This window comes from Elaeis guineensis, chromosome 13 (assembly GCF_000442705.2).
Source record: "Elaeis guineensis isolate ETL-2024a chromosome 13, EG11, whole genome shotgun sequence".
Lineage (NCBI taxonomy): Eukaryota > Viridiplantae > Streptophyta > Magnoliopsida > Arecales > Arecaceae > Elaeis > Elaeis guineensis.
In genome coordinates, this window is record NC_026005.2 from 72,230,541 (window position 1) to 72,302,629 (window position 72,089).

The 72,089-nt window shown below is 36.0% G+C and overlaps 3 protein-coding genes across 9 annotated transcripts; 2 read left to right on the forward strand and 1 right to left on the reverse strand.

Moving 5' to 3' along the window:
- Positions 1-11,436: 11,436 nt before the first annotated feature.
- Positions 11,437-17,624, forward strand: LOC105056080 (putative methylesterase 11, chloroplastic). Its single transcript, XM_073247775.1, has 5 exons — positions 11,437-11,931; positions 14,222-14,458; positions 16,323-16,482; positions 16,879-17,009; positions 17,134-17,624. The coding sequence occupies exons 1-5, from the start codon at positions 11,566-11,568 to the stop codon at positions 17,419-17,421; spliced, it is 1,182 nt and encodes a 393-aa protein (XP_073103876.1). The 5' UTR covers positions 11,437-11,565; the 3' UTR covers positions 17,422-17,624.
- Positions 17,625-19,865: 2,241 nt separating this feature from the next.
- LOC105056081 (protein SPIRAL1-like 3) lies at positions 19,866-24,689 on the forward strand. Of its 2 annotated transcripts, none has more exons than XM_019854598.2 (3): positions 19,866-19,984; positions 23,022-23,238; positions 24,357-24,689. In XM_019854598.2, the coding sequence occupies exons 1-3, from the start codon at positions 19,869-19,871 to the stop codon at positions 24,435-24,437; spliced, it is 414 nt and encodes a 137-aa protein (XP_019710157.2). In that variant the 5' UTR covers positions 19,866-19,868; the 3' UTR covers positions 24,438-24,689. The 2 variants fall into 2 exon arrangements, with proteins under 2 accessions (XP_019710157.2, XP_073103470.1); XM_073247369.1 differs by having other exon boundaries at positions 23,633-24,434.
- Positions 24,690-33,619: 8,930 nt separating this feature from the next.
- On the reverse strand, positions 33,620-42,467 carry LOC105056079 (GDP-mannose transporter GONST3). 6 transcript variants are annotated; one of them, XM_073247368.1, is made up of 4 exons: positions 42,293-42,467; positions 39,872-40,087; positions 35,482-35,619; positions 33,620-35,078 (listed from the first exon to the last, which is right to left on the reverse strand). In XM_073247368.1, the coding sequence occupies exon 4, from the start codon at positions 35,076-35,078 to the stop codon at positions 33,945-33,947; it is 1,134 nt and encodes a 377-aa protein (XP_073103469.1). In that variant the 5' UTR covers positions 35,482-35,619; positions 39,872-40,087; positions 42,293-42,467; the 3' UTR covers positions 33,620-33,944. The 6 variants fall into 6 exon arrangements, with proteins under 6 accessions (XP_073103469.1, XP_010936454.1, XP_010936455.1 ...); XM_010938152.4 differs by lacking the exon at positions 35,482-35,619; XM_010938153.4 differs by lacking the exon at positions 35,482-35,619 and having other exon boundaries at positions 42,304-42,466.
- Between the last annotated feature and the right edge of the window lie 29,622 nt (positions 42,468-72,089).

The window sequence follows — 72,089 nt, forward strand, 5'->3', positions numbered from 1 at the left end:
AAGCTGGCTGAACTTGTAATGAAACCTTCCAAGCAATCACCATCAGAAGATATCCCATGATTTTCTACGTATGATACTTTGACCATCTGTACATGAAATAGAAAGCACCACCTGCATTTAGACGTGCATAATGTTACAGCAGATTGAGTGGTGCAATGTACTTCTGGATCCTTCAGTATATGGGCTTGATGAAATAGTCCATAGTTTATTCATATCTTTGTGCCACTCTTTCCTTGCAGAGGTGTTCAAGCTACATTTGGAAGATTAGTGGGCAAAAGCAGAAGAGGTCTCAAAGAAGGATAGCTTGATCAAAGCTTTGGAAGCTATAATACAGGTACCAGGTAGAAATGACTCAAGCGTTGGAGATGACTAAGTTTTGTCTTGTTGACGTATTTTTGGCAATATCAGACTAATGCATTGTCCTTTTCCATGCATGTATTATCCGAAAGTCCTTTGCTTGCTGTTGCCATCAAAATCCAGCCCAAATAGGATAGTCTTGAGAGCATTGATCTATCCGCTCGCTTGCAGTGGTGGAAGATGGAGCACCGATTTTTTTTGGAGGACTGTAGATCTACACACATAACAAAAAAGAAAAAACTCATTGGATTGACTCCGATCGGACCCTTCAATGCCTAAGTTAATTAGGTTTTAAAAGAATAGCGGTAAATAGAGAATATACTAGAGAGTTAAAGTAGTATAAAATATTATCCTATCCGATTAGTATTTAGGCCGATCTGGAGATGGTCTGATCTAGATGATATTTGACCAAATTGGATATGGTCGAATTTGATTAGTGTCTAGCCGATCTGGAGGTGGTTGGATCTAATCGATGTCCGATCGATTTAGAGAGATAGTTGGCCTAAATCTAGTTAGCGTCTAGGTCGATCTAGAGACCATCGCCTAGAATTAGTCAACGTACAACCGATCTAGATATTGTCAGATTTGGATATGATCTTTAGGAGTTTAGCCTTTGAGAGCTTGGCTTTTTGGATCTCGACCTATGAGAGCTTGGCCTTTGGGGTGTTCGGCCTTTGGGAGCTCGGTCTATACCTTAGTCTCGGGCTTGATCGCTCAGTCTCCAGATTGGTAGCTTGGCCTTGGACATTATCTTGATCTTGACCTTGAGCTTGCTAACTCAATCTTTGGCATTACCTCGGTTTTGACACCTTATGGATCTGTTAACCTACAAAAAATTAGTAGAATGATGGATGAGGGCTTGAGAATCTCTCACATGAAATCTTGAGTTAGGAGAGTTTCTCCCGTTCAAAGCCTATCCCCATGGGATCTTCTTGGCCCCATTTCTATAAGCAAGGAAGCACAATCCGTAACGATTTAGAGGTAGAAATCAAGGAATTTCCGTAACATCCTTTCTTATTTGGATTCAAATCTACTATAATCTCCTTCTTTACTTGGATCCCATCAAAAATTCAAATTTTGAATTCAAATCTTTTCTTGCAACATATCCATTAACAATCAATGGGCTAATTGCATAGCATATCATATTATGATGATAATAAGGAAGGAGAGTACCATTAGTCCAATATTGATTGTAAGTCAATGGGATTTTGACTTATATAAAAAGGAATTATCTTTCCCATATGATGCGCTTTTTGATTGAATCCAGAAGAAACAAAATCATGAAACTCATATACAAGAACGGACAATATATTACGTGTCGAGTTATAAGTCCTTGTCCGCAACATTGATGGTCTATGTAGGTCTCAAACCTGTGACTATGATACACTTTTCATCTGTAATATAGACTCTACCTTGAGCGAGGATTGTAGTGATAATAAGGAAGGATGGCACTATTAGTCCTATATTAGTTACGAGTTATGGTAAACTTTAGCTTATATAAGGATCATCTTTTCGTATGAGATGTTTTTTAGATTGAAATCCATAAAAGTAAAATTGTGAGGCCTATGAGTTAAAACGGACAATACCTTACGTGCGAACTATGAGCTTTTATCTGCAACACTTGCAGAGCTAAAATTAATTTGTGGTGTTGGTTCTGACACTCATTTTTTGCTCGATGTATTATATTATTTAAAATTCTATGAAATCAAAAGTTTATGGCATTAGATTCTTATTCAATTTTTATCACCATTTTGAAATCCCGCAAATCTGATAGCCCTTATAGTGGTACTTACATTAGACAAAGGTGCTCTACATGGATTTTTTTTTTTCCCAAATCATCTTAACGAGATCATTGCTAATATGTTTGTTGTTTATTTCCTTTGGATGCGAAGTTCAACTTGTAAAGTAAAGGCCATCTTCAATTACAACAAGGCATTAACTTTGAAATGTTTATAGTTATTATAAGTTGCATGGGTCTGCTGCCAACAATGGATAACATTAACATTGATAGATGTAAGGTCCGGTCCGACTGGACCACATTGACCCACTCCATTAGGGCCAGGCACGTGCTCCGCACATGCCGGAGTGGCAGCAGTTAGCTTCCTCTCTCCCCCGCTTCACGTCTCATCACCCTGCCAACTCCCCTGTTTTCGCCGAAAAAGTCATGATAGTCGCCGGAGTTTGGGGCAACAGACCTTCCACCTGCACCGATGTCTTTTCACCCTTTCCACCCCTACGTAAAACCACATCTCTGTCCGAGATTTCCGCCGTAATTTGGGCGGAACTTTCCCCTGCTTCGCTCCCATGTTTCCGCCTTGTTCCTCAGCTTCTCTCTCTCTCTGTGGTGGCCATCACCTCCGGCCGCCGACTGTGGTTGTCTTCCGAAGGTCAGACCTCCAGCCAGTGCCCCCGCCACCATCGGTGGCCTTCCTCCACCCTGTTTAAACACCAAGGCCATCCCCTGTTTTTCCTTTTTTTTTTTTTCTTTTTTCCTTCTCCCTCTCTGCCCTTCTCTTCTCTCACTCTCCACGTGGCTCAATGGACTCGGTGGAGGGTTCCGGATTTCTTTCTCTGGGGACCAAACTTGACTTAGTGGAGAGTCTTGGACCAACATTACTGCAGTTTCTTGTAGTGCTATTCTCCACTCAGCCTCTATCCGCTATTTTTGGATCCATTATCGATAAGTTGAAGAGATTGTTGGTCAGAATCGTTCTACAATGTATATCTGCACCATCCAAAAAAAATTGCTATATCAACCAAACAAAATGATTTTTTTCCATTCAAACAAAAAAAAAATTATCAGCTAGTGGTTGAAATAATTTTTTTTCCCCTCAAAATTTTCAACCAAGCTTGGATAATAATGTCTTTTCCTTAATAATGAATGCTGTAACAACTTTTTATTGGATGGCATAAGGTATACATAGTAAAACTATTTTTAATCAATAATTTCTTGATAACCTCAGATATATTATCCTTATCCTGATTGAAAACATTTTTTTTTTTTTTTAAACTTTGACGAATGGGTTGACACCTTATGTTCTCTTCAAGCTGCTAGGTGCACTCGGCCGTCCTCGTCCTTCCACTTCTTATCCATATCTTCCATCGTTATCTTATTTTTTATGCAAATCTTTTTTCATGATCAATCTTGATCTTGTGTGGATGGTGCACACGTCCTGTAAGCGCAACAAAGTATTTTATTGCATATTTATAGTACACAGAGCAATCATAAACATTGCATAGCAATCTGAAACCGTTGGTTCATTTGTGGCTTCATTAATTATTTGTAAGTGGTTTATCTGAATCATTCAGCAAATGGAAACTTTACAAAATGACAGAAGATTCTTAAATTAATTGGATGATGCCACATCACTTTGGGAAGAATAGGAGCCTCAGAACCAGAGGGCAATGTTTTGGATGCAAATATCATGAGTTTTCCAGCCTATGGTTAAGGATAATTAGACTATTACTCCTTGTGCCTGAAGTCACCTCCTCCTAATAATTACATACATCATGCAATGTCCCAAAACTTATATGGATTACTTCTGTCCTTCCATATTATAGAAACAATTCACAGTAAAAGTAAACTCTTTTTAATATAATGCAATCAATACTCAGTATGCGCGTGTGGGTCTGCTTTTGGAGGGATCCAATGGAAAAAGGAGGCTATAATTAATGGGAAACCTCCTTAAGCCAGAGGGAATGGTTCTCTAATTTGACTGCAAGCTAGTAGAGGCATCATGTGAACTTTTCAGTGGGAAAGTGTAGGGAAGCATTTAAAGCAAAGGTCTTGCCATCTGAACTATGGAGTCTGAACTACTAGTCACCTTCCCATGCTACACCTAAAATCTCAACAAGTTCATTGGATTTATAAAATGCTACGCACATGAGGGATGCAATGATGCTGCTACTTTTACTCCCATGTATGCTTTTTCACAAAAAGGGGGTAAAAAAAAGAGTAGATGAGCAACTTTTAGACTATCTTTGTCATGAGAACATGTGATGAGCATTCAAGGATGTTCTAATTGTTAATTTGATTGCTTAAATGTAGACTGACCTCATGATGAGGAGCTGCAGTAGTGGTTTTTCTTGGTAGCAGTTTGATGAAGGTGTTAATGATCAGGTGATCAAATGTCATGTTGTGGAAAGTCCATCTTCTCAAATAAATGGTAGCTTAATTAGTCAACCAGGAGGAAGGGAATGCTCATTATTCTTTAAGAGAATGCTCATGATGCATCATGCCTCAGAAGATTCATTTTCTTTATTTGATACTTGTCCTAATCAGTCTAACCACAAAAGAAAGGGATGTTGATCTTGACTTCAATTTGGCACAGATTCCCCTGGAATGTTAGTTGGCTTGACTGACCTCAAGATGAGGAAACTTATAGCTGTATATCTGTCCTAATAATAATTGCAGGAGTCACAAGAGACCACATACATCTGAAGTACTATGAAGTAAATTACCATGGCTATAGTGCATAATGGTCCTACAAATGAAAGGACAAAAAAAATGAGTCTTTCAAATACTAGCAAACTAGAAAGAGAACGCTCTAACAGCTAGTCAATATCCTACTTGATAGAACAAAGATTCTGATTGCTCCTAATTTGTCTCACATTTGATGTCCATGGTGACTGATCAAAGGTCACTGTCAAATTAATTAAGAATATCTTCCATTTTTAATGGAGCCAAAGGGATGCTATAGTTTATGAAAGGCTTGTTACAAGAATTCAGAAGGTGGACAAATGTGATAAGTCCTCAGCTAATAGCTATCCCATCTGCAAGAACAGGAAAAGCAACACCAAAAGATGGGTTAATGGGGACATAGTGGGGAGCTCAGCAATTCTTTTCCATGGTAGGTGGGATGGCAAATAAGAAGTTGACATGAAAAGAAAGCATGAAAGCATGGAGAGTCTGGTGGCTTTTAGCACCTTTTTCAGCATACCAAATCCCTAACAGTATTTCCAGAGTATGTTTAGTGATGCAAAAGCCCAAATCATTAGAGGTATTCAACTCTTGGGACAACATGCTATGGGATTGGAACCAGAAGAGCACTTTGAATTTAAATCAACATAGTGATGCTTAATTCTGAATTTGGGGCTTGTTTGTCGATAACTTCTAGATTTGTAGAACTACCAGGCACAATAACATCTATTTTGTTGAATTATTGCGAATCCCTGAGTTTTTATTGCTTGTCAATGAAATCCAATAAAAAGAACTTCCAAAGGAATGAGGTAACTCAAATCGAATTTTCAAGGGTACATCAATGAAAAATAAATTTCACATGTAACTTTGTGTATACTTTGCATCAGTAAAACTATTTTTTCCATTGAGATTAAAAATATATATGCATGGCATTGCTTGCGATGATAGTTAATCTGAATGTTGCTTGTTAATTGATAATTTATAAATACCTTATGAACGTAGAACCAAATTTGATAACTAATCTAAGAGATTATATTATTAGTCGAGGGAAACATTGGCAAAGTGAATGTTATTAACTGCAATATGATATATTACAACTGAAAATTATAATAGTTACTTCACCTATATGTGATCGCATGCATGAGACGAAGGCTCTAATATTTGAATAAGGACATGTGATTATGTACATATGCTATTAGTTTATGGTGTGGTCATGGGAGAGGCAAAAATGATTGTGAAAATAGTGGTTCCTTCATAACTTCATTGTCTTCAATAATTCTACATTTAGATGGTAGCTCCCAACGACCTCCTCCCTTTTCCATGTGAAATGTATAGTTTCTTGTGTTCTTTATTCCTAACCTCTCTACTTAACAGGGTAGTTGAAGTCCGCCAATGGGTTTGCTAGTTATAAAGATTTCTTGGCTACCATCTTTTATGGTTGGACTTTTCTCTTCTCAACAGTAAAGCTAAAAAGAGCTGGTTTTATGTAGAGGATGTGCACCTCCTCTTGGTATGATGAGCTATGGGAAAATTAAAATCTTTGTTTCATCTCTTGGCAGGAAGAAACCATGACTAAGATGTGGTCCCTTCAGGTACTGTCACACCAAGAGCTTAGTCCTTGTTTACATTCTATGAGACGTGTACACTGGCCCACATCCCATGAAGCTTATTTTTAAAATGGTCTGATCGTTTTAACTTTTTGGCATCTGATCTACTATTGCAATAGACTAACTTCATTAGTTTCAAAACTAGTCTAGTACTATTATTATTGATTTCGTCTCTATAATCATCCTATGGTTGAAATAGAATTCTCTTTTCTCCTGGCTACAAATAACCAGATTGCTCGTAAATGAAGTCTTCTTTTCAACAAAAAATGCCCAACCTCAAGCCACTTTACAAAATTTGGCTAATAAATTTTTTGAATCCAATAATAATCAGGTTGCAAGCATATATAAACCTAAGCATAAAATGCAGCAAATCTTGAAGAAATACCTTCTCAGATATACTTGAAAATAACAAAATATTGATGTCATATTTCACTGTCTACTGATATCACAAGACTAAGGTATTTAATGAGCACATTACTTTTCATTAAGATTTTACACATATACAGGGAAACTAATAGTATAGTTGATTAGATGGCATCTTGTGTGGCTAATTATGATTACACTATCTTATGTTATATTATTATTAAATATTTTATTTATTGATTCTTATAAATATATTTATTATCGTATGATCTAATTTATCTAATTTATCAAAAAAATGAAATACCAAGATAGCAAAGTCACGAAGAAATCTCTCACAAAAAAAAAAAAAAAAAAGCCGGTACGTTATATTTGACAGTTAGGTACCATTTATGAATGATGGATCCAGCAGAAAGGTTACCCATGATCTATGTTGTGTGATATTTCAAAGGTTGGAAAAGCGAGATCGCAGTATAAATAATTCATATGACGTGTCATGTGATTATTGGTGTTTAACTATGGTGCCTAAAGTGTGTGTCATAGCCGATGAGATCCACAGTCCCCACTTTATGAGATCCAAAGACCAGGACGTTACCGAAAGATTCCGCCGATCCCGGCAGGGTCGGATCAGTGAACCTCTATGCCTCCGCGTCCCCTAAACGCACCATTCAGCATCGCGCTCGTCGTGACATGTCCATTTTCGGTCGGACCCGCATCTCGTGAATGATGTGTGAGGATGGGTGCGCCAGAATGGGTCTCGCAATAATTTTTCCATTTCGTCTCAGCGATCCGGCGACTTCACGACAAATATCATTTCTTTAGTGCACGCAGAATAGCATACACGGTGGGTTTTCTATTTTGCCACACGAAGGTACGGTGGTTTCTCTACATTACCGCATTTTGTGATCTTAAAATAAAAATCCATGGAGCAAACCAGGACGAGACTTCTATTAATATTAATAGAGTCCGTCAATCTCGTGACTCAAAGGAAAAAAAAAAAAATCAAGCACGTGAAGAGGCCATTCGCTCACATCCTCACTTCTTCCTCGTCAACTATTTCTCTATCCAACTTTTTTTTTGTCGTCAAACTCTCTCCCCCTCCTCCAAGATCAAAATAATTTATAATATATATCAAAAAATTAATAAATATATATTATCTCAATATATACTATATATTAATATATATTATAATCTAAAAATTATATATTAATAAATCTAAATGTACACTAGATGATTATTTTATTAGATATATACCATTTGCTAATATAATATATACTAATGATCGTTATATTTTGAAAATTATATATCAATTTATTTGAAAGTATATATTGGGATGCTGGATAGCTATTTTGCTGGGTGTGGATCATATGATCATGTATTATCTATTGATAAATATCATATTTTAAATTTTTAAATAAATTATATTTTCGATTTCGGAACAAAGTCAGATTTTTTTAAATAATCTTTAAACTATAAAAACGTAAACTTTAGTCCTCCAATTATCTAAATCAGTTTAATATTGCCCTTAGGTGCGATTTTGGTGATTCTTTTTTACTGAAATCTGATGTGGTAAAATTCGATGTCTATGTGGAGTATCTTTGCTTGTATGGCTAAGCCACATCATTTTTTTCTTCGTTATTTTAATCCATATCTTCTTCTTCTTCTCTAAACACTAAAATCTCTAATATTTCTTCTTCTTCAAATCTTTATCTTCTTCCCTAAATTTTCATCTTCCATCTCTCTTTTCTCATTCCCAAAATCTCAACGGAAAGAACTGAGCAAAGAAACTGATGCCGGCTTGGCAGGAGGCATTGGGAGCAGACGATGAGAGATGAATGAAGGAGAAGAACCGAGCAAAGGAGGATGGGGCCATGGAGGGAAAGATATTTTTTTTTCTTTTTTCATTGGAATTTTGGGGATGAGAAAAAGAGAAATGGAAGATGAAAGATTTGAAAAAGGATGGATAGGAGAGTTTAGTGAGATGGAGTAGTGAGAAATAAAGAAAAATGGTTTAGAGAGAGGAGGAGAATGGGGCTGGCCATAGAGGGAAGGGGTTCCTTCTTTCTTTTAACCTTCTATTGAGATTTTGGGAATGAGAAAAAGAGAAATAGGAGATGAGGATTTGGGAAAGAAGATGAACGAGATTTTGGGAATGAGAAAAGAGAGATGGGAGATGAGAGATTTGAGGAAGTAGATGAAATTTGGAGAAGAAGATAGAGATTTGCAAAGATGAGACATTAGACATTTTGGTATTTGGGAAAGAAGAAGATGACATAGCTTAAAATAAATAAGAAGAATATGATGTGGCTTAGTTATGCAAGAAAAAGATATTCCATATAGGCATCGGGTTTTGCCACATCGGATTTTGGTAAGAAAAACCATTGAAATTGATCCTGAGGCCAACATTAAATCGATTCAAATAGTTGGAGACTAAAGTTTAGGATTTTATAGTTCATGAATTATTTAAGAAAATCTGACTTAGTTCAGAGATCAAGAATATAATTACCTTAATTTTTTTCTCAATTTACTTAAAAGTGTGTATTGAGTTAATACTAGACGTGTATGAAAGAAAATTACAATATATATCTAGAAGCGATGAGTATATACGACCTAGCTGTATGTTATGTATTAATCACACTATGTTTTAGAAAGTATATATCGATTTGTGTAAAGGCTTGTATTAGGATGTAAGATGACAATTTTACTGTACATATTATTTGACCATATAATGCATATTGATGAATATCATTTTTTTGAAACTTGTGTACCAGCTAATTTATATATATATATATATATGTTAAGATGCTAGATTACTATTTTGTTAAGTATATATTATATGGCCGTATAGTGCGTATTAACAAATATCATGTTTTGGAAACAATAAATTGATTTATTTGAAGATGTATATAGAGATATTGGCTGACTATTTTATTATGTTTGTATCTATTATGTATTGATATATACTATATTTTGAACATCCTCCTAGAAAAAGAATTTATAGGACAAAAAGACTAGGATAGAGAAGGAGGGAGAATATGGATAAATAATCTCTCTTAATGCATATGATTTTTTTTAATTTTTAAATCACAAGAATGACATGCGTAGGTAAAAAAAACTTTCAATCTAATTTAATTTTTAGATTTTTGATAATTATTATAAAAATATGACAAAATAGAAAGTTCATTCCATACAATGTTATGTCGCATGCACCTAAAAAATTTTTGTTAGCAATTTCAGGCATTATCGATTCCTTGCGCTAGCGGATGGAAGAGAAAATCTTTGTGCATTGCGTGTGGTATAATAAAATTAACATAGAGTGCACCGCCCAATTTTATTGGAGCACGTAGCATATTTAATGATAGGACAGATATTTAATGCCGTTCAACTTTTTTTTTTTTCAATTTTCAGTGATGAAAATATCCTTCCCTCCATAGAAAAAAAAAAAAATTATTTTTTGATGCTTGTATGCTTTCTGTGAATATATTATGATATTTAAATAATATATATGACTTTCTGTATTTTTATAACATCCTGAACAATATATATGGTTTTCTGATGTCATGTATGACTTTCTATGAATATACATAACATCCTGAATAATATATACGACTTTCCAATACATTATATGCTTTCTATAAGTATTTATGATATACTGAACAATATATATAACTTCTTGTGAATATATATGATATCTTGAACAATATATATGGCTTCTTAATGCCTTATATATTTCTTATGAGTATATATGACATCCGAAATAATATATGACTTCCTATGAATATATATGATATCTTGAATAATATATATGATTCGTGTGAATATATATGATATCCTGAACAACATATATGACTTCATGTATCTTTATATATCTTGTTGTTATTATAACCAATATAAAGTCATATAAAGCATTAGGAAGTCATATATACTGTTCAGAATATCATATATATTGACAGAAAGTCATATAAGACATTAAAAATTATATATATTGTTCAAAATATCATATATATTCACAAGAAAGCAAATAGGTATTAGAAAGTCATATATATTATTCAGAATGTCATATATATTCATAAGAAGTTATGTATATTGCTCAGGATGTCATATATACTTACAAGAAGTCATATAAAGTATTAGGAAGTCATATATATTGTTCAGGATGTCATAAAGACATAAAAAATTATGTATATTATTCAAGATATTATTATATATTTATAAGAAGTCATATAAGATATCAAAAATAATAATATTATTTTTTTTATTCTAGAGAAGAAAAAATATTTTTTTCATTGAAAATTAAGAAAAAATTGAACAATATTAGATGTTTATCTTATTATTAAATATGTTATGTGCTCTAATGTAATTAGATGATGTGCTCTATATTAATTTTATTATACCATATGTCGTGCATAAAAAATTATTCATGGACGGAACAGGGCTAAATACAGTTTCGACGAGACTGTATGCACGTTTCGAATGCTATGATCGATTTGCCGTCCATATCCCCCACATCAACAGAATCCACCGTTAAAACATTATCTCGCATATAGACATCTATGCCCACGCCCTCACAAAGCGGGTCCGTATAGAGCGAGAAAACGTGGCAGTGGTAATTTTGACATTACAATTAAGTTCCAGGGGCATTTGTTTCCTGTAAACCATATATAAGTTTCTGTCCTACTTTCCATTCCAATTCTTTCCTCCGCTGAAAACTCCGAGCGGAAGAAGACGAGACCAGGAAACCGTAGAAAAAGGGACTAAAATTTGCCGTGAAAAACCCTAATTTCGCCCTATAATTCCCCTCCCTCGGCTGATGCGGAGGCGATGGGGGCGCTGGTCTCCTGCTTCTCTGCCGCGGAGGAGACCAAACGGCCACGGGCTCCCCGCCGGCGCTCGGCCGTGAACGTCCCGCCCGCGGCGGCCGGGGGGATCGGGTCCAGCGAGTGGTGGAGCAAGGGGCGGGTGGGAAGGAAGGAGCGGGCCGAGGAGGCCCTGATCCACGAGCAGGCCCTGGCGGCGGCGGCGGCGCTGCTCGCCCAGCAGAACGGCGGAGCCCTGCCCTTCGACCGGTCGTCTTCGCTGCGGTACCCGAGCCACGGGCAGAAGAAGCCGGCGCTGCCGAGGAGCTCGAGCTCGCGTGCAAGGTCGCTCACCGATCCGGTCGTCCAGCCCCAACAGCTCGTCCATCAGGTGAGCTGAATGCGTTGCCCCCAATTCTCTATTCTTCTTATCATCAGATGATAAATTTTGATTTTTTTTTGTCGAAAAGTTTTGTTTTTGTTAGTCTTGAATTCTAATTGAAGTAAAAATATGATTTTGTTGTACCTTTGAAGCATTATTATAATTAAGAAAAAAAGAGAGATTTTCTTTTTTCTTTTTTCTGGTCTGCTGCATTTTATTACTGTCTTTTGAACTAAATTCTACGATTTCGAACCTTTTTTTTTTTTTTTTTTTTAACTTAGGCGTTTTTTTTTTGTTTATTTTCCCGGGGATCGGGCTGATTATTACCGCATACCTTAGCTTACCTCTGTTTGAAAAGGCATTTTAAATGATAAAATTTGGAATATCCTTTTTTTAATTTTTCATAACCGGTATTGGCCGGCAGAAGAGTTCATATTTTGGGAAAGGTAGGGAGGCAGCTTGCAGAAATGTCGTGGAGTATAATATGCATGGAAAATGACCTTCGGGCAAGTAGGTTAGTCTTATGCGTATTTTCTTGCCACATGCTACTTAGCATGGACTTTTTCTATTTTTATGAAGACTGCATTATTGCATTAGAATTTAGAAGACAGCCCATTTAGCTAATGCAGAGAATCTCGTGCATTATATTTTCTGTATTTTAGCTAATTGATTGATAGATTCATTCTTGTTGGTTTTTTAATTGCTGATCAATAGTCAAAAAGTGATATCATTGAACCTGATATTTTGACCCAATTACGTAGCCATGTTTTGTTAGAGATGCAACTGTCTGGTGATATGCTCGTCAGGATCAATTCTAGACTGCTGATGCCTCTTTCGAAGTCTGTTAGTTATTTGTTAATGTTTGTAACAAAACAATCTTACTTTTGTCATAGTTTCCATTGGCTCCAATGTCTTTCTCACTTTCTTTAGAAAACTGGGAATTCTCATTATTTTTAGTCTCAAATGCTCTATTGTAAAACGTGAGGGTATTCTTGTCACTCTCTTTTTCAGGTGCAGTAGTTTTGTTGCCTTTTTATTTTTTCAGAGTAATTTTACTACTTAGATCACTCGAGAAGAATAGAATGCGAGTAAATTCTACTACTGTTTTATCATTTGATTTTAAAAGATAAAGTATTAATATTAGGGTGGCATATGCTTTTTAGTTTGGAGAGACCTTTCCTTTTATTTTTTATTTTTCTAAGTATTGGATTTCCATTCAATGTTTGGTTGCAAGCCTTATCACATTTCTACATGGCTTTCATTAATTTTTACTGTTAAAGGAGGCCGACACCCTGCTAATGTATACTCACTGATTTTACACTAATTTCTTTACTTCAATGAAGTGGAGGGTCCATTCAGGCTGAAGGCTTTCAGTTGGTCTTTTTTATTTTATTTTAGAAGCTTTCATTCTTCTCTCTTGATTTTGCAGCAGTGAGAATAAATCCATTACGTATCTATGTCACTGTTCATACAACCATTTCATGGTACTCTTTTGCTACTTTTTATGTAAACATGCTTTAATTCTGTTTTATTTACTTCCGCTTGCTTTTAAACCATGTTTTTGCATCTATTTGATATGTTTGATTTTTTCGGGGATCTCTTACTTATTGTGGACATCTTATCTTGTGGTCATTTAAGCTACTTGTATGAGCAGCGCCACATTCACTGTTTATTTTGTGTGCTCAAAATTATTGAAGTCATATGATCTTTTGTTCACCTGAACAGCTTGTTGTTGATGGACAAACACATGTTCACTGTAGCATTAAATATCCATAAGAATATAGATCAATCATGCAGAGTAAGTTTTTATTGTTCACCATCTGAAATGGCCTTCTTTTTCTCCATTTAGTATGTTAGATGTAGCTGTTCACTATACTTGGCCCAGAAGGATCTTTCTCTACTGCTTGGGCTTCCTGCCTCATCCTTCTCTAATAGATTTTCATGAGGATAATTGATCGGGTCTTATAATGTTATCATTCATGATGCTTGACAATAGAAATCTTTTCATGGGTGGTTAGTCCTTGTCCTTCTTCATGATAAGCCCCTGAGGCACCTTTTTCTCTAACCTATTGATAATATGGACATTGTCCCTACTTTTTATTTGAGAGAAAAGGAGGTGAGCTGATCCCATCTAAACAGCCTCATGAATCACCACCTCTACCACTGAAAAGAAATAAGGCACCAGAATGTCATATGATAAAGTAAAGATGTAATGAATTATTCATAAATTTTCCTCTCTTTAATCTTCAACTTTCTTATCTTGACTTCCAAAGAACTTATTGATCTTCTTATGAAGCAGGATCTGAAGATTGACAATTTGGAGACCAACCATTTTGTTCTTGTTCATGGAGGTGGTTTTGGTGCTTGGTGCTGGTACAAAACTATAGCTCTTTTGGAAGACAGTGGATTTAAAGTCAATGCTGTAGATCTCACAGGTTCTGGAATCCATTCTTTTGATACAAACAAAATCACAAGTCTCCCTGAATATGTACGGCCACTTACTAGTTTCCTTGAAACTCTTGGCGATGGAGAGAAGGTTTGTTCATCTCATTTTCATACAATATCTTGCATTTCTATGGTCTATATCATAAGATATGATGGGTTTAGAATGCTTTAGTTAACAAAGAAATCACTTAATTGGTATAGTGACATTGGATGCTGCTTCTAAATGACACTGCATTGACTATTCTCTGAAGAGGGCAATTTTTATGACAACAAAATATATAAAACCATCCTAAATAACTGTGATATCAGCTGGCTATGGTCATGCCTGCAGATGACATTCATAAGGTGCAGACAAAATATTGACTGCATATTGTTTAAATTATATCTCTAAGGTCAATATTGAATGCTTGGTTGAACAACTGCAGTATTCTTTCCTGTCCTTTTTTTTATAAAAAAAAAAATAATAAATCCTTGTGCTGTTCTATCTTTAATGCAACAAAGTTGTTTCATAGACAAAGGCATGAATGCATGTATGATTTACCATCCTCGTGGAGGACTTGGACCTAACCTATTATTCTGAGGAGTTGGTGTTTCATCATTGAACAGCCATGAGAAACATGCACATTTGGTGTGTATAATTATATTATCAATTGGAATAAGTTATGAAACATTGCTGTCAGGAAAGTAAGAAATAGGTGCCTGCATATATATCATATATTTCTCTAACTTTTATCATTTCCAGGAAAGGTAATTATTCTGATAGACCATAACATTGCCCACAGCAAATATTGAGATGTTCTGAAGGAGGCTTTCATTAATGCATTTTGAGATCTACTTTTGTTATGGAGAGAATGTTTTTCTGTAAAGCAAGCTATTTAGCATTTGATATATATGTCCATATAAAATCAGCTAGTCCTTGGTTCGTTTAACCCTAGATTCATAGGTTTGTAAATAAATTGTGTATTCACAGTACTACAATTAACAAATTGTTTTGCATCTTAACCTTTAGAAAAGGCTTTCTCCTATCAATATGTGGTCAGATTTGTAGATCAAGGTGCAAAATTGATCACATTACTGTGACCAAGTTCAACTTAGAGTTAACTCTCTGAATTGGCAACAGATGTTAGGAAAACCTAGTAATTCTATGTTGGGGGTGCCTTATATGGTCCCCCACTAAACTTGGAAAGATTCTAGACAAAGAGGAAAAAAAGTCATGTTGAAAATGACTCTTAGAATCCGCTAATTGCATTCAAGGATGACTCTTCTGTTATGATATGTTGTGCCGCTTGGTAATCATAGCAGTTGTGCTGTCATTTGATGTTACTTTTTGGAACTTCACTAATTTCACATTGACATTAATCAAAAGATTATTTCTTAATATTTTATTTTCTTATCCTTGTTCATATATAACTGCTGCTGTGAAAATTATGTGAACCTTGTGGCTTTAAGAGGTGGAGAAATTATACCAGCCTTCTAACTACTGGAATTCAGGACTTATTTTGATTTTATAATGTCTTGTTTCCTTTTCTTCATCGAACACTGCTAATGTTGTGAAATCATGCAGACATTATGGTCTAAAGAGATGTTAAACATTGCTAGCAAAGTCATCCCAGTCATCCAATTCTGGAATTTAAAACCACCAGTTGGGATAGAGTTGATTGCATAATATGTTGTTTTGATTTGGTCATGATTAGTTTTGCCTACAATGCTGGTTCTAATTCTTATTTGAAGCATGAGATGTCGGGAAAGGATGCACAAAGAAAGTCCTTTCCAAAAACTTTATATGAATGAGCCTAGATAAACTTTATAAAAGATGATGCAAGGACGTTACATATTCTCATGAAATGCCTTGTAAGATGTTGCTGCATTCCTAGATTTGTACTAGTGAAATCATTGTTAGATATATTCCCTGTGAATGCTGATTTGAAAGTTATTTTTGGGTTTACATTCTGCAGGTGATTTTGGTGGGACATGATTTTGGTGGTGCTAGCATATCCTATGCTATGGAAATGTTTCCTTCTAAGATTGCTAAAGCTGTTTTCCTTTGTGCTGCCATGCTCACAAGTGGGCAGAGTACTCTTGATATGTTCTCACAACAGGTTTCCATCCATCCTTGTAATATTTCCTGGACACAAATTCAGTAAAATGAAAACATCTCCTAAAACTAGTCCTTGGAAAAATGGATGGGTATTTGGAGTTCTGCTTCTAAATTTTGCCCAGAGAATGATAAGTGCAGATGACAATTTTGCTCCAGGGGCTTTGGTATAGAATTTCAAAGGCATCCATGGAATCATAGTGCATTAGTACCCAAATTAAAAAAAAATAAAATTTGGAAGATTGATTCTAATTTAGAGTTTTGTTGGATTGCATTATTCCAGGCTTAAATCATGATCCAAGCAATCACTCAATTTGTTCTCTAACTTAAGAGTATTTGTCCTGTGGACTCTTGTGGTGTTTGTTTTTCTTTCTGAAGTCATTTAATTCAACGTCTAACTGTAGTTGCTGCTATAGGCAATACAAATGATCTAATGCGGCAGGCTCAAATTTTTGTGTATGGAAATGGAAATGACCGCCCGCCGACAGCTATCGATCTGGACAAGTCATCATTGAAAGAATTGCTGTTTAACCAAAGCCCTGCCAAGGTATGTGGTAATGTTGTTTGTGTGAGGCTGTGAGCAGTACAGAAAATTTCAATCTTGTTAGAGTTACTTTGATCGGAGGAATTCTTCCATTGACTTCTTTCAATGCTCTTTTGCTTTCTTGAAGGATGTTGCCTTAGCTTTAGTTTCTATGAGGACAATTCCATTTGCTCCAGTGCTGGAGAAACTCTCACTCACAGACGAGAACTATGGCTCAGTAAGGAGATTCTACATAGAGACCCCTGAGGACAATGCCATACCCCTTTCTCTCCAGCAAAGCATGTGTGGCGCCACTCCCCCAGAAAGGGTTTTCAGGCTAAAGGGCTCCGATCATTCCCCATTCTTCTCGAAGCCACAAGCCTTGAACAAACTCTTGGTTGAGATATCAAAGATTGGCTCGCCTCAGGTCCAGTGAGCTACTTTGATCCAACAGTCTTACATGCAAAAGGCATGGTTTGTATGTAAAATTAAACGTACTTCTGTTTACCTGATAAATTCTTGATATTCATACAAAAGATTGCGACATCAATATGTCTGAAAATATGGCAACTGAGTTTCTAGAATGGTGGTTGTTGGTGCCTGCTGACACCTAGCAATATAGATTCTTTTAGCCATTCATCACATCTTGTTTCTTCCCTGTATTTGATGTACTCACAGGTATGTGTTTGTTTCTGTGATTCTAGAATGATCAATTTTTGGCTTGTTGAGTAAACTGCTGTTTATGATGTCATGATGTTTTTGTCATGGCATATATAGGTTAGAAGAGAATTCTGAAGTATGCCCATATAAAGTACGAAGGCCTGTATAATCAAATCATTGAAGAACCAAACAATGAAAAGAGAGGATAAATGATTTATGAACTGTTGGAACTTGGAAATCATCACATGGTAATGTTGGTGTGTGTTCATATCTTCAGGTTCATTAGAGAATTTGAGTAGGGAGAGGGAAAACAAGTTCACTGTTAGTGTAAAATATCTGCAATGGAGAATTTGAGTAGAGGTCTTTCTTGTGCACCTAGAAAAATTCTAGTATTCATATAGTGGGGAAGAATTATCAGACTCCTGTTCTTTTGATGCTGGTCCAGATTCTGAGAGTTGAGAATCAAATTTTAGCATGAAAATGGTTCATCATATCTATGGCGACTCACTTTTGATCGGTAATAAACAAACCCCACTTGCGCCTCCATGTCCTTCAACAGCTCAAAACAATCAATTGAAAGGAAAAAAAAAAAGAAAAGATTGCCAATATTTTTGATCAGAAAGCATGATAGATCCGTCTCCAAAATTGTCAATCTACATGTCGCCTTCTTTTCTTCACTTCTTAACTGTGCAATTTTTTATTCACTAACCTCCATCACATTTAAATATAGTCATCTCCGTGTGCAAGTAGTTTTGATATCTGGCACCCAATAATATAATAATTTTAAGAGTCCTAATGTCCTATACATGATTGTACCACTAAAATTCTTGTATTTAGTTAACATAATTATGCTCTAATTAAGATCTTAATGGCCATAAACTATAGTCAAAAGTTAACATGGCCTCGCTGGAAAGTGAGTGCATCACCAACCTCACAATTTTTAGCATTCAAAGCATCCTCCAGTTGGTGGCACCCAACTAATGTTCCAATTCGCTTTCTTCCATGCATTGTGGGGCATTCTTCGGAGTTACGGTTATCACGTTCCCATCTATCATCCATCACATGATGCGATTTTTACCATTTGCAACCTTACTTCTAATTAAACTTAGTCTTGTCGTAGATTAGGAAATTAATATATCATTTAGTATGCAAGTATACGGCAGCTTCCTCGAGTCCATTGATTCTATTAACCTAATTATTGGGAACCATGAACCCAACGGTCAAGATCGATAGAGCTGAAAATTTGAGGTCTTTAGAACGTCACATCAGACCTATCAAGACAATTTTGACCGTCCATTTGATGTTCCCGACGCGAACATAGAAGATAGTACACGGTTTTTTGGCTCGTACGACGGCGTCCCATTGGACGGCTTAGATCGCTGATGGACATGCCAACCGACGAACAGCTACACAACGGCGGTCCCCGCGCACGGCCACATGCAACGCCCTCTTTGCCCAGGAATATCCCATCCACGACCGCATAAAACTCTACGCATGGTCATGATCCAGCAATTGACCAAATGGGGTGGAACCTCCTCTTTTTATTTATTCATTCACTCATGAGTTTGTATTTTCATATATTTAGATAGTATTTGTTGTTTATTCCATGATTAAAGACTCTGAAGTGATAAGGCTTGCTTAATATTTTCATAAAACTAATAAAATTATGTGTCACACACATCAACATCATATTAGTCTTTCATACCTGCACGACATTGATGTTGTACTCAGTTGGTATTCAAAAATAATACAAATTTTTATTAATTATATCATTTTTATCTAATTTTTTTATAATAATATAAAAATTTATTTATTATAATATATATATAATGATTGATAATAAAAATTTATTTTATTAAAAATATATATTTTGAATTTCAACTGACAAGAGATTTGATTAATAAATTTAATTAAAAAAAATTTCAGTTGTATAATTTGAAAGCTTTCACTATTATTCACATATGTTATAATCACCACAGAAAAAAAAAAAATCCTTTTTAGGTTACATTAAGTTGATTTTTATTTTTTTTTTCTGGCACGTGCATAATTCTACTAAACATCTATGCGGGTGTCATTATCTCAATAACATTTCAACGCGTGGGCCCATGTTTTAACCGCTCCAAACTATTAAAAAATACTGCCACCTCAGCTCCAGTCTTTTCTCAAATTTCTTTAATTAATTATTTTTCCCTCCTCCATAATCTCATCCGTTACATTTTTTTAATGTCTTGTCCTCGACCACTATATATACCGGAAAAGGAAAGACGCTCTCCTTCGCTTGGGTTCCCAATCCTTCCCCCCCCCTCCCCTCTCTCCGGATCGGATCCGAAGACTGAGAGGTATGAAACCCTAACACTAGATCTACGCTTTTAGCGCCTACATTTTGCCTTGTTCCGCATTTCTGTTGCGATCTCCTCTCAGATCTCGCTGAGATAGGCCTGGAAGTGTCGATTTGTTAGGGTTTCCGTTTCGATCGCGACTTGTTGCGGGCGATTCCCGCTTTTGTGATGTTACTTTCCCCGATCTGGTGTTATCTTGAAGCGTTTGAAGTGGATTGTGGTTTTGATGGCGGATTTTGGGTTCTTCCCTCTTGATTTTGGTCTTCTTTGCCTCTTTTAAGAATTGGGGGCTGTGGTGTTGAGATTTGAGTTTCAAATTTTGTTGATGTGAGTTTTCGTTGGTAATAGTTTTCTTTTTCTTTTGTCGCTTTCCGCGGCATCGACATGATCGTGTGATTTTTATTCTTTCTCTGGGTCTGATTCTCGGTTTTACCATCGTCTACTGTGTAGGAATGCTTTTTCTTGTTTCCCTGTTTTCTGTCACTGCTGTTTTTTGGTTTGTAAACTTGATGCGGGAGTATGGGATCATGAAGGTAAGAAATTTTGGAAATGATTTCAAATTTAGAATTCTACTGCAGTGTTACAACCCCAAGTTTTGAAAAATGATATGTATAATAAGATAACCCTTTTTTTTTGGTGGAATATATGGATGTTATCTTCAATTGATTTCTCTGGGAGGATGAAATTGTTCGTAAGAAAGTGTGAAAAGTGAGATTTGGAATTGGTGGAGGTTATGGGGTTTAAAGAAAATAGATCTGAAAAGGGACTACTCGTACAGGGTGTTAGGATTTTATTAGGATTTGTCTTTTCTTTTGTTCTTTCTTTCTTTCTTTTTTTGGCATGACCTGATGGATGCAATAGTATTGCTGGTTATATGTTTACTGGATTATGCTTGTGAATTGGAACGCTATCAGTCAAATAAGAGGTGGTGATCCTGAAACTCTCTATGAATTATCTTAAATTTTGGCATCGGGGGACCAAACTTTGTCTTGGTAAGCTGGTGATTTTGGAAGTCTGATTTCAAGAGGTTGTGTGATGTGCCAGAAAGAGACTGTTAGAGGTGTTACTATTAGACAGGTTTTAGTCTTCATCTGTAATTAGGTTGTTTGCTTGTAACTTCAAGATTAGCCATGGATGTCTGGAATATGGCATGTTAATCCCGACCCAGATGGACAGCGATCATAGATTTTGTAACTCTTTAGAGATGCCCGTATATAGTAACGCTTACACTTTGTTTGGATTGGAGGTACACGAGAGTTCATAGGGGGAAGGGAGAGGAGGGTAATGGAGGGGAAGGGAGGGGAGGGTAAGGGAATTAATGAATCCTTGTTTGGAAAGAGAGTGCTTTGATGCCTTTGTCTAGGGCATATGCTTAGTGATAAGGAATGCTATGAGTTTGCTACTTTGCTTCCTTTGCTGGCTTGTGTAAGTTATTCACTTTATGGGGATTCTAACATTTGGAGATGTATGACTTTTCTCTCTTATCATATTATTGGTGATTCACAACCACGAATTGAATAGATTGAACAAAAAAAAAAAACTTATATTCTCTAGTTTTAAAGGGTAGTTTAGTGGTATAAGTTGAACCCAATCCTTTCTTATGGTTCAACAATCCTCGGATTAGATAACTAACTCATCGTCCATAGGTACAACCAACATGCCACAATTTCATTGTGACTGGTGAGGGAGATAGTAGTGGCTATTAGTCATCAATATCACCATTTGTTGCTTTGTGCAACCTTTCAAGTGAGTATTGCTTACTTTAGTCAGGGTTTCAATCATGGCCGTTCTTAATGCTAAGATCAAGGGAGTTCCTGTGTGGGAAAAAAAAAAAAAGACAAGCTCGATATATGTTGTAATCTCTTTGGATACCCAACAAATTTCTGGCTGAAAGAAACAAATTGCTGGCTGATCACTTTGTTGCTGGTTTTTGATATTGTGCTGAAGGTCAAGATACACAGGCTCTTAAGGGGCTTGTGTTTGTGTTTTTTTTTGGTGAGAAGAGAGGTGGATTTTACAATTGTGATGGATTGTCTATGAAAAGAATTTTATGGTAGTTAAGCGAAGAGTTTTGGGTTTTGTGGTTACAGAACCTTTGGTGAAGCATAACGGTAAAGAATGATCAATAGAACTGACATTAGATGATCAAACATGCTCTCATAATTTTGCTTGTTGAATGCCACACTATCTTGATTAACATATTTAATTGCAGAGAGCCAGTTGAAAAATTGATGCAGTCATATTACCTCCTATTCATAAACTGCACTGTAATCCTGGAAGAGCATTGACGAGCAATCTACTGCCTAATATGATGAAAGTTACAGGGTTGGATTTATGGTGGAACTGATAGTGTAACAGTCCTGACAAGGCAACTCCACTTGTTCATCCTTTTTTTTCCTATATTATAATTCCGATTCATTGCAGACAATGTTGACCATTAACCATTCTGGGGGACAATGTTGACCATTAACAGCTGTGCAACCAGGATGGTAAGATCCCTAAGATTTAATCGAGTTCTTTAGGCCATTAGAGGTTTTTCTTGGTTGTAGAGTAGGCCATTAGAGTTTAAGGTGCCTTCTAAAGTGAGTTGTAAAACAAGAGTACACTGCTTGTCATCGAGACTAATTGTGTTGATATTGACCTTTTTCTTACAAATCCTGAGGATTGTTCACTGAGCATCAGAAATAGCTTTTGCAGTATAAAATATCTTAAGATCTTTCAGTGACTTTTATTTTTCTGTGGTTTATATGAACTGTAGCAGTGATGTGTATTAGCTCACAAAGTATGGTTGATTTAGCTGATCTGTCAAGCTGGATTCCAGATGACCTTAAAAACGCAACTTCTGTATTGTATTGGCATATTATTTTTCTGTGTTTTGATGGCTTTTCTTCAGTAGAAAGAAAAAAAAAGTTTCACTGCAGATGGTGCTATTCTTATATCTGTCCTTTCTTGTAGTAAGTCTCTTGGAATATGTTTGATATGCGTGTAACTTGTGGCTTCTGAAAGTTTGTGTGGTATATTGGCTTGTCAACTGTAGAAGAATGGGTCGTGGAGTCAGCAGTGGAGGTGGCCAGAGTTCTTTGGGCTACCTGTTTGGGAGTGGTGAGGCTCCCAAACCTGCTGCTGAGCCAGTTCAGAAGCCAGCTCCTCCACCACCAGTTGACAACAGCAAGCAGGTTCCTGCGGGGATCCAAGGGACCCAAGCAAACAACTACTTCCGAGCAGATGGGCAGAACAGTGGCAATTTCATTACGGTACGATTCACCGGCTCAATTGGCTATATTTTTTGTATAATATTAATGTAATATTATGTAGTTTGACATTTTTTTAATATTCTATACATGCTATAGTAAGCAAGCTGTTCTTCTAAAGAATTATGTTATCCACCTTCCTAGACTACCTAACTTATATCTCCTGGTTGGGGTAGAATCCCTCCATGGGTTTGAATTCTTGCCTTTGTCTTTTCCTAGGGAAATATCTCTCATAAGTTTATGCTTCAAATCTAATTCGTCAGGATATATTGGAGTATGTAAAATATAAATAAATAAATAAAAAAATAAAAAATAAATAAATAAATAAATAAATAAATATATATATATATATATATATATGCTGTCTCTTCTTCCCCATTTTTTTCCTTGTGTGCAGCTCACAGCTGGTGCTTTGTAATAGTAATGGAAAATTCGCATTTTAGTTTTGTACACAGATACTAAAAGGTACTCCCCTGTGACTGATAATGATATTGGGTTATTATTACCTGTATTTTATGCTGTTCTGGAATTGGTTGTAAAGTTTTGACGACATAACTGCTAATTCTAATATCAATATGGATATTAAGTCGAAAGACTTTAGTGCATTACTGTCGAACCAAAACTCCCAGTTGGCCATCTGTATCATACATTCAGAAGAAAAAGGAGTTATAAGACTTCAGAGATGTGAATGTCTCCAATTTGCATCTGGTTGCATCTTGTTTTATCAATGCCAAGATCCAGATACAATTGTAGTTTGCCTGCATTGTTATGTTTAAGGCTTCATTACCATATTGCATGATGAAAAATACTTTGTAGCACTAATGCGCTATTCATGGATGATAATCCTTTATCTTATTATTATTCCTGATGTGCTCAATCCACAAGGTGGGGGTGCCTGGTAATATTCATGCTTTTGCACACTACAGTCCTTTTGATACGAAGACAACTACAGACAATATTCTTGCTTACATTGTCATGCCTCTGTTGATCCATTTAGAGCAACTTGTGCATCATATAAATCCTTTTTAGGTGACTTCTGGCAAAAGTGATGTTTATTTTTGCTGCATGCTATTTTCTTCTTGCTCTTTGGGAGATATGGTTCTGAATCTCTTCTTGTGCAGGATCGACCTTCAACAAAGGTGCATTCTGCTCCTGGTGGTGGTTCTTCCCTTGGCTACCTCTTTGGTGGGGGTCCCAACTGATGGTATTCTTGCTGTTTACAACAGCGAGAATGTCAGAAAATGTTATTGCCATTGAGCAGTTGTTCCAAAAGGACAATATTTGCAAATCGTAGTTGGTAAAAACTCTGATGATGTATCATATAGCTTCATGTGGGAAATGTTTTTGGTGGGGGCTTTGCTTGACCAAAGTGACTGGTTCTGAGACCAGAAACATTGCTATTAGTCTGTCCTTTCGACGAATGTTTCCCTAATTCAGCTTCCATATTGTTAGAACTTTGTGTCTGTTTTGTTTATGTTTTTTTTTTGTGTTTAATACATGTAATGAATCATTGTGAAATGGCTGATGATATGGATGCTTCATATGTCGTGGACCGTGAGAGATCACCCTAAGGACTCGACAGGTGGATCATTCATTTTCTGTGTAATGCGTGTTGCCTATTTTTTTCTTCTCTTTTTTTTTACTAGAAGTTACAGTTTTTCTGTTGCTGACTTGCCGATGGGCCTTGAAGCAATCCGAGTTTTTCTTTTCATTCTTTTTTTTTTCTTTTGAGAGGGAATTCCGAGATTATGTTTTTGCCAAAATTTTACCGCAAAACGGTGCTCAGTAAGCATTGGAGAGCCAGGATGATGCAGTCCACCAAAAAGCACTGTGCTGATTCCCATCTTCTCCATGATAGCATCGTTGGAAAATTGGAAAACTACGATTACTTTTCATTTCCTTGCGCCTTTTTCATAGTTATGAGAGAGAGATCGATTTTCTTCTTCTTCTTTTCTTTTTTCTTTTTGTTCTTTTATTTTCGACGCTGAAGTACTCATGATTTATTAGTTGATTTTTAAATTTTGCGAGTTCTTTACCTCTTCTTTACTGGGGCGATACAGGTGATCATCTTACCCTGCATAAATGTGTACAAGTATATATTCTAATATTTTTTTAGCTATCCAGATCATTTTTGCACTTTTAGCCAATCTTTTTTCAAACATTTCCCCGTTTCGTGAATTTTGTTCTTTGGAACGGTTGTGAGTTGTGGCGATGCTATTGCGATAAGCAGTCCGTCCTAATAAATAAGTGTACAAAAGTTGAGAAAACCTTCTCCAAGATTCTAAGGATATTTTGGGTAGTCGAGGAAACCTTCTCCAAGGTTCCAGGGGTATGTTTGGTTGGGAGGGTCGTGCTTTTGGAATGAACATAAGAATTGAGTGATTTCTGCTGAGGTTGTTTGGTTGGAGGGGTTTTATTTTAATTTTTATTTCAAAAAATAGTGAGAATGCTCTAATCCTTCGTAGTCCAATCTTGATTTTTCTTTTGATATTCAAATCACACAATAATATCTTTGTTGAGAGTCTGCATATGATGCGTCACAACCGCAGGCTTGAGATCTGCATGGGCCATCAATGTTGGTGCCAAAAGCTTGTAGCTTGACATATTTTCTCTTTAAATTTTAATCCAAAAGATATTTCACATAGGAAGAATGGCTCTTTTTCATACAAATCAGAGTGTCTCTTGATCTTTTGAGCAACTAAAATGGAAGTAATGGAGTCCTTTTTTATTATTATGAATCATTTTATTTAATAAATTTTTTAAAAATATTTTTTTATTTAATTAATTTTTGAATTTCAATTTCAATCATAAATTGAATATGTTGGGAGATATGTTCGATTCTCATTTTAATGCTAATCTAATTTTTATTTTAATCTATTCTGATTTTGATAGTTGGCCGTGAATTTAACGGCCTTGAGAGCATGTTTTATCGCAGCAAACCTTAGTCTTTGTCTGTGATACCGTTTTTCCCCCTGGAGCTAATCTTACCCATTTCACTTGACGAGTTCACCTATCTCAAAAATTTTTAGAAAATTTTTTCTTTTCATATTGTTCTTAACAAACTTCTACTAGTGTGTTATTTTAAGTCTTCTTTTGCTAAATCTATAGACAAGATCCCCTTGCTAGATCTCTTCACCAGATGGGGAACACAATAGACCTATTCAAAGGCATGGTAGACCAATTCATAGGCCGGGTATAACCGGAAAATAGATTTTCCTTGTTTAATAAATGGGCTAGGCTTGGACTTGGAGATTAAAGCTAGACTTGAGCCTGTCTCATCTGGGATCTTTTTCCTTGTATTTTTCCTTTTATTTATGTTTGATGTAGTTGCCGACTCCAATGGCAATTTTGTTGATATATGAACTTAATGGGATAATAGACATATACATTATTGGCAATATTTGATAATTCATCGTTAACATTTTAAAAAAATATTTTTGAATATTTTTAATATTTTTTAAAAAATAAAATGGTAATAAAGCTTGAGACCCAGCTCAAACTTTAAAGCCTGAGTAAAAGCCGAGCTTGGGCCTAGAGGAAGGCTATGCTAGACCCAGGCTTAAAGTAAATAACATTGACCTTAGGCAAAATCCGGACCAAGCCCAGTCCATGAATATATCTATATTAGTAGTGGCATTTAACGTGAATGGTTGTTAAACAAGGAAATGAAACCCAATCCCACATGTGGGACAGGGTTGTTGGTTATAATTATAGCATGTTAGCCTCTCTTGATAATATTACTAAGAAAATAAAATAGATAAACTCTACGGATATTTGAACAGTTTTGATAAAATCACATAACCTCTAGGATTTATCCATTCTATTTTTTTAGTATTTTAACGTATGCGCGTAAGCATGACGGCGTGCTTCGGAACATGACAGACGATGACGGTTCGATCATAATTTTTCTATGATCCGTTCGACCATAGAAATTTTATCCATTTTCTTTGTTGATTGTCCTCCTTTTCAAGCTCATCTTGTCACTATTATATTTCAACCACGGAGGGAGAGAGAGAGAGAGAAGGGTAGCCTAAGATTTGGTTTAGTGGACCTCTACTCAGATCCTATCAAGTTATGATTAATTGATGAGGTCCAACATTAGTGATAGACATTGTTGGATATGATCTATTACTCTAAATTATTTATATAAAAAAATTATATGATTTAAAAATTTTTAATTGATATATCTTATAATAAAAAAATTGAATAAATTAAATTATATAAAATACTATATAATTTTTTATCGTTAATAAACAGACTAGGGATCTCAAAATCATATCATGATAAAAGATTTAAAACAATAGATTACATCCAATAGTTCCTATTGCTGCAAAGCTTCGGAAGTGAGGTCGGTGCTGAACTAAGCTGGAGAACTGAGAGTTGAACCGACGTGAATCTTGAGCAAAACCTACCAAAGAAGTCTCAAAACCATGGAATGCTCTTCGATTTAGAACCCTCTAATGCTTAAGTCACCGAAGCCTTGAGAACAGGTAGTGAAAATAGAGAAGTAGAAAGCAAGAAATGAAAGTTTGAGTGGAGAAAAGTGGGTCGAACTCTGATTTTCTTTGAGAACTTTTAGCAGAATTTTATCTCTATGAGTTCAGGCTTAGCTTGGACTTCCTTTCGAGAGCATCTTGTCTCCCTTTTATAAATAGGACTTACTTAGCCTTAAGGAAAGGCGGTAGGTTGTTAGAGATTTATTAGACTGTTAGACCGTTAGAGATCTGTTAGGTTGTTGGAGATCTGTTAGACTGTTGGGTTGTTATAACAGAATAATCAGCTGTGCAAAGATCATGGGGCGGCTGCCTATATGATAAATGAACTGGAATACAACTGAAGGATAGTTATAACTGAGCTGGATGACAGCTGTCAGATAACCATCTATATTTTTAAGCATACATCGATAAGAGACCGATATGAAATAATTAATATTAATAAATATCTGAACTAGACGTCAAGCCTTGAGTATTAGTAATCAGATCGATCTTGGGTCGATGTGATCTGAAAAGATTTTTATCTCAGATAATGATCTAATGTCATGTGTCCAGATACTGATGAGGTCAGCTTCTCATGATCTATCCTTCTGATCGGCCTCTTGATGATCTCAACCTTCCGATGAGATTGGCTGTCAGCCTACTGATGAGGTCGACCTTCAGCTTTCTGAAGAGATCAGTCTCTTGATGAGGTCAGCCTTCTGATGAGTTCCACAATTGAACTTTACATCGATATTCTTGTCAATCCGAGAACTCTTGAGTATAGTCCTGAGGACATCAGCTGAGATAGGAAGATCTCACAACATTTGCCCTCCACTTCTGAGTCCGAAGAGGTCACTTCGGATGAAAGTAGTCCAAAAAAAAAGTTCTCAACTTGTCCGAGGTGGCGAAATTGTGTTATTTGGTTCTTCAAGTGAACCACTGCATCCTTCCACTCAAGCTCGAAGTAGATAGGTCGAATCTCCTGTATATCTGATAGGATTTCAATCTTTGGTGCTCATTTTCTTTTCGTTCAAGTGCATGTTGTTTGAGAATTTAAGCTGAAACTTGTCAAGTTGATATGTGAGGTTCAATATTTTTTGATAAGATCCAATCCGGAGATCAGATATCTTACTTTTGATTTTGATCTTATCGAGACTTTGGTCCAATCGAGACTTAAAATTTTTGTAAGGTCCAATCCAAAAATTGAATATCTCACTTTTGATCCTGGTCCTTTCGGGACTTAAGCTCGATCCGGAGATTAATTTTTTTTCTTGGCCCAATCAGAGTTTCAGCTCGATCCGAAGATTGATTTTTCTTCTTGACGCTTTCTTCTTGATGCTTAAGCTCGATCCGGAGATCGACTTTTCTTCTTAGCCCTTTCAGCATTTAAGCTTGATCTGGAGATCGACTTTTCTTCTTTGGTTCTTTCGAGACTTAAAGCTCGATCCAGAGATCAACTTTTTTTCTTAGTGCTTTTGGTGCTTAAGCTCGATTCGAAGATTGATTTTTTATCTTGGTCCATCCGGACTTAAGCTCGATCTGAAAATCGATTTTTCATCTTGATCCATCTGGACTTAAGCTCGATCTGCAGATCGATTTTTTATTTTAGTCCATCGAGACTTAAGCTCGATCCGGAGATCGACTTTTCATCTTGGTCCATTCGGACTTAAGCTCGATCCGAAGATCGACTTTTTATTTTGATCCATTCAGACTTAAGCTCGATCTGGAGATCAATTTTTTATCTTGATCCATCCGATTTAAGCTCGATCCAGAGATTGACTTTTCATTTTGATCCATCTGGACTTAAGCTCGATTTGGAGATCGACTTTTCATCTTGATCTATCCAGACTTAAGCTCGATCTGGAGATTGACTTTTTATTTTGGTCCATGCGGGCTTAAGTTTGATCCAGAGATCGACTTTTCATCTTGATCTATCTGAATTTAAGCTCGATTTGGAGATCGACTTTTCATTTTGGTCCATTTAAACTTAAGCTCGATCCAGAGATAATATTTTGATTTTCAAGGGGACTTGGCCCATTAGGGCTTTACATCAATTTGAAGATCGGATTTTTGGTTCTATTGGGACTTATCTTGATCCGGAGATTGGTATTTTAGTCCTCAAGGGGACTTGACCCATTGGGACTTTAAATCAATTCGGAGATTAGATTTTTGATCCTATTGGACTTATCTCGATTTGGAGATTGGTATTTTGGTCCTCAAGGGGACTTGGCCTATTGGGGCTTTAAATCGATTTGGAGATCAAATTTTTTTTATGGCTCTTTCGGGGCTTAAGCTCGATTCGGAGATCGACTTTTCTTTTTGACCTTTTTGGGGCTTGAGCTCAATCTGAAGATCGGCTTTTTATCTTCGATCTTTTCGAGACTTAAGCTCAATATGAAGATTGGATTTTTGATGAGGTCGGCCTCCTGATGAGATTAGCTTTCTGATAAGCTCGGCCTCTTGATGAGGTCGGTCTTCTGATGAGCTCAATCTTTTAATGAGCTCAGCCTCTTTATGATCTCGACCTCCTGATGAGGTCAACTTCCTGATGAGGTTGCTTTCTAGATGAGCTCGACCTCCTGATGAGGTCAGTCTTCTATTGAGCTCGATCTTTGATGAGCTCAACCTCCTCATGATCTCATCTCCTGATGAGATCGATTTTTTGATGATTTCAGCCTCCTGATGAGGACAGCTTTTCGATGAGTTCAGCTTTCTTATGAGCCTTCCTGATGAGCTCTGCTTTTTGATGAGGTCGGCCTTCAGATGAAGTCGGCTTTTTGATGAGCTCAACTCCTGATGAGGTTAGATTTTTTACGAGGTTGGCCAATCTGTTCTACTTGGGTTTTTAGGTGAAATCGTTACATCCCTTCGAATAAGTTTTCGGTATTGATTGCTAATGTGTATTTGCCAATGACTTCTACCTCGAATCTTATCGAGGATTTTTAGACGACCATAGATAGTGTCAAGATCAGCTTCCTCCACTTCGGATCCTGTCAGGGATGGCTTCAAATCTCGTAGATGATTTTGGGACGACCTCGGATCCTGTTAAGATCAGTGTCTTCCATCTCGAATTTTATCAAGGTGACCTCAGATCTTGTTGAGGATTTTTTTTAGTATATATGCACACACGCACGCATATATAATATATTGGTCTGTCCGACCTCATATAGCTCGTCCTGGGTCCGACTGTCCTATATAGGATTTAGATAATTATATTTATATGAACTATGCAGTCAAGGAGTTAGATGGCTCAGATGACTGGACTAACTCTGCTCCCATATGCATGAGGTATTGTCTGTTTTGGCTCATGTCCATCTTTGGGCTTCAGTGGGCCTTAGGCTTTAGTGAGCCTTGATCATTTGAAGCTCCATGATTTTATCTTTTATGGGGAGAGAAAAAATTCTAATCCATATTAGCCACACCTCCTCTTAATTCACAACTGATGTGGAACTAAAGATGCCATTCCCTTACAATATGAAATTATCTGACCTCGGTTGGATCAATCATGAAGCCTATGTAGCTCAATATAATAAGTAAACTTCAAAATAATAAAAATGATATGACTTTAAGAATTAGATCGATTAATTAAGGACAAACTAATTTTAATAAATTGAATATAATAGAGGTTTAAGAAACACCTCTGGCCGATGTTATCATAGGCAGATTAGATCTCCCATACATTAGATGAGTTTCATCTTGAGATGTTTCATCTTTTCCCTTTCAGGGTATATTGTCTTAAAATCTCAAGTCAAACTTGAGTTTCTCAAATAGATATCTCGTTTGGACAAACTTTCTTATCCTTGTTTGATCAGTTTTTGTGACCTCATTTGGACAAAAGATGCTTTAACTTAATTATAGAGATTTGTTCTTCTGTAGATAAGAATTAAAATATTAAAAAAAAATTTACTAAAGCTCATTATCAGTGCGCTGCTTTTTCGGAGAAGAATTTTCATCTGCCTCCCAATCTCCACCAAGGTTTGACACTATGTTGATGATTCAACAGTAGGCAGATTATAATGGATTGGTTGCTGATTGTGTTGAAATAGAGTTTCTTAAAGAATTGCCTCTAGTTGCTACTCTGTAGTACATTGGAGTTGTTGTATCATAGTAGTAAGAATTTAAACTTGCTGAACTAAAGATTAAATTATTTGGATCTACCATAACTGGCGGTTGAGTAACCTCTGAGCATCTCCAGGAGAAGATAAGGCAGGTAGAGGATGATTTGGTGCTTTTCTATTCATCATTTTTCATCAAAAATTTTTAAATACCCTTCTTCTAGTGCCAATCTGTTGCTGCAAGACTCCGGAGGTGAGGTCGGTGCTGAACCGACCTACAAAACTGAGAGTTGAGCCGATGTGAACTGCAAGTAAAATCTGTAAATGAAGTCCCAAAACTATGAGGTGCCCTCCAATTTAGGACTCTCCGATGCTTAAGTCAGCCGAGGCCTTAAGAATAGATAGTGAAAATAGAAAAGTAGAAAGCAAGAAATGAAATTTGAGTGGAGAAAAGTGGAAAGAACTCTGATTTTTTTGAAAAATTTTAGCAAAGTTTTCTTTGTCAGTTCAGACTTAGCTTGGACTTACCTTTCGGAGAACATCTTGTCTCCCTTTTATAGAGGGAGCTTGCTTAGACTTTAAGGAAAGGCTGTTAGGTCATTAAAGATCGATTAGGTTGTTAGAGATCTGTTAGGCTGTTAGGTCGTTAGAGATCTATTAGGTTTTGGAGATCTATTAGACTGTTGGATTGTTGTAACAGAATGTCAGCTATGCAAAGATCGTGGGATGACTGTCTATATGGCAAGTGAGCTGAATATAACTGAAGGAGGTTAACCTGAGCTGGATGAGAGCTGTTAGATAATCATCTGTACTTTTAAGGACACATTAGTAAGAGACCAATGTGGAATAATTGATATCAATAAATATTTGAATTGGGTGTCTAGCCTTGAGAGTCAGTAATTAGGTCGGTCTCAGATCGATATGATCCGAAAGAATTTTTATCTCAGATAATGATCTAATGCCATGTGTCCAGATACTGATGAGATCGGCTTTCTGATGATCTATCCTTCTGATCAGCCTCCTGACGACCTCAACTTTTCGATGAGATCGGCTGTCAGCCTGCTGATAAGGTCGGTCTCCTGATGAGATCGATCTTCAGCTTTCTGATGAGATTGGCCTTCTGATAAGGTCAGTCTTCTGATGACCTCGATCTTCTGATGAGCTTCATAGTTGATTTTACATCAATTCTTGTTAATTCGAGAACTCCTGAATATGAGTCTCAAAGATATCAGTTGAGATGGTAAGATCTCACAACAGCTCCGACCATTGATGTTGAACCATTTTCACTGAATCACAACTTGACAAGATCTAAAGATCCACTTGACTAGATTCTAGTCTCTCTCTTTCTCTGTACATATCCACATATAAATATATACTTATATGTAAACCAGTGAAGAGAAGTGACTCATACCAGCACTGATCTCCTTGGATGCTGCTAAAAGAAAGGTGCTGCCAATCTTCACTCATTCTTCCATTTATTTATCCTTATCATTTTAAGGGTGCATTTGATCCCGACTGAAATAAGAATATATTAGAATGAAAATGATCATATCTCTCAACATATTTAGTAATTAGAATTAGAATGAAATTTGAATAGCAAAATAAGAATTAAATTAGAAGGATTGAGGGATTCCCATTCTGCCGGAATGAGATCGCAACAAACCATAGTTCATTGTGATAAAACCAACCAAAAGTTATAATGTCATTGTCTAGTGCAAGGTTATATATATTTTGAACGTCTCGCCTTGCTGGAAGATGATCGGAGCCCCTCTTGTCACTAACATCCCTGTTAACAATTGAGACATATACAAACCAAGAATGAGAGGTGACTTGGATATATATATCCCGCAGATGTATAACAATACGCAGTCTAGCATCACCTTTGAAATTTCACAAACTAAATTCTTTTGTCCATATTATTTACAGAATCAGATTAATTTCTAGTAGGCAGAATAATTGCTTTTCGCTAAAAAATTGATACAGAGTCCCTGTATAATATAATCATGAGAAAAATTGAAACAACTAATCTTTGTCTACTGAAAGAACCAATTTTAACTAATAAAGGGGGTCTGCATACACTTTTCTCCCCCCAAAACAATCTGGGATTTCCACCATTTAGCTATCATGATTGTCACCATATTGGAAGTGCCATCCTGCATGAAACTCCCTTGTGTCACCCTTACTTCTTAGTGCAGCCTGAAACACCATGTTTTTCAGTTAGATCAGTCTCCATCTTTTGCAATTCTAGCAATTGCTGCTTCTCCTCATCATTATTTGGGGCCTCGGTTTCGTTTCTGGCTGCCTTGGCCTTGGTGGTAGACTGCTGGTAGAGAACACCACCAAACATGCATATTAGTAGACCAATCGTTCCCAGCAGGGTGGAATGCTTATCCCATATGACCAAATTTATCACAACAGTGAGAAGCTTGTTCACGACTCCAAGCACCGTGAAGCCTGTCGCTGAGATTGCCCGTCTGCAAGAGAACCCAAAAAAGGATATGGATAAACCAAACAAGCATGACAGAGCCACAGGCAAAACCACGCCGAATGAGTACCAGTCAGATTCATCAGAGATCTCATGCTTTATCTTCTTGAGCTCTCCCATTATCAGCAGCTCCAGGGGAAACAGCATCAGTGCTTCCAGGTTGTTGTAGAGCACCAGGCCCCATGTGTTAAGCCCTATGGTCATGACGACATGCTTAATGTACACGAAATCTATTGACATGCTTGTAAGATAAGCTAAAGCCCAACTATATGCAATCACAGTGAATTGGTAATCTGTCAGGACATAGATCACACTGCCTCCAAAGATTGTAGCAAGGGAAATCCACGTCTGAAGTGAAGGCAATGGCTGCTTCAGGTAGAGTGTCTCTCCAATGGCTACAAATATTGGAACAGCAGAACGGAACACAATGAAAGTATCCACATTGGCATGGAGAAGTAGTTCACTATTCGTGAAGAGAGAGAGGTAGAAGATGATAGCAGCAGGTAAGAACTTCCACATGGTCTTGATGTCAAGAGGGTCATGGTCCACAAGTTTCAGCCATCCGCACATTAGAACTCCAAATGCGCTGGTGAAATATTGCAAGGCAGTCAAAGCACCTGGGTACGGAAATTTTATGACTGCCCATTTGTTGATTATGGAAAGGAGTGATGCCGATATGCAGTAGCCAGCAGCTACCCCATATACCGATGCTTGCTGTGCCAAATTTACGAGTTTGTGATTCCATGTCACTTCATTTTTTGATGTGGAAGAAGCCTCATCTGTACTACTTGAAGAATCGTTCTTCAGAGTCTTAGTATCATCAGACATCTGCAACAAATCAGAAGTTGCTTGACTTCAAAATTGAACATATGATAAAATAAAAGCGAGCAAACTGAAGCAAACCAAAAGGAATTCTATGGTTTCTAGGCTCTGGGATTCATTATACAAAAAACTTATAGCTACAGCTATATGGTTCCTCTTCCTTTTGTTGCTGATGTCGCTGTAATAAAACATGAGTCAGAGTGTTGCACAACGGATGCTTCAAATCATAGGCCGTAATGCACAAATTTGGTGTTGAACTAGAGATTTTACTCTAAGGTCAAACAACCAGTTCCTTAGCAAACCTAATTTTATTTCTGAAATAGACGTGAATGCATAACCATGTAAAGTCACAGAAAGGGTGTCAACCAGTTTCCTAGCAAACCTAATTTTATTTCTGAAATGGATGTACCTCAAAGGAAATGCATAATCATGTAAAGTCACAGAAAGTGTGCCTTGTTTGGTCATGGTCAATGGAGCTGACTATATTAGGTTGACATATTGGCAAGTCAGTATCGTCTCATCTATCCTTTTCTTCCCCTTCACGTTGCTGAATATGAAAGCAATCAAAGAAGTTAAAAGCAAGGAGAGTTCAAAAGAGGCCTGATAAAATTAACATATTGCACCAATAAACACCCAGGATGTCAATAGCTCTACCTTACAAGATCAGAGTGAGGAAGTGATTCCTTGTATGTTTACCAACTGATGACCACGTAGCTCACTAAAACCCAACTTGTCTTCTCTTAGCCAATCGAAAGCCAATAGGTAAAACTAAGCATTCTAAATTAAACAATTTAATTTAGTAATCCGCATCTTCTTTTTGTTTTTTCTTTTTTTTCAAAAAAAAAGGTTCTACTTCACTCTTTCCACATACAAAAGTATAGCAATTCTAATATAAGCACCTAATTTTTTAACAATAAACTCAAAAGGGAGTCACCCATTAAGGACGTTTCATTACCAAACATACTCATCTTCACCTGTAAGAGTGAAATAAATGAAAGACGGCATCATTTTATTTGGGATTCTCTTTGGGTTGATGCTGAAACTCCTATTAGAGATTGCTGTCTAGATCCAATAATGCTACAAGCATCCACATGGAAATCTAAAAATTTTTGCACACAAATATCTCAAATCCTAGCATAATCAAGACCAACTTTCTAATGGTATGTCATACCAGTGTGTATCAGGCACTATGTTACCATACTGGTATCGAACAAATATTCGTACTTTACAGGGAGGGGTACCGAGTATTGGTATGCCAAATCAATCCCAAACTAGGTGCATCCACACTACACCAAGAAGGTACCAGTATGAGGTTTGGTACCGAGATTGTAAACCTCATCCTAGCATTTTCAAAAAAAGGAAATCATTTCCTTCAAAAGAGCTAATACAATACCAAACCCCTCAACTTTATATTCTCTTGAATTCCAAATCAAAACTATACCAAGTGAAGCTCCTTAAAAATATCTAATTTGTAGAACATTTTTATACTAAAGGCTCTTGTAAATGTCAACAAATCATGATTTTAGGATCAATCAACTCAAGAAAGTGTTACCTATTGTATTGTCATGACTTGAAAATATTCTATATCCATTCTTGAAGGAAATCATCATATTTTAAGCATTTTTATTATTTCCCTACATCCAATTAACAAGCTTCTTTCAGAGCCTGCTTCAAACAACCTTCCCCCAGACCATCTCAGTCATTTCCATACATAACAAAAAGTTAGCAAGACACATGACCACCCTGAGGACCATGCACCCTTATTCTACAGTATCAAAGTGCCATTGAAAGTTTTGCCCAAGGCTGATCTCAAACTGACTGAAACTTTCTGTTTCAAACAATTTCAGCTGATTTTTTCCGGTCATTTAGTTTTGATCATTTATCAATTGGCTTTCTTCAATGGGGTTGCCTAACAAGTCAATGTGATAAATGTTTTGTAAAATTCATCAGCATAATTTAATCACACATATATTTACACTCAAGATTTTCAGAATCGTCCCGAACTGGGGGTTCGGGGCGTGTCAAACTGGACTGGTGGAGAACTAGGACGATTCCGGCTTGGAAAGCGGCACACGCCGGCACCGAGGGAGAAAGAGAGGAAAGAGAGGTAGATAGAGAGAGAGGAGGAGAGGGAGAGAGACTACGACGCCGTCAGAGGCCTGCTCTAGCCGTCGGAGGGCAGCGGAAGTCTCCACGGCTCGGTTCGCCGATAGGGCTTTTAAACAAGAGAGAAAGAGAGGGGGGAGCGACTTACTGGAGGGAGGCGCAACTGATGAAGGGCCATCGGAGTTTGCTAGGTAGCCCCGTGGCCACCAGCCGACGAAAACCGCACGGATAGATCTGTGGCTGCGAATAGGGGTTATCGCTCCTGTCCTTCATCCCATTTTTTTAAAAATGCGATGAATAGTGAAGCCGGTTATCGGGTTGTCGGTTTCACTTAGGTAAACCCATTGCCGGCTTCATTTTTAAATTTTTTTAAAAAAAATAAAAACAGTGAAGCCGCAAACGGTTTGCCAGTTTCACTTAAGTGAAGTGGCAAACTAATTGCCAGCTTCATGTTTTTTCGGCTTTTAAAAAAAAAGCCTCATGAAATAGGGCCAATGCCCCTGTTTCACACCCACGGCAACGCATGCATGGACTACGCTGTCTGACGGCCACAACGGCCAGTCGGAGGCCATCCGATGGCCCCTCCGACTCCTCCTCCCTCCTTTTCTTTCTTCCTCCCTCTCTCTCTATTTCTCTCTTTTTCTCCTCCTGGTTTGCTTCTTTTTCCTGCGTCGATTCGCGCCAATCCGGTCTAATATGGATCCGTACCAACCCGTACCACCGACTGGCCGACCGACATGGGCTCTGGTATCGAATCCACGAACCTTGTTTACACCTCTGATGATGTAATTTGTTATTGTCATATTCAAGTTTTGTCATTATGGTGGGTAAGATGCACCCTTGTTGTGTCTTTTCAAGTTATAAAAAATAATGCAATACACAGAAATAAATGATATATGAGCACATGTAGGAGCTTCCAGAAAAAGTGAAAATAAAAGAAAGGAATAGCAAAAGTTCCATGGAAATGCTATCTCCATCAACAACCTCCATGCAGTATTGCAGCTATTTATTTGGCAATGAAAATCCAAAAGCAATATTACTAAGCAGGTCATTAATAGGTTAGTGCGTTAGTGTGAAATATTTAATACCTTCGGCTTTAATACAATTTACTTTCAGCTTAAATCTACACGAACTATACAAATATTGTACCAAGAAAACTTAAAACACAATGAAATGATGTGAGGGAACTTGCCCTGATTTATCTTATTTCGTTTTCTTATTTTCTTTTTTCATTTTTTCTGATTTTTTGTCTGAAAACCACCAATACTAAAAGTCTACCAGGCAGATTGAAACCAAAACTGTATTTTAAATCTTGGTGTCATCATGTTATGTCTTGTCCTTTCTGGAGAAATCTTTAGCAATTTCCTAGGTAAGTCCAGCATCAAATTTCTGGAACATGGAAATGAAAACAACTAAATTGGCAGGGGAATTCCTCTGTGACACTGATTTGACTAGGGCCTCTGATGCTGATTTCTCTTGTGAAAGTACATCGCTTTAAAAATAATTTTAAAAATAATTTTCCTTAAATAAGAAGAGTGAAGATATAGAGAGAGGCATTCTCCACAGTCCACGCAGATAGCTGAATTTCATGCAACTAAAAGCTTTTGATTAAATAAGCTGACAGTAGTAGTGACCTGTTCATGTCCTAACAGTTTTATATTCCCTTGTTTAGCATTGCTAAAACTTGACAAACTTCAGACTTCATGAAAGTTATGAAGATTGAAAAACACTTGTTATGGAGTAAACCTAGTTCTGCAATTCATAGAGAAACATCAATAAATACAAAACTAATCAAGAACAGTATCAACATGATGCCTAAAAGCATCACAGGGAGATGATAATGCTTATATCTGAAATCCACTCAGAACCTTTTGAAATTAGCTGATTAGCAGATTTAGTGCATGTATAGGTAGGTAAGCAGAAAGTATTGTAGCCAATAACAAGTTAAAAATAGCGGGCTGATATTTCTGCACCAACACTGGATAAACAGATCTTACAGAGACAGAGTTAAAGAACAAGAAAAAAAGGGGAAAACATGGCATGTTAAAAACATCAGCCCAACACTTAAAAAAAAAAAAAAAAAAAAAAATCAACCCAACAATTGGTGCATGCATGCAAACATAAAATCTAAAATCAAAGTTAACTAGGTAGCAAGAGAAAAATACCTAGAACTTAAACAGGAAAAGGTCCATATGAAAGGTGGAAAATTTAAGAATAGAAGAGCTACATGCAGAAATACAAGATACATACATTGATTTACTTGTGGTAGACAAATAGAGGAAAAGAAATTTCCAGAACAAAAGGATGGAAATGAAGGATTTAAGTGTTGGTGGCAAGCATGGTGCCATCCAGTTGACAGGACAGCATCAGCATGTGCTCTGCCATGCTGGCACATTTTAAATGCAAAAAAAAAAAGGGAAGAAAAGGGGATCCTCCACCACTTTTGGCTCAGAACTGAGCAGTATCAAGCTGAATTAACCCTCAAAGAATAGGCATGGTTCAATGTACAGTTTAATACAGTGTTATACCCTGCTCGATAAACACATGCATGCCACTTACAAGCACCTGCCTGGTGCTGTTCAACACTGTTGGCATGGATTGGCACTCTGATCCATGAAAGAATGTAGAAACAATAATATTCCTTCCTTTCTAGTTAAACAGTCCTAATTGTTTTTCATGAGTTCAAATCATACCTTCAAACAAAAGCCTTCTTGTAAAGTCTAGTCCCTCTGCAGGTCTCTACAGCAGTCCAACCAAGGTAGAGAACGATGTTTGTATAGTTGAAAGAATATAAGTTGCTTAACTCTGGTGGTGTTAGCCGTTTACATCATCCCTATCAGGACCATTCCTCTTTTACAGGACAACCACATGAACTCTAATAACTTCCATGATTTGTGTAGATTTTCAAGCTAGAAAAGTGCATGGTAGAGCAGAGTCACTGAGCTATTGAGAAAACTAGAAAATATAGAGTGCCTCTGTAATGAAATCTGCAAAATCTATATCCACAGAACAAAATTTGTACAAGCAAGTGGATATCAAAAATCTTCCAACAGATTTTTCTAAATTACGTCATAGACACACACAAATATAGTTTTATAAGAAAAATGCCAGCAATCCCAACACAAATACCTATAGACACACACATATATAAACATATTTATGCACACATGTTATATTTTGAGCAGTAAAGTACAATATATATGTGAATCTATTACAAGAATTAAAACAGGAGGGAAAGGCCTGATATATCTTGTTTCAAAGAATGTGTTGTCTGATATCTTCAAGTTTTGCACTCATTTCAACATTCCATTTCACATTAACTGCCTACATGAAGCCAGATAACAAGAGTACCATAATCCATGAATATGTATGTGTTTCAGTATACACGTGTCTGTGAAGTATATATGTGATAGTGGCTTCTGTGTAATAATCGGTAAGTTACAAACTGTTTGGATTACTTAACAAGGCCAAATTGCAAGCATTGAAGCAGTCCTTTATTTTACCTTACTCTTGGAAAAGCTCATTTGATTTCTTGCAAAGAGAATTTTAAAAGAAAATGAAAAGCAAAAAGGTTTCCACACAGATAAATTTATGCTAAAGACAACTGTTAGGCAGTGCATCCCCCCTGAAATTTCCAGTGAGAAATAAATTTTTAGTAATTTCTGTGTTATCATGTTTTCCTGCTCTTCAGTTTGAGATGGCAACTGGAATGTCATGTAATTAACGATCATGTATTTACTTGTTCTAACTATGATATTAACACTTCCAGGCAAGAAAATGTTGAGCTTATCTGAAATTTGTGTCCTTTATTTCTTATGTAATAACATATGTTATCTGATTCTAAAAGTAGGTATGGTGTCTGTTAGATAAAATAAGTTTCCAGTTTCAATAGACCAAAGAATACTATTTTCACATGGTAGTATCCAATGTTCAAACTTTGTGCTACTGGAGATTATTAATAATGTCTCCATGGAACTTTGCGCAAGTAGCATGTTATATATCTTCTTTATAGAGTTCTACCTTATCTATTCAGGTATCCTCCTTACCTGAATCTGTTTTCTCTAATCATCTTTATTACCTGGGAATACTATCTCATAGATGAAAACATCTTTCTCCTCTTTCCTCAATTTATCTTTCAAAGTTTAAAACATGCCAAACTGTCCCTCTCAACCATAACATTTTTGTATTGAAGTTGCATAATATTTTGTCCAACCCCTATTGTTCATTTTATAAAATTAATATTCCTGCCATGCGATTAGATCTTATGCTCCTAAGGTGCACAGACCACTGCATTTCAGCAGGCCTAAATTTGACCACCTTCCACAGCCCCCCCCTCCCCTTTTCGCATTTCTTTTTGCTGAATATGGTTAATCTATGGCATCTCACTTGTGTGGAATTATTCAGCATTACTGCAAAAACAAATACTCATGCATCCCATAAGTTGATCTCATTGTCAAGCCAGATGCCTTTTTTTTTTTTAATTTTTGTCATTCTTGCTTTGATGAACCTACAGCTTGAATAAATTGATTGCTTCATCACATGACATGAGATCAATAATTAGTTTTTCTTTAGAAGTCCATACAAAATCACTGAAAATAAGCTTATTTATGTTCAGCCATAATGACTCGAAAAATTCAAACAATACATAAAATCGTTGATGGAAAACGTAATAAGAATCACATGACCTAAGCAATAATAAGTCAATAAATATGTTTTAACTAAAACCAATCCATTATTGCATCACATTTGCATTTCTCAGTTTAGTTTGTAGCTTAAAACATGTAAGCTATCAAAACCATCTGACCGTGCTTTCAAACCTAACATCAAAGTCTTAACTATTTCTTATCCATATCACGACGCGAGAATTAGCACGGACGCGACGAATAAAGGTTCCAAACCTGGATTGCATCGATTACCGAATCTTACATTGGGTAAAATAAATTAAAGTACGAAATCAAAAAAAAAAAATCCAACCTTATAACTCAGAAAATCCTCTGAACATGGTATTTTTACCACCAAATTACTCGGAAACAGCCAAAAATCCAGCTAAAAAATGAGTTTTTACTCTTAGAACTTCGACTAATCGAAGAACAGAGGGGCTTTTAGAAACTCACGGGGGAATTACATTTGAATCAACCCGTCTCCCGATTTCCTTCTCCGAGGCTCCTCCGAGTCCAACACCAGATCTCTTCGTTCTGAAGCGCCTCCTTTCGCCTTAGGACTCAGGGGAGCGAGAGGAACTGGAAGGAGATCTCGAGCGAACGAGATTGAGAGAGATGGGGATCGCGAGGCCGGAGTTCGGATCGTTGGCGCGAACAGCGAGTGTGCGTATTCGACTCTCTTTACGCTGCTCGTTGCGGGTCCCATCTGAGTATCTCCAAGTGGCAGTTATATGATGTAATTCTAAGTTAATAAATGAACTGGAGGAAAGACAAGATCGACCGAGTCGCAGCGACCTTGCGCCGATCCCGTCCGACCTCAAGCTTGAAAGCCAGCCCGACCCGCTAAGCCCGAGCAAGGATGGGGCAGCCCAAAGCCCGATCGGCGTACTCGGCCCGGCCCGACCCTATAGGCCCAAATTAATTTTGGAGAGAGAAGGGGAAGGGGGAGGAAGGACAATGACTGTATCTTTCGTGCCCAAAAAGGATTTACCTTTCTTCTCATGAATCAACTATTAGATCATGCAATGGCCATTTTCAAGATCTGTATGTATGGATAAATGAAAAAGTTTAAAATACTTTGAGATCTATGCAGGATGCGATCTAACTGTCTATTGCATAACAAAATCAATAATTATTTCACACAGAAGATACAATTTGAATTCAAAGAGAAAATAGTCAGGGTGGAGCTAGTAGGGTGATGGTTGGATTGACCTGCTTCTTCTTGAACCTCACTTTCCATCATTACGAAGGATATTTTGCGGCTACAATGGTTGCCTAATATCGGAAGAATTTGCAACCAACATTGTAGCCAATGAGCTTATGGAATACACGATCAAAACATGACTTCCATACAAACAAACTTGTGTTGATTCCAAGTTCCTACATTATTATAAAATAGGCCAACATTCAAGTCTCTAAACACCAAGGTAGTGATAGGAACTTGTGAATAATACCACATCCCATAATAGATAATTTAAACACATGTATCACAAGTAACTAGAAACAATAACAAACCAAGTAATAGGCACCTGCGTCAAAGAAACCAGCAAATCCATCATTACACATTACACATGGAGGAGGGATAGAAATTGGTGAGATGGTGCCAATAACAAATAATAGGAATCTACAAAATTGAAAAAATAAATCAAAACTTGTGAACAAATTAAACCTCATAAAAGCCCACTAAACATAACTGCCATAAGCAATTAGCCATCATAATAAATCAACAATCGATTTCGAATCTTTTGGTTCCTTGATCGGCACATCAACTAACGGTTCCATATAGATTATTCTTCCTCGATGACAACCGAAAAAATTAAAGCACTAGAGACATATTGTACTTACTAACATGCTTTGGAACTGGCCGCAACTGGTGTGGCAAATCAATCAATAAAAGCTTGATAGAAAAACTCCAAGCAACCCGTCAAAATCTGCTGTGCGGTCCATTGAGAGGTGCACGGAGAATTCAAATTCTTCCTTCGGCCGGCGACTCCTTGGCCAAGATTGAGAGCGATTTTCACAGTCGTGGGGGACAAGATGCACAAGCGGAATGCCCACCTGAGACCTTCTTGATGTTGGATCAACCACCAGAAATGACCAAGCAAAACATTCGGATTCCTTGACGATGGGTGTCGGCTCTCATCTACATAAACTACTTCCAAAGAACTTTCTATGCAAGTACTCTGGAGCCCTCGTGTGCTTGTGCCATCATTATGCTCTCGTAACATCTTTATTATTTCTTGAGAGCTTGTCTGACTTAAATATTAGAGAGTTCCTGCTGAATGCTTCCGGCATAAAAATTTTTTGAACTTTTTTTAAATAATAAAAAAAAATTATTTATATAAATAATTCAAAATCTAATTTTTTTTATCAAAATAATGTAAAAGAGAAAAATACCATTTTGAATGGCGTTTTCTCCCTGCCACGTCACCATTTTTTTTCCATGATGGCATCATTCGAAAAAAAAAAAAAAAACCATTTAAAATGGCATTTTTAAAAATACCATTCAAAATGATATTTTCTATTTTTCCCATAAAAGAAAAAATCGGGAAAGAATGGAAAAAAAATAATTTTTAAAATTTTAAATTAATAAATAAATTAAAATTTTAATTTTGAATGAAATTTAAAATATAAAAATTTAAATTTGTAATTCAAATAAAAAAATAATTTTAGATGATTTTTTTCAAATTAATTTTTTTAAAAATATCTAAAAAATCTTAAAAAATTAAAAATATCATAGAAAAAGAAAAAAAAGAGAAAAAATGTGAAAGAAATAAAAATTTTAAATTTAATTCAAAAACATCATTTCAAATTCTTACCAAAAATATTCAAAAAAAATTTAAAAAAATAAAAAGTGCCATTAAAAAATTAAAATTTTAAAAAAATAAAAAAAATAAGAATTATAATTTGAAATTTAAAAAAATAAAATTTTTAAAATTAATTAAAATAAAAATATCATTTCAAATTACTTTCTCAAATTTAAATTAATTTATTTAAAAAATATTAAAAAAAAATAGCATAAAAAAATTTCATAAAAACAGAAAGAAATGTAAAAAATAGAAAAATTATATAATTATAAATTTGAATTAAAAAAAATTATAATTTGAATTAAATTTTGATAAAAAAATAAATGCATAAAAAGTGAAAAAATGAGAAAAAAATGTGAAAAAAAAAGAAATTTGTAAATTGAACTTTAAAAAAAATAAGAATTATAATTTCAAAAAGATAAAAATTAAACTTTGTAAATTGAACTTTTAAAAAAAATAAATTAAACTTTAAAAAAAAATTATAATTTCAAAAAAAAATTATAAATTAAACTTTAAAAAAAGAAATGAGGAAAAGAATACGTAATAGAATGCCAAAAAGATAAAAATGGAAGAAAATTAAAATTATAATTTCAAATGATAAAAATTTTAAAATAAATTTTAAAAAATAAATGTAATAAAAAAGTAAATAAAAGAGTAAAAATGGTAATAAAATAAAAATTATAATTATAAATAAAAAAATTTTAATTTAAATTTAAATTAAAAATTATTATTCAAATTACTATCCTCATTACAAAATTTAATAAATAAATTTTAATTAAATTTATTTATTAAAAAATTATAAAAAAATAATTAAATAAATTAAGAAAAAAATTTAAAAAAATCAAAAAAAAGGAGAAGAGAAAAAAAAAAGAGAAAATGCCAAAGAAAATGGCGTTTTCTCCTTTCCCCCCGTTCTTCTCTCCTTCTCCCTCTTTTCCCTTCTCCCTTCTCCCTCTTCTCCCTTCTCTGGCGTCTCTCCGGTGGCACGGCGGCACGGTGGTGAGCTGCCTCCTCTCTCTCCCTCCCTCTTCCTCTCTCTCTCTCTCCTTCTTTTTCGTTGGCCGCCGGCGTCAGAGGGTCGGTAAAAAAATATAAGGAATAATTTTAAATTTAAAAAAAAATCTAATTTTAATTTAAATAAAAAATATCATTTCAACTTACTTTTTTCATTTAAAATTAAATTTAAAAAAATATCAAAAAAAATAATAAATTTAAAAAATAAAAATTACCATAAAGAAGTCAAGGGATCGACTCACAGAGTGTGCCAGCCAAAAATTTTGCGTGCCGTTCAGCCCTTTTAGCCATTAGTCGATTCATGGGGTCGACTCAAAAATATAAACCTATTTTTCTTACAAAATACACTTCCAAAAATATTGAAATTGCCTCCAATAGATTACACATCTTTTGTTCTTGCTCTTGAGGCTTCCGAATCAGGTCTGATAAAATTATAATTTTACCCCTGAAATACAATAAATCTTTTTTCAAGCCAAAATCATTAGTAATCCCCTCAAATACTTTGTAATCATCAAAATCAATTCAAAGAGCAATGTTCGATATATTATTATTTACGTTATAATTTTTATAATCCTTTTAGCATAACTTTTTCTCTCCTAATGTTCTGAGACACATTCGAGTATCTGTATTCATATGCACAAAGCATAATATCCGATCACTTGAAATTAAATAATACTTCATGAAATTAATATTTAATATTATTAAATAGAATAAAAATATCAAACGTATAAAAAATAGTACAATAAAAATGTAAAAAATACTAAGTATAAATATAACAAAGACTAAGTTCCATAAGGACGTCGCGGTGCCCGTGATCGCTTGGACCTTCTCAGGAAGGTCCTCGCCGGCTGCTCCTGCTGTGATGGCTCTTCCCCTATATCAGTGGAGGAGATCTACTGATCATGCTGCTCAGGAATAACTGATACTGTCGGATCATCTACGGACTGAGAGACCCGTTCAACCCTCTCATCTGGATATACGGATGGACCTGAAAAGAAAGTATCATACTCATGTGGCCAACTGGTACCCGATGATGTCATCTGGAGGATGTAGGACGAAGAAGGCACTGCCATCTGTGGATCAAAAGGCGGTGGCATCTGTGCAGCATCTAATAATGACATCTGTGGAATATGCGGTGATGGCATATGTGAAACATATGGTGACGGTGTATATCTCATATCTGACGTCAGAGCTGCTCCATACCAAGACGCACAGGTATATGGATCAACACCAATCGCCACCAATATTTTGAAACTTGTTCTCTCTATCTCCCGCAGTATTCGAATCCGTTCGTCCTCATCAGTCGTAGATAAAGCACGATGAGCATCCAATACGAGATCTGACATAGAATCAGTCTACAAAATAAAAATAAAACAGTCAGTATAGTGTAAAATATAAAATAAAAATATAACATAAATAATATGAAGTAATTTTCGTAATCTTACCAAAAGACCCACAGTAGAACTCTCGCCCTCGTATCCAGAAACTGCATACCGAGACTGTCCAATGACTCGCACCGTAATGCTAAAAAACCAAGCCATGTAGTCATCGGTATATGAACGACCTCTCAAAATAGGATCACCATGAACAATGTGATCTCGACGTGCATCCCAAATATCGATGTACTCTGCATGTCTGATACGCCAGTCAATACGAGCTCTCCCTCGTCGATCAATACGATGAAATCTCTGACTGATATCAAACTACTTTGGGATGCCCTGAATCTGACCAAACTGTCGCAGGACACGATCGAAAAGATGCCACTCTACCGCATCAAAACAAATAAGTGGCACCCTAGCAGTCCATATGTCGTGTCCAACTGTACACATCTGCGGCAGTATAGCCAATATCTCATCCGTATATGGCTCCCACAAAAACTGGTATAGTTAAAATAAAAAAAATTAGTAAGCTAAAATTTTAATAGATTATGAATACTGTAAAATAATATTTATAAAAAATTTAAAATTTACCCATCTAGGTCACTTTTCGTTAGTTAGGTTCAACTCACTAATGAAGGGATAATTTTAATCAAAGGTTTCGAGCCCTACCGGGCTCGGTATCAGGGGAGGAGGACCTCCTCCGAACCCCTCCCTACCACCTATGAATTGACATTATTAATACTTAACAGTTTCAATAATGAGGGTCCATACTATAACAGGAGGAGAATCAGAGCAGAGGAAAGCCCTCGCCCTTACTGATATGTGTAAGAGGAGGAATGTCTTCTATAGGGAGAGCTCTTTACACGCACGCTGTGCGTGTACGCGCGTATAGACACTTGTATTAAATCAAAAAAAGTGCTATATGGCCAAAGATTAGCACTAGAACTGCTTCTATAACTACTTTTAACATATACCATTAGGGATCATCTAAAATGCTATATAGATTATTTTTCTTTAGAAAGATAACCATATATTGTATTTTATATTATTAAAGTATTTATTTATATAAAGTTTTTATTTATATAAGTATAAGTTTTATATAAATAAATAAATAAGTTCATTTTTTACTGAAGGGTACTGTATCCTTGCTGCTTGGAAAGCAGCTGCGGTGCCCTCGCTTCAGGCTCAGGGGTAACCTCGCGAGTTGGATCCACAAACCAACTCGCTCGGTCTTTGGTGTCAGGTCTTCCTACTAATACCCGATTTCGAAAAATCATATAATGATGTTCGAGATCACCATCGTGTGGTGCTTTCTGAGTAGCTTACGCATCTGGAAACCAATCTTCGGGCATGTTCCTATGTTTGCTGACAGGCTCTTGTCCTGTGAACCCTCAGAGAGTCGAAAACCAACTCATAATTCAAGAGATTTTTGCCTAATCCAGTCCGACTAGCGAAGCTAGAGAACAAGAGAGATTAGATAGAGAATATGAGTTAGATTTCGAGAGGTAATTCAGAGGATGTATCAACTAATGTATCCAACTGGCACCTATAAACCCGTGCTACTCTCGTTGATACGTGATGAACGTTGAATGCAACGTTCCATCTGTTTCACAATGTATTAATGTTAAATAAATTTTATCGAATTTAAAATAGTAAATTTAAAATAAAAAAAATAATATTTTGATACCTATATCCCAATGGTCTGTCTAGTCTGAATGAAACATTAGGATCCTGCTGCTCTGATGGTAGCTCGAGCAACTATCGTCGTAATAGACTGATAGTCGGCATATGCTCTCATACCCAAATCTGCAAATTTTAAAAATTAAATAGATGATATACCCAATGTAAAATATATTTAAATATTAAAAATAAAAATTTTTAATTTACATACCTGTAATAATACAAGATAACCACCAATCTCGCTCTGATCAGTATAAGAACCCTGACACATAGCTCTGCATAGGCAAGCTAGTACTGCACTGCCCCAACTGAGTCGACGAGCGAAGTCTAAATCCTCTAATAATGGCAAAAATATCAACTTCATCTTATTCGATGAAGTATCGGGTAACAGGACACCACCTAACAACCGCAGCACCTGACCCCTAACATACTGCTGCACCTCTCCTCTAGTGCATCATCCGCAATATGAAAATGTCGATAATGATCATCCAAACACTCAATCTTGAGTCGTGAATGATCGAAAAAATGTGTGTTGGGCTCAAACCCTAACAATCGCAAGCACAAAGCCTGCCACTCCGGAATGGTAAGCGTGGGATCAACTCTGGTAACTAGATCGCCATCAACTGGTAGTCCAGTAAGGATGCTGACATCCTGTAAAGTGATGGTCGCCTTACCAAATGAAAGATGAAATGTGTGTGTCTCTGGACGCCATCTCTCAAGCAAAGCAGTAATAAGACCAACGTCCATCTGTATACGACCAATCCGATATACTCCATAAAATTTCAGATATCGTAAATAATCTAACACTCTATGTGGGATGTCCGCTGTCCTCCAGAAGTCAGCATCGGATCGTCGTAGACGAAGGTGTCTGGGCTCCTGTAATAAAATATAATAATTAGATGCAGTACATGATTTTTAAAATAAAAATTTAAATAGTAAATAGGATTGTAATGCTTACGCTGTCATCTAAAATAGTCTGTGATCGATGGTGCTCCTGCAATGTAAGAATACTGCTGTATCGAGAACCGAAATATCGAGGATCGTAAGTCATAATACGCTAATGAATCTAAAATAATGATATATTCACAGATGTATTAAAAAATAAGACACAATATATTTAAAAAAAAAAAAATTTTAAACACAATATCGTCACACAATACAACTTAAACATAAAATTCAGTTCATCTCAGGATATTAAACACGTAAATTCAAATATAATCTCACAGAAATACATAAAACAATGACGAAAATTAATCTTCGAAGCCTTTAATTTCTTCCACTGCTTGAAGTTGAAGTATGTTGAAGTATCCTAGGACAGCGACGGTGGTCATGACCCTGTTCCTTACAAATGCCACAGTGGTTCTTACTTCTTATTTGAATATCATCCATCTCATTTCGTAGTCTCGTTGACTTTGGTCTACCTTTCTGCTTGGGTCTCAAATGATGATGATCAGGAATACATTTGAATATACGTGTATGCATCCAATAATCTTCATGTGGTAATGGATTAAAATTACCACTCCAAGCATTCATATATGCTGTAATTGTATATGCATCATCCATAAAACTACTAAAATGTACAGCAATTTTTTGACACACAGCTAAAACATGTGAACATGGATATTTGTACATGCTCCACTTTCTATAAAAATATTTTCTTTCAGCTAAAGTAACAGTATGGGAATTTCCTCCATCTCGTAACCCTCCGTTTGCTCTCCTCGTAAGCACTTCATATATACCTCTTTGAAGGTGAATGCTGTTACTCGATGCTGGTTAGCTTTAATTTGATCTTCAGCAATCTTAATTGCAACATGAGGAGTAAAAAGATTATTTGGATTCTCCTCTATATATCTCAAGACTTGGACATGCCTCGTATTGAAGTATTTCACAAGACGATAAAATATCATTTGAACACAAGTTGTAATTGGCACATTTCTAGCTCATCGTAAAATACTTTTAAAAATCTCCGATAAATTTGTAGTTAAGACACCATAGCGCAGGCTATCATCATGTGCCAACGTCCACTTCTCCTTTTCTATCTCGGACAACCAGCTCCAAGGCTCTTCATTCACTGTTCTGATCCTACCCATGATAAAGTTGAACTTGCGAACTTGATGAGCACTTCCTGCTTTCCATACTGCTCTTTTCAGCTGCACATTTTTTAAATGAGTGTTGAAATTACTGCAGATATGTCTTAAACAGTATCGGTGATAGGCACGTGGTGGACTCCATCCAATAGACTCATCTATAATGGTATTTAATATACCTGGATGCCTGTCAGAAATTAAGCATATTCCATTTCTATCTTTAACGATATATGTTCTCGGGTGAAAAAAAACCAACTCCAACTTGCAATCGTTTTCTCATCCACAATTGCATATGCTAATGGAAATATCCCATTCTCTGCATCAATTCCTGTTGCAATTAACATCTTACCTTTAAATTTTTCATACAAGTGTGTGCCATCAATGCTGATTACAGAACGGCAGTGCGTAAAACCTTGGATAGATGGTTTGAAAGTCCAAAAAATATAATTTAAAACTCGGACATTGGAATTCACAGCTTGAAAAAAATTTTATGAAACAACTGTACCGGGATTTGCATGTTGAAGTGCAGCCATATAATAAGATAATTTAGCATAAGACGGCTCCCATTCTCTATAAATATCAATCAATACCTTCTGCTTTCCACACCATGCTTTTCTGTATGATACTGTATATTGAAATTGATCATTAACGGCTGCCACAATAGCTTCAACTTTAACATCGGGATCTTTCTCAATAATATATCGGACTAATGTGCTAATCATCCTTCCACTGACATGTTTGTGGTCTCGACTCAATCCCGTAAACAAACAAGTGTGAGGACCCTCATATTTTGTGATTTGAAAATATCCATATTTTTATATTTTTTCAACAATGCAGCACAAAGCCTCCATTTATAATGCTGAACATTATCTGATGATGCGCATCGTACGGACCATAATTTCGAATGCGACTGAACTACATTGTATGTCTGATGCTTCATAATGTGATAAAGATCAACAGCTCTCCTTACATAATCTTTACTCTCAAACATTAGACCTTTAGAAAATTCAATCATTGAGGAGTCCCAAAACTGATTGTCAGAATTCAATCTTCGACCAGTACTAACACAACCACCATCATATAAATTTATATCGTTTAAATATTATGGAGGTTCGTGCAAACGAGGTTGAGGTTCTTTCACATTAATATTAGCCTGAACATCTTCATTATCATTCTCATCTTCATCATCATCATTATTACTGCTACTGTCCTCATCCATCTAATAGTCTTCATCTCTATTTTCATCTGACTCAAAGCCCAGACTATCAGAATTTATTCCACCGACTACCCAGTCATCGTTTCCTATATGAGTATCGTCTTCCGTACTTACCACTACTTCTAGCAAAGGAGAAGTCACCATAGCAGAAGACACAGGAGAAGTCACCATAGGACTTGGAATAATTGGACAACTAGGACCGGTAGTAGTGAAATATTGTTCTGCAAAAATGGCCTCAACACTATCGATTTGCACCATAGGAGTTACGAAAGATGAGGAAGGCCCAACATTATTATCCGCTTGAGTTAAAAGCCGACTATAGTATCTAGAGCTTGGTACATCTTTCTTTTCAATATATAATTCTAAAAATCGACATTCTGAATATTTCAAAGAAAAGATAAGCATTTCTTCGACATCTTCATCATCATCAATTGAAACCAAGATATATTTACTCTGCATTAACTGTCCCGACAGATTAGGAGATTTTTATTTCAATTTTATTTCATATTTTTCTTTGTCTACAGGAATACTGCTGTATAAATGATCCAATAATTTTTGACGTGATAATGATGAAGATACTCTAATCATCCGATTTGCAGGGTGACTGTACTGCACACCAGTTTCATCATTCTGTATCATGCCATCGTAATACAATAGTACACGAACTCGAGTACTGGCCATTTTCTCAGAGAAATCTACAATAAAATCAAAATTAAAATATTTAATATTATTAATTATTTTATCATTTTAAAAGATTTACATGATACATGCATCATATCATCAACAAATAGATACAGATTGATCCTATCCCATTCAGGAATTGCATTAATTCTATAGATTAATTATATAATCAAACGATACGTAAAAAAGATCGAAAGAAATTTCGACAGTATTTCTCCTTTGTTCTCCCCACACGACTCAAAATGTGTGAGGAGAACTAAAGAAAAATACTGTCCGAAATTTCTCTCGAACTCTCCGCATATCATTCGAATAATGTAATTATCTATAGAATTAAATGTAATTCTCAAACTGTTCAAATTGGACAATCAATTGACTAATGTATATATTTTATGATATTCGTATAAAAATATATATTTAATATATATTTTATACAGATAACGTAGAATATTCTACATTGGTCAATTGACGGGTTTACGTTTTCATGAAATACAATATATTTAAAAATTTTTAAAATATGATCGAATTGAATTTTAAAATACATCTGAATCTAATGAGATAAAAATAAAAATAAAAAAAAATTAATGAGATAAAAAAAAAGATTGAAATAGACGGCCCGTCGCGAGGGTCGTCGCAGAGCCGCCGCTGGGAACTGTCACAAAGCGACCGTCGGAGCCCGTGGGGCCCGCCGCCATCGCGGCCCATCGCGTGGGACCTACCGTATCCCACCATCGGAGAAGGGGAGGGTCGGGGCCCGCCACAGGGGGCCACCGCCGCGCCACGGTGGGGCCCGCCGCCCCGCCCCCCTGATGGGGCCCGCCGCCCGACCCCCACAGGGCCGCCATCGGGGCTCGCCACCAGAGAAGGGGAGGGTCGGGCCCGCCGCCGGGCGGCCAAGGAAAAGGGAGAGAGAGAGGAAGAGAGAGAGAGAGAGGAAGAGAGAGAGGAGGGGGTCGGGGCCCGCTGCCGGGATGGGGGGCCCGCCGTCGGGGCGCGCAGCCCGCCGCCGGCCACAGATGGCCGACGGCCAAGGAAAAGGGAGAGAGAGAGGAAGAGAGAGAGGAAGAGGGAGAGGAGGGGACCGGGGCCCGCCGCCGGCCGTCTGTGGCCGGCGGCCAAGGAAAAGGAAGAGAGAGAGAGGAAGAGGGAGAGGAGGGGGTCGGGGCCCGCCACCAGGATGAGGGCCCACCGTCGGGGCGCACGGCCTGCCGTCGGCCGTTTGTGGCCGGCGGCCAAGAAAAAGGGAGAGAGAGAGGAAGAGAGAGAGTGAAAGAGGGAGAGGAGGGGGCTGGGGCCCACCGTCGGGATGCGGGGCCCATCGTCGGGGCGCGCGGCCCACCGTCGGGGGTCAATGGCCGATGGCCAAGGAAAAGGGAGAGAGAGAGGAAGAGAGAGAGAGGAAGAGGGAGAGGAGGGGGCCGGGGCCCGCCGTCGGGATGCGGGGCCCGCCACTGGGGCGCGGCCCGTCGTCGGGGTGCGCGGCCCGTCGCCGGCCGTCTGTGGCCGGCGGCCAAGGAAAAGGAAGGGAGAGAGAGAGAGAGGAAGAGGGAGAGAAGGGGGCCAGGGCCCGCCGTCGGGGCGCGCGGCCCGCCGCCGGCCGTCTGTGGCCGCCGGCCAAGGAAAAGGGAGAGAGAGAGAGGAAGAGGGAGAGGGGGGGTAGGGGCCCGCCATCGGGGCGCGGGGCCTGCCGCCACGGTGCGCGGCCCGCCGCCGGCCACAGACGGTCGGCGGTCAAGGAGAAGGGAGAGAGAGGAAGAGAGAGAGGAAGAGGGAGAGGAGGGGGCCGGGGCCCGCCGCCGGGGTGCGCGGCCCACCGCCAGCCGTCTGTGGCCGGCGGCCAAGGAAAAGGGAGAGAGAGAGGAAGAGAGAGAGAGAGAGGAAGAGGGAAAGGAGGGGGTCGGGGCCCACCACCGGGGCGCGGGGCCCGCCGTCGGCCAAAGAAAAATGAGAAAAGAGAGAGAAGAGAAGAGAGAGAGGAAGAGAGAGAGAGGAGGTAGCTCACCACCGTCGAGAGCTCGCTGCCGTGCCGTCGGAGAGACGCCGGAGAAAAGGAAAGAGGGAGAAGAGGGAGAAGGGACAAGGGAGAAGGGAGAAGGAGAGAAGAAGGGGGGGAAGGGAGAAGACACCATTCTCTTTGGCCCATCGCGTGGGACCTACCGTATCCCACCATCGGAGAAGGGGAGGGTCGGGGCCCGCCACAGGGGGCCGCCGCCGCTTCACAGTGGGGCCCGCTGCCCCGCCCCCTTGATGGGGCCCGCCGCCCGACCCCCACAGGGCCGCCATCGGGGCTCGCCACCAGAGAAGGGGAGGGTCGGGCCCACCGCCGGGATACGGGGCCCGCCGCCGGCCACAGATGGCCGGCGGCCAAGGAAAAGGGAGAGAGAGAGGAAGAGGGAGAGGAGGGGGCCAGGGCCCGCCGCCGGCCGTCTGTGGCCGGCGGCCAAGGAAAAGGGAGAGAGAGAGGAAGAGAGAGAGAGGAAGAGGGAGAGGAGGGGGCCGGGGCCCGCCACCGGGATGCAGGGCCCACCGTCGGGGCGCACGGCCTGCCGCCTTTCGTTTGTGGCCGGCGGCCAAGGAAAAGGGAGAGAGAGAGGAAGAGGGAGAGGAGGGGGCTGGGGCCCACCACCGGGATGCGGGGCCCACCGTCGGGGCGCGCGGCCCACCGCCGGGGGTTAGTGGCCGATGGCCAAGGAAAAGGGAGAGAGAGAGGAAGAGAGAGAGAGGAAGAGGGAGAGGAGGGGGCCGGGGCCTGCCGTCGGGATGTGGGGCCCGCCGCTGGGGCGCGCGGCCCGTCGCCGGCCGTCTGTGGCCGGCGGCCAAGGAAAAGGGAGGGAGAGAGAGAGAGAGAGAGAAGAAGAGGGAGAGAAGGGGGCTAGGGCCCGCCGTCGGGGCGCACGGCCCGCCGCCGGCCGTCTGTGGCCGACGGCCAAGGAAAAGGGAGAGGGAGAGAGGAAGAGGGAGAGGAGGGGGCAGGGGCCTGCCGCCGGGGTGCGCGGCCCACCGCCGGCCACAGACGGTCGGCGGCCAAGGAGAAGGGAGAGAGAGAGGAAGAGAGAGGAAGAGGGAGAGGAGGGGGCCGAGGCCCGCCGTCGGGGTGCGCGGCCCACCGCCTGCCGTCTGTGGCCGGCGGCCAAGAAAAAGGGAGAGAGAGAGGAAGAGAGAGAGAGAGGAAGAGGGAAAGGAGGGGGTCGGGGCCCGCCACCGGGGCGCGGGGCTCGCCGTTGGCATGCGCCCCACCGTCGGCCAAAGAAAAATGAGAAAAGAGAGAGAAGAGAAGAGAGAGAGAGGAAGAGAGAGAGAGAGATAGCTCACTGCCGTCGAGAGCTCGCCGCCATGCCGTCGTGCCATCGGAGAGACGCCGGAGAGGAGGGAAGAGGGAGAAGAGGGAGAAGGGACAAGGGAGAAGGGAGAAGGAGAGAAGAAGGGGGGGAAGGGAGAAGGCACCATTCTCTTTGGCGTTTTCTCCTTCTTTTTTTTTCTTTTTTTAATTTTTTTCTTAATTTTTTTAATTATTTTTTATGATTTTTTAATAAATAAATTTAATTAAATAATGAGGATTGTAATTTGAATGATAATTTTTAATTAAAATTAAAATTAAATTTTTTTTAATTTATAATTATAATTTCTATTTTATTACCATTTTTTCTCTTTTATTTATTTTTTTATGATATTTTTTTGAAATTTATTTTAAAATTTTTATCATTTGAAATTATAATTATAATTTTCTTTCATTTTTATCTTTTTGGCATTCTATTATGTATTCTTTTCTTTTATTTAAAATATTTTTTAAATAATTATATTTAAATTAATTTAGTTATTTAAAATGATATTTTTTATTTCAATTATAATTATAATTTTTATTTTTTAAAATTGAAAATTATAAATTTTATTTTTTAATTAGAATTACAATTTTTATTTTTTTTCAATTCTATTTTTTTCCTTTTTTTTTTAGGATTTTTTTATTTTTTAATAATATTTTTTTCTTTTCTTGAGATAATTTTTTTAAAAAATAATTTGAAATGGACAACGTAATTTGAAATGATATTTTTTATTTAAATTAAAGTTAAAATTCTTATTTTTTTAAAGTTTAATTTACAAATTTCTTTTTTTTCATATATTTTTTTATTTTTTTACTTTTTTATGCATTTATTTTTTTATCAAAATTTAATTCAAATTATATTTTTTTATTCAAATGTATAATTATATAATTTTTCTATTTTTTACATTTCTTTCTATTTTTATGAAATTTTTTTAGGCTATTTTATTTTATTTTTTTTTAATTTTTTTAAATAAATTAATTTGAATTTGAGAAAGTAATTTGAAATGATATTTTTATTTCAATTAATTTTCAAAATTTTATTTCTTTTAAATTTTAGATTATAATTCTTATTTTTTTTTATTTTTTTAAAATTTTGATTTTTTAATGGTACTTTTTATTTTTTTTAATTTTTTTAAATATTTTTGGCAAGAATTTGAAATGATGTTTTTGAATTAAATTTAACATTTTTATTTCTTTCGCATTTCTTTCTCTTTTTTTTCTTTTTCTATGATATTTTTTTATTTTTTAACATTTTTTAGATATTTTTTAAAAAAATTAATTCAAAAAAAAATCATTTGAAATTATTTTTTTATTTGAATTACAAATTTAAATTTTTATATTTTAAATTTCATTCTAAATTAAAATTTTTATTTATTTATTAATTTAAAATTTTAAAATTATTTTTTTTCTATTTTTTTTCGATTTTTTTTTGATTGAAAAAATAGAAAACGTCATTCAAAATGACGTTTTTAAAAACGCTATTCAAAAATATATTTTTAAAAATATCATTTTAAATGGTATTTTTTTTTTTGGACGATGCCATCGTGGAAAAAAAAAGGGGTGATGTGGCAGGGAGAAAATGCCATTCAAAATTACGTTTTTTCATTTTGTATTATTTTGATAAAAAAATTAAATTTTAAATTATTTGTGTAAATAAATTTTTTTTTTGTATTATTTAGGAAAAAAGCTCGGGACTTTTTTTTTGTGTTCAGGAAAAGGATGCGTTCAAGTTGGATCCAGTGCTGATGCGAAGGTCTGAGCACTGTTACTTTTTTCCAGGATCATCTTGGGAGCTACCCATGTTTTAGCCATCTCTATCCATTGGGACCATCGAATCATCTTTGGAGGCACATTGTGAACTCCAGCAGATCCCTCCAATATTTTCAGTCGGTCGTCCGCGCTTTCCAAAAGATCAGCCCGTTTGCCGTCCTAATTTCTAGACCATTTTTATTAGCCTTAAAAGTTCTGTGACAAGCAAGAATGGTCGCAATGTCCAATCAAATCATTTGCATGAAAACTGGCACCATCAGCTAGCATTGCATCAGAAAGGACCATCTAAAAGGATGGCAAAGGTCTCAAAGCATATTTAAAAGTCCCAGAGCTAGTTTCCTCTTTATGAGCTTGGTAGCAAGATTAGGCCTGTTGAGGTCAGAACTTAGGTTCAGGTCTCAAACACCAAATAGGCCCAATAGTTCAGTGGGATTGTGCATTGAAGAATATGGATTGGGGGAAAAAGGAGATGGCTTTTGGGTGCTGATGGAGTTCACATGGTGGAAAACAACAAGGGGAAACCAATGACTAGAACCCTTTAGGGGCTTGCTTTGGGGTTTAGACTTCTGAGAGTGTAGGACAGGCAGCCCAATGCATGAGTTGTGGTTTGGAAGAGGCATGGAGAGACTTCTGGTCTCTTGTCGGAGTCTTTATTATGGGTATGTGATAAGGGCTTGGAAACTGAAACATGATATTCTAGACCTCGATTTTCTGTGGAGGAGCATAAAGCTGATAACACATAATGTATCCTCCGAGAACAAGAGGAATATTTGGACCATATATCTAGTCAAGAAAATCTTTACCAACTTGCACAATTATACTTGGGGAGCAATGATGGATGGATCATAGAAGATTCATGATCTACGATCAGTGGGTTTCATATGGATCATACATGGTTTGATGAACATTAATCTTCTTTTTAATATTCTGATAGTTTAAATTTTTTTGGGTTGGGGGTTGTGGGGGTGGGGGGGTAGCACATATATTTGATTTACTTTTAAGTTGCAAATAGAGAAAATATATATAGAAGATCAATGAAAAAGTAAGTTTTGGGCACTATTAACTTCCTCTCTATCTCCATCGCTGCATTGATTCTTGGTATTTATAACTAGAACAATACTTACAAATGATGCAAGATTATAATTTTCAATGACATGTCTTAACTTGTATAATACAAGGAAAGTGTTTCTCCATGGCATTTTATCCACCAAATCCACTTTGTACTGCTGCAGGTGGGTGCAGGTAGCGGCTATATCTTGCTAGTTCTAATTTAGCCATAATTGGTCATTATTCAACAATTTAAACTTATGCTTGATTCAAATTAAAATCATGCCAAAGTTAAGTTCTTTGCTTTTTGAATGTTTTCCCAAGTCTAATCAAGCCTGTTTACACTTGATCATATTAAATTTAATTATGGTATATCTGAACCCAACACAACAGAGTTTGGGTCTAATCTTCGTATCCATCCAAATTAGTTGTGCAATCTCTAGCCAACCAGTTATGCCCCAATCCTTTTGTTTCTATTGTGTCACCCTAGTTTGCTAAATTCTGGCACTAAAAGATGGGCGGCATCAGCTTGGATCATAACATCAAGATGTAAGAAAGCATGCTTTTTGATTTTTTGCTCATCTGCATATGTTAATGTGCTCTTCAAATGCATGTTCCAAGAATTTATGCTGCATCAGATGGTCCAATAGTGTTAATATGTCTCCCCTCCATTTTTATTAAAAAATTAAAAATATATCTATTATATTTTTGCCTAAAAGTTATCCATTAATTTTTTTTATTTTTTTCAAACTTATCTTTATATCATTAGGCGGAGTTAGAGATGAGAGGAGATTAATTTGAAGAAAGAAAGAGTCCTTATAGATAAGAAAGTTGGACAAAAGGAAACATAGATAGAGATAAAAGAAGATTAATCAAAGACATGAATGGAGATAAGAGAAGATTAATCTGAAACAAGAAAGTTTTGATAGATAAGAAAGTGGGAAAAAAAGATTTGCAAGGGGTATTGACAGGATAGCACATAATTTTTCTAAAAAAAATTAATTTTTCATAAATATGATATTTAGCTTACATTATTGCGTCTACAGAAAGTAGGAGGTCGATTTTACATAAACCACATTTTGAAGGATCTTAAACACGATTCAAAATTACTTTTGGATTATAGCTAAACACTCAAAATTTTGTTTTTAGATCCGGAATTACTTTTAATGAGTATAAACATATTGATCTATGCACCCTAAGATTGATTTTGATGATAACAAAATGTTGAATATAAATGGTACTAAGCACATATTTCAAAGATGGATATAGGATTTCTTAGATGTTCATAATGAAGAAATTATCTATGGAAGAAATCTTCTCAAAGATGCCAAGCCAAAGCACATCAAAGAACAAGTTCTTATAAGTTTGGCCAAGAGGAGTCACTTTATAACATAAAGAGTCGACTTTAGCATATTAAAGCTTACTAGCATGGACTGTGAGTCAACTACTGTGAAGCTTGAGTCGATTCTCTTTGTCAGGATAAAAGACTGTATTTTTAGAATACCTGCATGAGATGACTCATGAAGAAATTGAGTCGACTTCTAGACAGACAGAATTAACTCATAAAAATGATGAGCCAACTTTTTCAGAAAAGATAGAGCATAGAATTTTTAGATCCTAAGGTCCAGTCAACTTCTGAAGAGGATATGTCGAATCATGGGCAGCTCGATTTGACTTCTGAATACTGAGGATGACTCCTGACATGGGGAAGGTGCAATGGCTAGGTTTTCTGACTTTCTGTAATGGCTATTTCTTTACTCTAACAGCTACTTCAGCCCTTCTAACAGTTAAAACTCATTTTTCAGCCACTTCTAAACCTATTAAAAGTTAGAGAATAATTTGGAAAACAAGAGAAGAGGGTTGGAAAGAGAGATAGATCATTTATTAGAGTGATTATTGAATATCTTTGGAAAAAGAAAAAAGAGAGAAAGTTTTTGTGCAAAGAATTCAGTGAATTTTCAAGAGAGATCTTTACCTTCATTAACTAAATTCTCTCAAACATCAAAGAAAAAAAATTCCAGCATCTTAAGAGCTATCTTTGAGGATCTTCTTCAAGCTTAAAGAGTTCTTCTTTTATCTTTCTCTTTATGCTGAAAATTCTTATCTCTTATCTCTTGTATTTTGGATTTTTTTTATAATTTTTTTTGGGATGAAAGAAGCTTGGGTTAGGTCTGTCCAAGTTTGGAATTGAACATTATAAGATTTTGGTTAGTGAGCTCAGAAAACTAACTAGGTTAAATTATGATCCCGAAAAATAATTATGTAAGATGTTGGTTGGGGAGCTCGTAAAATAAATTGAATTTGATTGTGAGCTCGGACAAAACAATCGTACTATAATTAGGGTGACTATAGTGAAATTCTTAAGAGGAGATTGTGGAATGGACATAGGTGAGGGATCGCACCAAATCACTATAAATTTTTTTTATCTTTATATTATATTTTATTTTTATTTACTTTTAATTCTTGCATTGTATCATTCTGTTAAATTCACTATTGCACATTCAATACAGATCACTTATACTAAAGTTAATTTATTCTGAATACATAATAGTTTAGATTTAAATTTGTTAGAAGTTTTGAAAAATCCAGTTCACCCCTTTTAGGTTGCTAACTTTCTGGACAATAATTGATATTAGAGCAAATGCTTTTATATCCTTGTTGACTTAATGGCCTTGAGCTAAAGATTATAGCAATCCCAGTTGGTTCTTTATTTGCCAAAGGATAATCAAATTCTAGAACACCACGTTTCAATGATATAAATTATATGTTTTGAAAAACATACATGATAATTTTTATACAAGCATTAGATTATAATATATGGAGAGTCAAAACTAATAGATCTCACACACCCATAACTTTAATCAATGGAGTGCCTTCTTCCAAACCAGAAACGGATTGTGATGAATTTGATAAAAAAAGATAGTTCAATGGAATGCAAAAGTCATGAATATTCTTTATTGCTCTTTAGATGTTAGTAAATTTAATAGAATATCTATTTGTATTTCTGTATAAAAAATTTTGGACATATTAAAAATTGCTCATGAAAGAATAAGTCAAGTTAAAAAGTTCAAAATTAATTTGCTTGTTCATAAGTATGAGATGTTTAAAATAAAACAACATGAGTCAATTTTTGATATATATATTTTTAAATTTACTGATATTATGAATGCCTTAAATGGTCTTGATAAAACCTATACTAATAATGAGTTTATTTGCAAGATTCTTATGTGCTTGCTAAAGGCTTGGGAAGTAAAAGCGACAGCCATTTAAGAAGCAAGAGATCTTAATAAGCTGTCCATAAAAGAATTGATAGGTTCACTTATGACACCTGAGTTGAACATATATCAAAATATGATAAACATTAAAAATTTTTCTGAATTTACTTATGAAGAATTATTTGAAGCCTTTCATGAATATATAGATGATTTAGAAAAGATAAGACTAAAAAATAAAGTGCTCAAAAAGTTAAATCTGCTTTTAGTTGAACAAAAGAATAAGTTTTTAATAAAAAAAAGATAAATTTTTGAAAGAAAAGAAATCTTTGGCTGAAGAAAAAAATCTTTAAAATCTAAAAAATCTTTGGTAGAAGAGAATCAAAAGTTAAGAAAAGGGAATGAAGTTCTGAAGCCTATGATTAATAAGTTTACATTTAGCTTTCTAAAGCTTCAATTGATTTTAAATAATCAAAAAGCTATTTTTAATAGAGCTAAAATTAATTTTAATCCTTTGAAAAAATAGAAACTTGTCAAAAATAATATGTTAGAGTTTTTTATGAAAATTATGTTATTACTTGCTTTAAATGTAACAAAATAGATCATAAAATTTTTAAATATAATATTAATAGAATTGATCATACTTTTGTTAAAAAAATTTATGTTTCAAAAAGAACCAAGAGCATTAACTTCAATGGATCAAAGAAAGCTTGGGCACCAAAGTCTGAAAAATGATCATTTTACAGGCGTGCCATGCATCTGATACTTTGAAATGAGTAAATTCTTAAAAAATGAATGCTTAGGACTCAAAATGGATAAATGATGATATTTGATAAAAGCTAAATCTTTTGACATCATTTCATTATTGATTGCTGAAATTATTTTGTTGAATTGATTGATTTTGATGCTCTATTAATATTTATGCATATATGTTGTGACAATCTTATTCTTTATCTTGAATGTTTTGATGCATCATTTACCTTAAAATCTGCATATTTTTTTAATTTTTTGAGTAAATTAGCCTGACCCCTCTCGAGGTTTGGGGTGATTACATGATGCCACCCAATGTTTCAAAAATATACACATAACCCCCTAATCACATATATATATATAAATAAAGAATAAAAAATTATAAAATATTTTAAGACTCAAATAAATTAGATAGTGATGATATTAGTAAAAATTATCAAATAGATTAGTATTTTATTTAATAAAAAAATATTTGTAGGGGTTATGTGTCATATATATATGTAGTAAAAGTTAGGTAGTAAAATGTATATTTTCAAAATGTTAGATAAAAATCTATAATTACCTTAAACTTTGATGGAGGTTATTGTATTTTATCCTAATTTTTTATATCTTATGCTTTTGATTATTAATTATATAAGAAAATTGAATCAAAATAAGCTTGATTGCATAGAAAATTATTTGGGTAAATCTTATGAATTAAATTTTGATATTCTCATAAGATACTTAATTATTGAAATATCTTAAAAATTATATGATCTAAAAACTTTAAGATAAGATATTAATAAAAGATTGTATGTTGTGGATTTGCATGATAAATCATTGCATCTTGATAGCACTTAGTTTGATCTTTAGGACTTTATTAATCTCCTAGTTGAACCTCTCCTTTTGAGCTCTTATTTAGTTCTCTCTTGATTTATCTAATTTGAATTGATTGATTCTTGATTCTCCACTTGATTTATTAATTCTAATTTAAATATCATTTTGATCATTGACTTAATTTGCCTCTGATCCCTATGCTATTTCAGCTATTTTTCTTAGATCAAACCTTTTGAACTATTTTCTATATTAAGAAGTCGACTTTTAGACTTGAGGAGTCGACTTGCGAATTCAAGAGAAAAAATAGTTTTGTGATAAGCCAACTCTCAATTTTACTGCAGTCAACCCCTCTTCAGGAGCCGAGTCGTATTTAATAGGAGTCGACCCCTATATCGAGGAGGGGTTTGTTAAACAGAGACATCCCGTGGTTCTGTCATTCTTTTTCTTTTGAGTCGAAACCTCTTTCAAACCCCTCCTCCGCTAAAATCTGATCTTTCCTTTCCATTTCTATCTGATTTTTGTGGTCTTTATTCTCCAATGGCACCCAGAAAGCAACTCGCCTAAAGAAAGAGAAAGTCCCATGCAGAAATCAAGATCCAGGGCTTCTCCAAGTCGTTCTCCCATGGAAGAAAGAAGGACCAAGTACTGAAATGATCATGGACCATCTTTCTCGACTCAACTTGTTCCCTCTCAAGTTCCTCCAGCTCCTTCTCCTCCGCTTGCACAGCAAACCCTATCTAGGACCCCTTTGTCTTTTTGAATTATGTCGATGAGCAGAAAAATTAATTTTTTGGAATGAGAAGGATTTATGATTAGACAGAAGATCAAGAGATTGGGCTGAAAATTTTTATGTTCTTTGAATCTCTTGACCTATCCGAATCTAGTTCGAGAATTTTTTGGAAGCATGGAGTTCGGGGATAGGATCATAAAATCAAAAGTTCGAGGTATGCATATTGTATTGGATGCTGGTTGATTAGCTCGGATATTGAGGATGTCTACTGATGGGAGCTCATCTAATTGACTCGAAAAAAGATCTCTTGGTTTGAAGTACATTCTAGATAGAGATGATATAGGTGAGCTGTAGGAGGTGAGCGTCAATCAGTTGAGCATCGAGATATGTCTCCTTCATCACATAGTGAGTAGGATCTTCTTTCCTAAGATGAGGATATTTGACTTTGTAGTGGGATGAGACGTCACATTCATATACCATATGATCTAGAAGATTCCTTTGAACCTTCCCTCACTCATGATCCATCAGATGGAAGAGGTGGCTAGCTGATCAAAGGCATCATTGCCATATGGTATGGTCTTGACTTTTGTCTTTTAGGAGTTTGGTGTAGATTTTCAAGGAGAGACTTTCAAAGCATTGATGCATACTGACACCTACAATGATTGATCACTCTAGAGGATGGGCTTTAAAAGTATTGATGGTTGATGATTGTGTAGAGGTATAGGACAGAGAGAGACCACTGATGATGTTGATGGTGTGATGCTCATATAGTAGCGTCGATGGCAGCAGATGTTAGGAGGAGCCAATAGAGTAGCATGAGCAGAGAGAGATTGCTCCTCTTTTTCAGATCAATCGTTCAGAGGATATAGATCGACTATTTGATAGATTGGATCAGGATGTACTTATTGAGAGAGTCTCCATTAAGATCATGACTTTAGTCTGTGTAGAGCTTCAGAGATACACTTCAGAAGTACAGCAAATAAGGAGAAATCTATTAGAGGCACTATCGTTAGTCAGAAAGGAGTTAGCTAGATTGATTCAGATACTTACTTTAGTGAGAGAGGATGTTTACGATTGGGCTCAATTATCTAGAGACGTCAAACCATCTTCTCATTCTAATCAATTTGGACTTTCATTTTAGGACTATCCTGATCTAGACTTACTTAGGATATTGCTCTCATACATCTTGTATGTTTTCATGTCTTTATTATTTTTTATAATCATGCTTTGCAAATCAATGAAATATAATTTTTTATAAAAATATAATATGTTTGATGTTTATACTTGTGTTTATTTGTTTAATTGAAAATCTACTTTGTTTGTAAAACTAAGAGGGAGAAATATATGCTCATATTTAATTTAAATGAATGCTTGATTAAATTGAATGAATATACATACTTTTAGAAGAAAAAGAAGGAGAATTAAGAAAAATAAATTTTCTGACATTTATTTTATAAAATAGGGGGAGAAATCATTTTGAACTTAATAAGAAAAATTATTGATAAGTATTTATATTTTGTTTATCTTGATTTAGTCATATGGATTTATTTAAGTATTTATGTGTTTGTGATCATTTAATTTATTTTGATTAATTATTTTTAAAAAATAAATTTAAAAATATTCTTCTTAAATCTTTTGAAATTGACATTAAGTTGAACTTATCGAGAAGGTTATTATTTATTTTTTAAGCTAGATATTTAAATATGACTAAAGTCTTTAGACAATTGATATATATATAATTGGTATCAGACATTTTACTATTTGCCTTGTAATCTATTACCCTGTCTAGTGGCACAAATTTAAAAAAAATCTTATCTCAAATTTGATTTTGTATAACTATATTCTTAAAATGATATCGTTTGACATAAATTCAAAAATTCATATCTTTTCTTAACTTAATTGATTGTTATTTTGTAAAAAAAAAAAGAGATGATCTTTTTGACAAATAGCAAAAAAAAATTCTTCATAATTCATTTTAAAAAATCTATTGGTATCAATTCAAAGTTGTTGACCCTATGATTGATTTTAATGATTGTCAAACTTTGAGTAATTATAAATCTAATCATGTGATTCAAGAATGAATGTTGGTCTTTTCAGAAATTTAAATTGAAAAAATAATACATAAAAAAGATCTCCTCAAAAGTCACTAAATCAAAAGCTTCAAAGAAGAAATTTCAAACTTTAGATATGGTGGAGTCAATCTCAGAAAAAAAGAGTCAACTCTGGCACGTTGGGACATAATTGGAATGGAGGCGAGTTGACTCCTACGTTGGATGAGCTGATTCAGTCTCAGAAAATAGAAAACTATTTTTCAAACCTTGTGGTCGAGCCAAGTCGTTAGGAATTCGAGTCGACTCATAGGTGATAAGAGTTGACTCCAAAAAAAAAAAGAGTCGACTCCAAGTATGGGGGCAGTATAATGGCTAATTTTTTGCAATATTTCCAACGACTATTTTTCTACTCCAACGATTAGTTCAAATCCTCCAATAGTCCAAACTCCCATTCCAACCATTGTGAAGCCTATTACAAAGTGAAGAATTAAAAGAAATAGGAGGCTAGTGGATCCAGAGAGAAAAATCTTAAAATTTATGAGAGCTTCATTGAACATCTAAGAGAAAGAAAAAGAGAGGAATCTGAGCATCAAATTCAGAGGATATTCAAGAGCGATCCTCCACAACATCTCCAATATCCTCTCAGCTTCAAACAAGAGTGACTAAGCTTCAAAAGAGCAATTTTTCTGCCTCTTCTTTGCACATTAAAAGAGTTTATTTTTTATTTTTATTTTTATGCTGAAATATCTATATTTGTATTTTGATTTCTTTACAAGTTTCTTTTGGAGAAAAAACTTAGGGATTAAGTTTGTCCAAGCTCGAAATTGGATATTGTAGGTTTTGGTTGGTTAGTCCGTAAAACCAACTGGATTTAATTGTGATCCCAAAAAATAATTGTGTAAGATTTTGGTTGGTGATTCCGAAAATCAATTGGATTTATTTGTGATTCTGGGTTAAAACAAACACATTGTAATAGAGAGATTATAGTGATATTTGCAAAAAAAAAATTGAGAAGTGGACGTAGATGTGGGATTGTATCGAACCACTATAAAATTTTTGTGTGTTTGTATTGTGCTTTCTCTTATTTATCTTTTTTGCATTTAATACTTGCTTTACATAGTTATAGTTCTTGAATAGTAATTTTCATATCCTATTTCCGCTGCTGAATTGCATCCACTTCACCAATACTTAAGTTAGCTCAATTAATTGTACATACTTATTTAGATCTCAAATTTGGTTAAAATTTATAAGAAGCTAATTCACCCATCCTCTTGGGTTGCTACTTCTGGACAACAAAAGTAATTTATTATTTTGATCTGAATTTAATTGATTCACTTTTTTCTAAAATAATTGGTATAAAAAACTAAAACAAAATTTTGAAACTTAACCTAAATTTGAAAGGAGAAGAAGTGTTATTCATTTTTGGATTTGAATCTGAATTTATTTATTTTCAAAATTTGATTTAAATTTTAACTTGATTTTGATGATACTTTATGAGTCTTTCTCTTAAACTTTTTGATGCTGTCAAAAAGGAGGATAAGTTATGTTGAGTATATGCTTAAATTGATTATTATATTTTTATTTGTTTAATTTAAATATATGAGAGAAGTTATGTTTAAGATGATCATATGAAATGAGTATATATTGAATACATGAAGGCACTTATTTTTGAATATTTATGATAAAAATTTCAAAAAATTATTCATGAAGTATATTCTTAGTAGTGCTTACTTATTCATTTCATGATTCATATTTATATTGATAAATTAATTATAATATATTAAATTTTATTTTATATATACTCAATATTTTATCATTATCAAAAAAAAAAAAAAGATTATTGACCTACTCACCCTAAGATTGATTTTAATGATAATAAAACTATGGGTATATGTGTAATAAAATTTAATATATTTTAGTTAATTTATCAATATAAATGTGCATCATAAAATGAATAAGTAAGCACTAGTAAGAATATACTTCATAAATAATTTTTTATAATTTTCATCATAAATATTGAAGAAGTTGTCCATTCTTATATTTAACATCTACTCATTTCATATGATCATCTCAAGCAAGCAAATGAGCATCTCACCACCAAACATACACTTAATATCATATAAGATAATATCACTGAATATAATATCATAATCATGTATTCTTTGTCAACATTGTCTAGTTATAAATCTCAACAATTAAGAGATGAAGATGCAGAGAAAGTTAGGATGATTGATAGTAGCCTACCTATAATCATTGCAAATGTTTTATATCAATAACTCATCTGATGTAGAAAAAAATATGATTAACACTAAATTTTAAAAGAGTGGATGTTGAATTTATCTTTTTTTTTTGCAGAGTACATGGAATTTATCTTTCATATAGAAGAAAGTCTCTCTAGAATTGAAAGGTTGCTTCACATGTTTAATAAAGTTGATACGTTGGTAGGAATAAGAAACTCAAGATGCATGAATCTTATCATCAAAAAATAAGGTATGAATCTTGGACTAAATCAAAAACTGTGTGCGTTGGTACGAAGCATGAATTTTTTAAATAACCAACGGCATTGCGATACATTGGCTTCTAAGTAACTAACATCAAAAACTATGCATATTGGTACGAATCAGCTATTTTTTAAGTAACCAGTGTCATCATAACACATCATTGACAGTAAGGGCATCTCTAGCTCTCAGAATACATTCTTTTCTTCACCAAATACACCTTTTTTTTATCTTTTTCTCTCCTCTCTTTGAGGTGAGAGAGAGAGGATAGTTATTGGTTTCAAATTGTTTTAGACACATGCTTTGTTGCTCTTCCAACCACCAACATAGAGACGGGACCGAATAAAAGAGATACATTGACCAGAAGCAAGGTTATAGCCATCAAGCTGCATCCCAATTGTTGAAATCATGGTGTATTCTATTTCTCAAAAAATTATTACATCATAATTCTAGTAATGCTGCTAAGGCTAATATAGTAACTTTTGCTTGAAACCTTTATAAATTATTATAACATTGTAATCTTTATCTAGCCAAAAATCTTGAATTATTATATTCACATCATAATGGCCATTTTTGCATAAGGAATAGTATTGAGAATAAAAGCATAATAACAATATATCTTATCATCTCATCATTAGCCAATTAGAAATTCATTACGTTGGGTAATTGTAGGACTCTCGAATTTCTAGATATTTGTGGTCAAAAGTTTAATATTACAAACAATTATAGTGGAAAAGAAATAAGGATAAATTATAGATATACCCTCTCAACTTTAGTTTATATGTATGTATATTCTCTCAATTTTAAAAACTATCAAACTAGTCTTTTAAATTTTTGAGATATTCTATCGTGATTCTATAGTTGAGTTACTAACAAATGATGCTAGCTTTTTATTCCAATAGACAAAAATATTCTTTGCTCATATTGGATAGGTTACTGGTAAGAAAAGGATGAAGATGGAGGGAGTTGCCATGAAGGAAGAGCATAGGATTGAAGGAGGAAAAGGAGGAGGAGGAGTTGGAAGGAAGGGGAGGGGGAAGAAGGGAGAGCATTCATGGGTGGTCTTAGAGGAGGAAGATGAGGAGGAAAAATATGTGAGAAGAAAGTAGATGAGAAAGAAAGAGAGGCTACATGTAAAGAAGAGTAGAGGTGGAGGGAGTCCCCATTATGGAGGAGCGAGCATGAGTAAGCTTGGAGGAAGAGGAGGAGGAGAAATGAGTGAAGAGAAAGAGAAGGGGAAATGAGGGATCACGGGTGAGCTTGGAGGAGGAAGATAAGGAAAAGAAGTGGATGTGGAGGAAGGAAAGAAAAGAAAAGAGAGATCACCGAGGAGGAAGGTGCGGAGGCAATGAGAGCCACCATGGAAAGAGACATGGGTGGGCTTGGACATGGAGAAAAAGTGGGAGAGGAGGAAGGGAAAGAGGGGGAAGCATGATTTGCCGGTGAGGTAAGCAGAGGTAGAGGAAGCCACTTTGGAGAGTTTCTTATAAACGAGCTTGGAGAAAAAGAAAGAGGAGAGATGGATGAAGAGAAAGAGGTGGGAGGAGGGATCATAGATGAGCTTGTAGGAGAAAGAGGATGAGAGAAAAAAATGAAAGAGAAGAGGAAGGAGAGGTCGTCGGTGAGGAAGGAGCGGAGATGGTGGGAGCTACTATAGAGAGGGATATGGATAGCTTTGGAGGAAGAGAAAGAGAATACTATACGAAATTTGACTATTAGCGATAGCTATTAGCTGTCGCTAATAATCGTTTTGTCATTGTTAATACTATTAGCGACAGCACACCATTGCTAATTGATAGTCGGAAAAATTTTAGTCTCTAATTGTCTTTATTAGCGATGGACATTCTAACTGTCACTAATAATGGTATTAGTGATGGCTCAAGTCTGTCTCTATTTATTTTATTATTTTTAAATAAAATTTAAAAAAAATAGTGATGGTTTTGTTATCGTTAATGCCATTGGTGATATTTACTTTTATTTTTTAAAAAAATTCATAGTAATATTTGGTTATTAGCGACGGCTTTATCATCGGTAATAGTTAATTCTATTTTTTTAAAAAAATTATAATAACATTTGTTAAAATTTGTTTTAATTAATCACAATCAATTATGATTTCTAACACTTGTTATAATTAAAATCCAAAGATAATATAACAATCACAAATAAAAAACTAATTATATTATATTAAAAATATAAATTATACAAATTTACAAGTAGTATCAAAAAAAAATAATATATCAAAATAAAAAAAAATCAGCCCAGATCCTCTTCATCGTCCTCCTGCTTCTCTCCAATAGCTGGTGGATGAGAGCCGGATGTCTCATCATCCTGAAATGAAGAAAAATAAAATATTATTAATAAATTTTTTTATGAAAGTGTATCTTTCGATACACTCCTTTGATTTTCGAATAGATTGTTCTTACATGTTTCATTCGATGATATGGAACTATAGACACCTTTGGCCCATCAATTGAATGGTTAGATTAAATTTTTAGCTCTTAGGTCTCCCTTCTCCAACTCAAGCCTAAATATGTGAAGCTTGTAAATATGAAAACTTAAAATAAGTAAAAAAGTTTACTAATAAAATTATCTGATGTGATGGTTGGGACAACGAGTCCAACAGATCGTGTAGCTATGGGTCGTGGAGAATCTCGATGATTGTATCGCGGACGGTATCCTGAAAGCTCTGAGGTCGCTAGCTCAAAGTCTCTGCATGTTCTCTTCCACATGCACATCACTCCAAGTCTGAGACACCGAGGCCTGTGAGGATGTCAAAGAGCATCGAGCCGCTGGAGGGTCGAAGTTGTGGCTGAATCCTATGACCCGGCTCCTACTCACCCCTCCGGTGACCTTGATCCATACCTTAAAGTCAAAGAGGGGCTGAGTGGATGGATCATCGCTGTGCCACGCAACAATATACTCCACGTAATCCACCTACATAGTTTAGAAATACATTAGTTCTAATATACATATCTGATCTTATAATAACTTAATAAATACAGTTTGAAATTCTTACCGTGATCCGTCACGATCTAAAATCTAAATAATTACCGATCCTTCTAGACTAGTGTGTGGCTTCCCATAACTGTAGCTGGCCTAATAGATGACCCAGCTACCGTATCTACAATAAGTAAATAATAAAATTAAATTAATTAAAACATACATATAAGAGTTTTTATAGTTCTAATAAAGAATT

Coding starts and splice junctions, on each gene's coding strand:
- LOC105056080 (XM_073247775.1), top strand. CDS start 11,566: ATGGGGGCGCTGGTCTCCTGCTTCTCTGCCGCGGAGGAGACCAAACGG. Junction 14,459..16,322: donor CTCTTGGCGATGGAGAGAAG/GTTTGTTCATCT, acceptor TACATTCTGCAG/GTGATTTTGGTGGGACATGA. Junction 17,010..17,133: donor TTAACCAAAGCCCTGCCAAG/GTATGTGGTAAT, acceptor GCTTTCTTGAAG/GATGTTGCCTTAGCTTTAGT.
- LOC105056081 (XM_019854598.2), top strand. CDS start 19,869: ATGTCTTGTCCTCGACCACTATATATACCGGAAAAGGAAAGACGCTCT. Junction 19,985..23,021: donor TCGGATCCGAAGACTGAGAG/GTATGAAACCCT, acceptor TGTCAACTGTAG/AAGAATGGGTCGTGGAGTCA. Junction 23,239..24,356: donor ACAGTGGCAATTTCATTACG/GTACGATTCACC, acceptor CTTCTTGTGCAG/GATCGACCTTCAACAAAGGT.
- LOC105056079 (XM_019854336.3), bottom strand. CDS start 35,078: ATGTCTGATGATACTAAGACTCTGAAGAACGATTCTTCAAGTAGTACA.